General features: G+C 40.0%; 2 protein-coding genes across 2 annotated transcripts; both read left to right on the forward strand.

Moving 5' to 3' along the window:
- The first annotated feature begins 5234 nt into the window (after positions 1-5234).
- On the forward strand, positions 5235-27372 carry LOC139163192 (vomeronasal type-2 receptor 26-like). Its single transcript, XM_070744153.1, has 5 exons — positions 5235-5501; positions 6708-7487; positions 16202-16411; positions 23561-23687; positions 26468-27372. The coding sequence occupies exons 1-5, from the start codon at positions 5235-5237 to the stop codon at positions 27370-27372; spliced, it is 2289 nt and encodes a 762-aa protein (XP_070600254.1).
- A 9412-nt stretch (positions 27373-36784) lies between these two features.
- On the forward strand, positions 36785-56868 carry LOC139163193 (vomeronasal type-2 receptor 26-like). The gene is made up of 6 exons (XM_070744154.1): positions 36785-36996; positions 38408-38699; positions 40387-41181; positions 43753-43965; positions 50272-50398; positions 55967-56868. The coding sequence occupies exons 1-6, from the start codon at positions 36785-36787 to the stop codon at positions 56866-56868; spliced, it is 2541 nt and encodes an 846-aa protein (XP_070600255.1).
- The last annotated feature ends 15221 nt before the right edge of the window (positions 56869-72089 follow it).

Raw genomic sequence — 72089 nt, forward strand, 5'->3', positions numbered from 1 at the left:
GACTGATAAACTACTAATATGATTTAGGTGTAGACAGTGAAGAGCTACAAAACAATTTGCTACCATACTGTGGGTGTGGCTTGTTTTATGGGTGTGGCTTGCCAGCCATCTGACCAGGTGGAGTCAAAGTATTCTTCAAAGTTCCAATTGATTTCTGGAGTCATCCTGACACCTACACAGGGAAACCTGGATCTGAGTTTCCCACTCAGTTGAAAGTTCACATCCCTTGTCCCCCACCCAGAAACTTGTCACATTGCCCACTCAGATTGTGCCAGTGTGACCAGTCCTTCCTTCGCTTCCACCCCAGTGGGTGGGCATAAGATGGCCTTGAACCACTCGAAAAAATGCTTTGTGGCTGCATCTGTTCCCTCCTGAAAATCCCCCCTGCCAAGTTCCCATAAAAATCAGTCCTTCTATAGATAGTGTTGCAAGCTGTTAATTTATCACCAACTTCTGCACTGGCTTAACATGCTAAATATTGAAGAAATGTGAATACATGGAAACAGGGCATGGAAACAACTTGTTAAATATTAGCTTATACAGTTGATTTGGATCCTAACTTCTGTGCAGAAATAGATCTTTTGTTTGTTGTATTGTATAATTTTATTGGCTCAAATTGTGCCAGGTATAATAAATTCAATGGTGAAAAAAAGTAAGGTTCTACATTTAGACAAGAAAAAGAAAATGCACAGGTACAGTATATGCAGTGAAGGGCTGAATTTTTTTTTACTACCACACTGTGGGCATGGCTTATTTTGTGGATGTGGCTTGCTGGCCATGTGACCAGGTAGGAGTGACTTGGCGATCATGTGACCGGGGGTGGCTTAAAGATTATTTGACTGGCTTAAAGGTGGCCAACTTGACATCACTTGTGTCAAGGGTTTGAGTTAGGATTAGAGTGTCTTGGCCTCTTCTCACCTCAAAGAGATAAAATTTCCCTATCTATTTACTATTAGTTTTGGGCGAACCCAACGAAGTTCGGGTTCGGGTTGGGCACCCAAACTTTTGCCGTAAAAGTTTGGGTTCGGTGCTGGACCTGAACCCGAACTTTACCTGAACCCGAACTCAAGGAGCTGAGGAGCGCCACCGCCCATCTGTCACCTTCTGAAACAGCTGGGGCGCTTCTTGGCCTTCTCCCGAATGCCGAACCCAGAATTTCAGCAAAAGTTCGGGTTCGAGTTCAGGTTTGAGAGAATGCCGAGAAGCGCCGCCACCCGGCTATCACCTTCCCAGAAGAGCCGGGGAGCTGTCAGCCAGTCAGGAGGCGCAAATGGAGGTGGGGAATCCCAATAGGAGATTCCAGGGGCGGAGCTTTGACGTCATGGAGACGTCCTTCCTGGCTGGCTGAAACGGGGACTCCAGGAAGGACGTCTCCATGACATCAAAGCTCTGCCCCTGGAATCCCCTATTGGGATTCCCCACCTACGTTTGCACCTCCCGACCGGCCAACAGCTCCCCGACTCTTCTGGGAAGGTGACAGCCGAGTGGTGGTGCTTCTCAGCGTTCTCCCGAACCTGAACTTTTGCTGAACTTCTGGGTTCGGCACTCGGGAGAACGCTGAGAAGCGCCCCGGCTGTTTCGGAAGGTGACAGCCGGGCGGCGGCGCTTCTCAGCGTTCTCCCGAACCCGAACCCAAACTTTTGCTGAACTTTCAGAAAAGTTCAGGTTTGGGTTCGGTATACCGAACTTTGCAAAGTTTGGTACGAACCCGAACTTTGCAAGTTCGGTTCGCCGAACACTATTTACTATTACTGAACATCCAAAATAGCCTATTTAATTCTATGTATATATGCCATATGCGGACATACATATTACACACGGGCACACAAAAATATACATTATCTACTATATAAACTGTATGTGTATGTACACATACACATGCACAGCTCTTCTAAAATTATATACATTCAATCTCATTTGCTGTGATAGGAAAAACATACCCAGAGCCCAGAAAGGGGAAAAAAAGAAAAAAAATATTTTTCTACCAGTTCTGTGTACTTGACCAAACGTTTTCTACCGGTTCTGCATCCCTGACTGTACCCATAGGAGCCCATCACTGGGCGTTGACTTGGTAATATAAGAGAGTAGATAGAATTATGTAATTGTCACATGTTTTTTTGCTGAATTTGAAAATTAAGGGAGACTAGGATAGATCTATTTCGGCCTTATTTTGACCTCATCATCTAGCCATACCCACTGGGACTTGAACCTGCAACCTTTGCCTTGTAAGGCAGAGAATTATCCTCTAGGCTACAGTAACCAATCTCTTCAGCTCTGCACCAGGGAAAGATTATATATTTTTGTGTCAAATCACCCTGGTGTATTGAAGGAACATCTCAGCTCCTTATTTGCCTCTTGGCCCAACCCAGGGCCATTTCCAAGGCAGTTAACTTTATTGATAGCCGACAATTCTATCTGTATGTGTCACATGTTTTTTTGCTGAATTTGAAAATTAAGGGAGACTAAGATAGATCTATTTCGGCCTTATTTTGGCCTCATCAGCTAGCCATACCCACTGGGACTTGAACCTGCAACCTTTGCCTTGTAAGGCAGAGAATTATCCTCTAGGCTACAGTATCCAATCCCTTCAGCTCTGCACCAGGGAAGGGTTACATATTTTTGTGTCGAATCACCCTGGTGTATTAAAGGAACATCACAGCTCCTTATTTGCCTCTTGGCCCAATTATATAATTATATATACCATTGATATTTTCTTGTTTAAGGTATATGCATTGATATATGTATGGATGTGGAGGTTAAAAAAATTGAAAAAATATTTGACAGAAGGTAGAATAGAACAGAAAAGAACATATATGGAATTTGTCTCCAATGAATAAGCTCTCAGATACTGTACCCTATCCATTTTTTTGTTGTAGCTCTATTGAGCTATAGACTAAGCATACATTATAACAATTAATTTAGTCTTCATTTAATTCAGAAATTTCAATGAAAAAATCCTAATCATCATAATCCTGATCAACAAAGTCTTTCACAAAGTATTGCAGTAGAAAGGGTCAGAATTACTGCAAAACAGATACCCCCTGAGGCAAATCTGTGATCCCCCCCTAACATACTATTCTCCAGCCCTCTCTCTGACAATGGAGATCCAGAGGAACTCAAAGGTCCCCAGAGGACATGTTGCTTCTCACTGTAATTATCACTATCCCAGTCTTTGTGACATCTTCTGCTACTTCTTTGATGATTGCCTTTCATGTAAAAATCAGACTGAAGCATTATGTAAGAGGTCTTGCATCAGCCTCTACTCATACTAAGTGTTATGCCCAACATTTAGGACAGGCAAAGACTGGTCTGTTGAATGTACATTCCACTCCTTTCCCTGTGAAACTTTGTCTCTGTCCGAATGATGAAAGTCATTTGCTTTTCCATTTTGTGAACCTGCCTTAAATTATTTGAAGTCTTTTGATGGTTTAGAAACAGAAGGGATTGATTCTGCCAAAGGAGGAATGAAGCTCCTGCTTTTACTTCTGTTCTTTGGACTGACCCAAAGAAAATTTGGGAGGCTCACAACCAAATGCCCCCCAGTTTTGAAGCAGCAGGAGAGAGAAAAGTCATGGAACTATTATGGGCCAGGAGACCATATCATCGCTGTATTTGAAACTGCAACAAGTCCTCCTCTTGAGCTGTTACAATTTAATGGGGCTCAGTATATTTCTTCTCTGTAAGTCATTCGATGGAGTTGCGTTCCCTTCATTTGCATTTTATTTATTTATTTATTTTGTCCAATACAAATTGAAAGTTAAAGAGAATAAAAACATGTAGTAGTAAATACCAGGGAAGGGATAGAAGAAGAGATATGAGAATAGAATACATCAATGAAGAGTTGAGGAAAGGATATATGAATGGGAGAAAAGATATATAAAATAAAGAAACATAGAAACATAGAAGTCTGACGGCAGAAAAAGACCTCATGGTCCATCTAGTCTGCCCTTATACAATTTTCTGTATTTTATCTTACGATGGATATATGTTTATCCCAGGCATGTTTAAATTCAGTTCCTGTGGATTTATCTACCACATCTGCTGGAAGTTTGTTCCAAGGATCTACTACTCTTTCAGTAAAATCATATTTTCTCATGTTGCTTTTGATCTTTCCCCCAACTAACTTCAGATTGTGTCCCCTTGTTCTTGTGTTCACTTTCCTATTAAAAACACTTCCCTCCTGGACCTTATTTAACCCTTTAACATATTTAAATGTTTCAATCATGTCCCCCCTTTTCCTTCTTTCCTCCAGACTATACAGATTGAGTTCATTAAGTCTTTCCTGATACGTTTTATGCTTAAGACCTTCCACCATTCTTGTAGCCCGTCTTTGGACCCGTTCGATTTTGTCCATATCTTTTTGTAGGTGAGGTCTCCAGAACTGAACACAGTATTCCAAATGTGGTCTCACCAGCACTCTATATAGCGGGATCACAATCTCCCTCTTCCTGCTTGTTATACCTCTAGCTATGCAGCCAAGCATCCTACTTGCTTTATAGGAGAGACAATTGGACAGGGGACGGAAGGCACACTAGTGCACTTATGCTCGCCCCTTACTGACCTCTAAGGAATCTGGAGAGGTCAACCATGGAAAGTCTAAGGGAAAAATGTTGGGGGTTGGGGGTTGACACCACAGAGTCTGTTTTCTAGTATTCTTCTTCCTTTCTTTTTCTTCCAATTATTTCTAAATTGTAGGATATGTGTATGTTGGTGAATTATTTTGATTTATATAGCTCTCCCCTTGTACAAGACTCGAATGTAAGGATGGGGCAGAAGGAAACCTAAAAGAACTTGACCAAGACAGGCACAGAATTCAGAGGATTTCCAAAATATGAGCTCATCCTATTCATATTGATTTTTATTTCATATTGGAAAATTGAATTAATTGCCTGTCCTTTTAGAATAAGAATGACTTGTTTCTAGAATTGCTTAGCTGGCTCACTTATTCATCCATGTTCTTGTTTAATGATGTACATGACTGAATGACTATGAATCATGGTCATAGGAGATAGGAAAATCAGCATTAGAATAAAGAATGATATATCTGTGACTGTTGACCCTAGTTGAAAGCTATGTCCATCCCACCTTCTCAACATGTTTGAAAATTAAATGGTGATATGTGACTATCATTTCTTCTGGTTCTCGATCAGTAATGGTTTATTTTGTTGTTTCGGTTGTTCATGATGATAACTTAAATATATTTGTACAGTGCTAGAAACACTGATCTGGCAGGAATGCAACCCTACATTTTCGTCATTCAAGTAGTCAACAGCAATTTCCATCTCCTGCACAATTTCACACTTGGTTACAGCATCCATGACAACTATTTGAGCACACTTGCCACTTCAGATGCTTTGCTGGACACACTCTCTACTGGAGAAGCCAATGTTCCCAACTATAGCTGTGGAAGGAAGGACAATCTTTTGGCCCTTCTTGATGGAGCCAAAAGAGATATCTCTATCCAGATGTCAACTTTAGTAGGAATCTACAAAGTCCCACAGGTTTGTGTATGTGTGTTTATCTGTGAGTAAAATGAGTGGAATGTTGGTGTGTGAGTAATAGATCCAACATATCTTCTCTATGGAATTCAAAAATTGCTTTGTACTATTTACAAAGTTTAAACTCAAACTCAACCCAGACAAGATGGAGTGGCTGTGGGTTCTGCCTCCCAAGGACAATTCCATCTGTCCGTCCATTACCCTGAAGGGAAAATCATTGATCCCCTCAGAGAGGGTTCGCAACTTGGGCATCCTCCTCGATCCACAGCTCACATTAGAGAAACATCTTTCAGCTGTGGCGAGAGGGGCCTTCGCCCAGGTTAGCCTGGTGCACCAGTTGCGACCCTATTTGGACTGGGAGTCACTGCTCACAGTCACTCATGCCCTCATCACCTTGAGGCTCAACTACTGTAACGCTCTCTATATGGGGCTACCTTTGAAAAGTGTTTGGAAACTTCAGATCGTGCAGAATGCAGCTGCGAGAGCAATTATGGGCTTTGCCAAATAGGCCCATGTTACACCAACACTCCGCAGTCTATTGGTTGCCGATCAGTTTCTGGTCACAATTCAAAGTGTTGGTTATGACCTATAAAACCCTTCATGGCATCGGACCAGATTATCTCTGGGACTGCCTTCTGCTGCACGAATCCCAGCGACCAGTTATGTCCCACAGAGTGGGCCTTCTCCGAGTCCCATCAACTAAACAATGTCGTTTGACGGGACCCAGGGGAAGAGCCTTCTCTGTGGTAGCCCCGGCCCTCTGGAACCAACTCCCCCAGAGATTAGAATAGCCCCCACCCTCCTTGCCTTTTGTAAGCTCCTTAAAACCCACCTCTGTCATCAGGCATGGGGGAACTGAGATATTCTTTGCCCCTAGGTTTCTACAATTTATGTATGGTATGTTTGTATGCATGATTGGTTTTTAAAACAAGGGTTTTAATCTGTTTTAGTATTGGATTGTCGCATGTTGTTTTTACCACTGTTGTTAGCCACCCCGAGTCTACGGAGAGGGGTGGCATACAAATCCAATAAATAATAATAAATAATAATAATTCCTCTTATGTTAATGTTCTCTCTTTTAGGTTCTATATCTTTATATGGCCAATGGCTAATCTACAAGTGATTCTATTATGTTCATTAGAACAAAGTTGGGTCTATTAAAGGCAAATAACCCCAAATATAACACTGCATTTTTCATTACATTTTTAGATCACTTGTTCATTTGTTTCAGAGGCTCTGAGTGATAAAAGGCAATTCCCCTATTTCTACCGGATGGCACCCAAAAATGGGATCCAGTACCCAGCAATTGTTGAACTGCTCCTCCATTTCAGATGGACCTTGATTGGCCTCTTTGCTTCAGACACAGAGAAGGGAGAGAATTTCATGAGGACTTTTACTCCAATGCTTGTGAGGAATGGAATTTGTATTGTTATATCACAACTATTCTCAACAACTGTACCTGCAGAACCCTTCAGGGAAGCCATCTCTAAATGGAGACAAGTCAATGCCTTTGTTTTCTTTACAGACTTTAGTACTATGATGGATGGAATTTGCCATGTCCATTTTGCACTTGAAGGTCTGCCACAGCCTGTTGAAGGGAAAATTTGGATCATCACACTCTTTGGAGACTTGCCAGTAAAAAGTCATAGACTTTACAAATATGTTCATAGTATTTGGAACTTTTGTATACAGGAAAGAGGGTATGATGATACCTTTCAACCCTTTATCTTTGTGGAACCACAATTTCAAAATAGGTCTTTTCACTGTTCTTTTTCAAAGCACATCTTTTCTGTCAAAGTCCGAAGAAGATGCACACAGAAAGAGCCACTAGGGACCAAAGGGAAAAGACACAATAACAAGTACAATGTTGACCCCCGAGCTTATAGTGTCATTAAGACTCTGGCCTCTGTCTTGAATGCTGCATATTCCTCCAAATCCAGGAGGAGAAGGAATAAGAAATTGGTGGTTTCCAGACTTCAGCCATGGCAGGTAAAAGGAATTCCTGTATGTATGAGTTCATTATTGCTACTGTAGAATTTTGTGTAGAAAATTCTGTGTTAGCAAATACTTCAGAAGAAAAGGATTTAGGGATAGTGATTTCTGACAGTCTCAAAATGGGTGAACAGTGCACTCAGGTGGTAGGGAAATCAAGTAGGATGCTTGGCTGCATAGCTAGAGGTATAACAATCAGGAAGAGGGAGATTATGATCCCGCTATATAGAGCGCTGGTGAGACCACATTTGGAATGCTGTGTTCAGTTCTGGGGACCTCGCCTACAAAAAGATATTGATAAAATTGAACGGGTCCAAAGACGGGCTACAAGAATGGTGGAAGGTCTTAAGCATAAAACGTATCAGGAAAGACTTCATGAACTCAATCTGTAGAGTCTGGAGGACAGAAGGAAAAGGGGGGACATGATTGAAACATTTAAATATGTTAAAGGGTTAAATAAGGTCCAGGAAGGAAGTGTTTTTAATAGGAAAGTGAACACAAGAACAAGGGGACACAATCTGAAGTTAGTTGGGGGAAAGATGAAAAGCAACATGAGAAAATATTATTTTACTGAAAGAGTAGTGGATCCTTGGAACAAACTTCCAGCAGATGTGGCAGATAAATCCACAGTAACTGAATTTAAACATGCCTGGGATAAACATATATCCATCCTAAGATAAAATACAGAAAATAGTATAAGGGCAGACTAGATGAACCAGGAAGTCTTTTTCTGCCGTCAGACTTCTATGTTTCTATGTTTCTATACTACTAAATTTCAAGGTTTTGAATGATTTGGAATGCTCTAGAATACTATGAACAGCATCCCAAAAATAAGTAGCTTTAATGTATTTAGAGACACAGAAGGCATTTGGACAACATGAATTGGCAATTTATGACAATGCAACTTACAAATATGGGTTTTGGAAAGAGATTTATGAATGTAATTAAACCAATTTACAGTAAACAATCCACCAAAGTAATTGTGAATGGAGATATGACAGAGAAGGTGGATATTAATTATGAGTAGAACAAGACTAGAATGTCCTTTATCACCATTGTTATTTGTGCTGACCAGAGGTATAAGTCAAAGTGCGAATATAAAAGGAATGAAAATTAAAGCAGAGAAGTACAAACTACAAGCATTCTCAGATGACTTGGTGTTCATATTGGAAGAATCTTTAGAGACTGGACTTAAATTAATATAGCAAATTGATTAAAAATTAATAAAGATAAAACAGTGAGAAATATGATGAAAAAACAAAAGAAGGAATTAGTTGGGAAGTTAAATGTGCAGATCACAAAAAAGTAAAATATTTGGGGATTCAACTAATAGCTAGATGTATGACAATTAAGGAAGATAATTATTATGGATTAAAGAAAAAAATTGAAATAGATCTGGAAAATGGAAAAAGTTTCAATTATCACTAATGGGAAAAATATCACTAATTAAGATGAATATACTGCCATGATTCCTGTTTTTATTCTCAACATTACCAATAAGATTAGAGAAAAAAATCTTTGAAGAAGTAAATAATTGGCAAGGAAAAAGGTGAGGATTAATTTAAAAATTCTACAAGATGCAAGACTTAAAGGTGGATTTCAACTTCCAAACTGGGAGTTAAATTATGATGCTGCAGTATTGACATGGAAGAGAGAATGGATTTTATTAAGAAACAAAAGGTTTTTGGTTTTTGGAGGAATATGATTTACAGATAGGATGACACACATTAATATGTTATGGAAGAAGTAAAATACAGTGGTACCTCATCATACGAACTTAATTGGTTCCAGGAGGAGGTTCGTAAGGTGAAACATTCGTAAGATGAAACAATGTTTCCCATAGGAATCAATGTAAAAGCACATAATGCGTGCAAATCCTTCAGGAAAATCCCAAACTTTAGAAGGGAGGCGAACAGAGGGCAGGGAGGAGCAGCTAAAGGGGGCGGGTGGAAGAAGCAAGGCTAGGCTAAAGAGTGAGTGGGAAGGAAGAAAGGCAAAGGGGGCTCCCCTCCCTTTTCTTTTTTCAAAAGACACCGTTTCAGTGCCTTTGCAAGCATGCAAAATCTTTACTCCTCCAAGCTACCCCTCCCTTTTCTTTCTTAAAAAGACACCGTTTCAGTGCCTTTGCAAGCATGCAAAATCTTTACTCCTCCAAGCTGCCCCTCCCTTTTCTTTCTTAAAAAGACACTGTTTCAGTGCCTTTGCAAGCATGCAAAAGCTTTACTCCTCCAAGCTGCCCCTCCCTTTTCTTTCTTAAAAAGACACCGTTTCAGTGCCTTTGCAAGCATGCAAAATCTTTACTCCTCCAAGCTGCCCCTCCCTTTTCTTTCTTTAAAAAGACACCGTTTCAGTGCCTTTGCAAGCATGCAAAATCTTTACTCCTCCAAGCTGCCCCTCCCTTTTCTTTCTTCAAAAAAGGGGAAAAAAAGAAACCCCTTCATCCCAGCAGCAGCTGCTTGGGTTCGTAAGGTGAAAATAGTTTGGAAGAAGAGGCAAAAAAATCTTAAACACCTGGTTCGTATCTTGAAAAGTTCGTTAGAAGAGGCGTTCGTAAGATGAGGTACCACTGTACATAGCTATTTCCAGAGATATTATATAAGTAACTATTTGTGTGTAGTGTGGGAAAAGATAAAAGATAAAAAAATCCATATTGCTTATCAGCAATAGAAGCACTAATTTATCCGAATAGATTTAATTGGGGGAACATTATACAATATAAAGATATTCTAACAGAAAAAGGGGGCATTGAAATCTACTCAAGAATTAGAGAAACAAGGAATAAAGATGGATTGGTATATGAGAATGCAATTGCAGTTAAGATACAATAAAGATACTAAAATGAAGGGTATCAATTTAAAAATGACAGAAGTAGATGAAATACTCACATATTACATATTCTGCCAGCGTGTCTCAACCATCCGTAATTACAGGGTAATTAGTCCAGGAAGACACACACCACACGATAAAAGGAAAACCCAAAAGTTTTTATAAACAGAAAAACAGAAACAGCTCCCTTTTTAAATGTCAAAGGGATTTTCTGGTACACACAAGGCACAGGTTAAATGCAGTCCAATTGCTCACCCAATAACTGGGAAATTGAGTCCAATTCTAAAGTCCAGAGTGTCCACACACACAATCCTGAACAGCAAAAACCACGATCTTGATGAAACAATGAATCAGATAAACTGCCATGAGGCTAAAACACCAGGCTGCACTTTTATCTGTAGCACTAATTACAGCAGCCCCACCAACCACAAGTGGCCTCATTTTCTCTTGTAATAATCCTTCAGTTGTTGTCTCCTATGCATCACTCTACGCATGCATGGATGTGTCATTAATTCTTATTCAGAATCCAGGGATGATACAGATGACTGATCTCCTCCTGGGCTGTCTGCCAAACTCCCCTCTTCCCTGTCACTCACACTTCCTTGGTCAGAGGAGACTTCGTCAGCAGACTCTACTGGGAGAAAAACAGGCCTGCGGCATGTGGATGTCTCCCCCACCTCCACCTCCACACTCCTTGGGGCAGGAGCTGGGCCAGAGCCAACCACAACATTAGATAAAGACTAATTAAAAACTTTATAATATAGATTTAGAGCAAGAACAAGTGAAGAGTATGATGATTAAATGGGCAAAGAATTTTGGACATATCAAAGAACTGGATAAATGTCAACAGCTTTGGGAAAGAAACTATAAACTGACAATGGCAACAGCATATAAAGAAAACTTGTACAAAATGTTTTATAGATGGCACATGTCACCTGAAAGGATTGGTAAAATGTTTAAAAGATAAATCTATGAAATCTTGGAAATCTTGGAAATGTCAACAAATAAATCTTTTTATGATATGTGGTGGACATGTGGTGAAATCAAAGCGCATTGGAACTCAATTAAAATAGGGATAGAAAAAATATTGAAACAACCTATATGGCTGAAACCAGGGGTATTCCTGTTGGGTATACTATTAGCATTAAGCTCCTCCCATATTTGGGTATACCAGAGTGATTCAACAGAAGCACACACACACACACACATGGATACTGAAAAAAATAAAAGTCTAAGAGTTACACCAATAACTAAATGTAGTTAAGGATAGTTAGAGCCTCAGTGGTGCAGTGGTTAGAGTGCAGTACTGCAAGCTACTTCTGCTGATCACTGGCTGCCAGCAGTTTTGAAGATAGAATCTCAGTAGGCTCAGGTTCTATCCTTCCAAGGTCAGGAAAATGTGATTGTTGGGGGCAATATGCTTACTTTCTGTAAACTGCTAAGAGAGAAAGCACTGTGAAGCGGTATATAATTCTAAATGCTATATGAGTTATTCAATTGTTTATTTATTTATTTTTATTTGTTTTGTCATGCATATACATGATTTACATATCATGCATATAAATATAATAATATTTATGTACATGATACTAGTAAAAGAGAAACCTTTGATACGGTTCCACATAAAGAGCTGATAGATAAATTAGTGAAGATTGGACTTAATCCCTGGATAGCTCAGTGGATTTGCAGCTGGCTGAAGCGTAAATATCAAAGGGTTGTTGTTAATGGCGAGTATTCTGAGCAGAGACTGGTTACAAGCGATGTGCCACAAGGGTCAGTTCTGGGTCCTATTCTTTTTAATATCTTTGTGAGAGACATAGGGGAAGGTTTGGTAGGGAAGGTTTGCCTATTTACCGATGACTCTAAAGTGCGCAATAGGGTTGATATTCCTGGAGGCATCTATAATATGGCAAATGATTTAGCTTTACTCAGGGCCGCCATCAGGAATTTTGGGGCCCCATACAGCCTAAGTGTCTGCCCCCCCCCCGCCATTTTAAAACTACTGCCCCCAAATACCGTGCAATGCCACCATGGTCACACACCCTGGGTAAACCCTCACCCGGCCCTCTGAGGTCAAACACAGCCCAGATGTGGCCCTCAATGAAATTGAGTTTGACACCCCTGGCCTAGAGGCTAAATCCTATGAACAAGGGCTAAGAGAACGAGTATGTTTAGCTCAACAAATAGAAAACTGAGGGGGAATATAATAGTAGTTTCCCAATCCTTAAAGGGCTGCCAGAGAGCAGGTGGCATCTATTTATTCTCCATGCCACCTGAAGGTAGTACAAGAAGCAATGGGCGGAACCTCACCAAGAAGAAATGACATCTGGAAATAAGGAAACACTTGGGACTGGGCGGCATATAAATAAATAGATAAACAAACAAACAAACAAACAAACAAATAAATAAAAAACAAACAAACAAACAAATCCCTTCTTTTTTATTAAAAGAAATTAATAATTAAAAAAAATCAAAATCCATTACTATTAAAACTAAAACAACCAGCAAAACTATTAATAAAAACAGGTGAGGGCTGGTTTTTTTCTCTGTTATTATTTAAGTGCTTTTACCATATGCTTTACATCAAGAGTCACTTCTCTCTCTGTTTCTCTCTCTTTCCTGTCATTCTCTGCCTCATTTTCTCATTTCTCTTTTTTTCTCCCCTTTTTTCTATCATTTCTCTCTCTCTCTTCCTTCCACTCTTCTCTCTCTCTTTCTTCCTCTCTCTCTCTTCCTTCCTCTCTCATCTTTCTTTCTCTCTCTCTCTCTCGCTCTCTCTTTCTCTATCTTGCTTCCTTCCTCTCTCATCTCTCTCTCTTTCTCTTTCTCTCTCTCTTTCTCTCTCTTGCTTTCTTCCTCTCTCACACTCTCTCATATCTTTCTTTCTCTCTCCCTCTCTCTTTCTTTATCTTGCTTTCTTCCTCTCTCTCACTCTCTTCCTTCCTCTCATCTCTTTCTTTCTTTCTTTCTCTCTTTCTCTATCTTTCTTTCTTCCTCTCTCTCTCTCTCTCTTCCTTCCTCTCTCATCTATCTTTCTTTCTTTCTCTATCTCTCCCCCTCTTGCTCTCTCTCTTTTTCTCACTTTCCCTCTCTTGTTTTCTTTCTCTCTCTCTCTTGCTTTCTCTCTCACACTCTTTCTCTCTTGTTTTCTTTCTCTCACTCTTTCTCTCTCCTGTTCTCTCTCTCTTGCTATCTCTTTCTCTCCCCCTCTTTCTCTCTCTCTCTCTCTTTCTCAATTTCTCTCTCTCTTGCTCTGTCTCTCTCACTTTCTTTCGTTCTCCGGAGGCTGGCGAAAGTGATTTTCAGTGTCGGGCGTGCGGGCCGGCGTGCACTCTCCCCATCGCCCTGCCAGCCTGGCGCCCGCCTGGAACATTCAAAGTAAGAGCGAAGGTTTTTCTTACTTTGAATGTTCCTGGCGGGCTAGCAGGGCAATGGGGAGAGCATGCGCCAGCCCGCGCGCCTGACACTGAAAATCGCCTTCGCTGGCTCCCGCTGTGAGAACTCCTGCCCCGCCTCTCTTGCAGCGGAGGAGAAAGAGAGGTGGATCAGGCGGGCGGGCAGGGGACAGCAGCGAGTAGCCAGGGGCGCGAGGGGGCTAGAGGCGCGGGGGAGGCGGGGGCGGCCGTGGCTTCGTGAGCGCCTTTGGAAAAGGGTGCGGGGGGCCCCAGCGTTTTGGGGTGCACTGGTGCAGGCATGCGCAGGCTACAGCGAACGGTGCGGCACAATGACTGCTGTGGGCACCAGGGGGCCGGCACACGGTGGTGGGCCAAAACCGCCCCCCCCATTTTCAATTTGGCCGGGCCCCTGATGCCAGTACCGGTAGTACCGGCCTATCGGCGGCCCTGGCTTTACTAGATAAGTGGCCAAAGCAATGGAAACTGCAGTTTAATATTTCCAAATGTAAAATAATGCACTTGGGGAAAAGGAATCCTCAATCTGAGTATTTTATTGGCAGTTCTGTGCTAGCAAAAACTTCAGAAGAGAAGGATTTAGGGGTAGTGATTTTTGACAGTCTCAAAATGGGTGAACAGTGCAATTAGGCGGTAGGAAAAGCAAACTAGAGGTATAACAATCAGGAAGAGGGAGATTATAATCCTACTGTATAGAGCGCTGGTGAGACCACATTTGGAATACTGTGTTCAGTTCTGGAGACCTCACCTACAAAAAGATATTGATAAAATTGAATGGGTCCAAAGACGGGCTACAAAAATGGTGGAATGTCTTGAGCATAAAACGTATCAGGAAAGACTTAATGAACTCAATCTGTATAGTCTGGAGGACAGAAGGGAATGGGGGGGACATGATTGAAACACTTAAATATGTTAAAGGGTTAAATAAGGTTCAGGAGGGAAGTGTTTTTACTAGGAAAGTGAACACAAGAACAAGGGGACACAATCTGAGATTAGTTGGGGGAAAGATTAGAAGTAATGTGAGAAAATATTATTTTACTGAAAGAGTAGTAGATGCTTGGCACAAACTTCCAGCAGACGTGGTTGGTAAATCCACAGTAACTGAATTTAAACATGCCTAGGATAAACATATATCCATCTTAAGATAAAATACAGGAAATAGTATAAGGGCAGATTAGATGGACCATTAATATTTTCAGAAAATAATTTTATTTGTTTCTGCATTTTCTTATAAGTTACTACTTTCTTTTGCTACTTCTCAATTCCCGTTTGGATTCTATTCTTTCTTCTCTTCTAACTCTCACTTTACTATTTCTTCCTTCTACTGATTCTCTCTCCTCTTGACTTCCTGATTCTAGTTCACTACTACTTTCCCCTTCCTTAATCAAGTGGTCAGAAATAAATTGGTCAGCCTGTTCTGCGGTTTCAACAGTTACCTTTTTCCCTTTCCATGTGATCAATACTCCTTCGGGTACTAACCACCTGAATTGTATTTCTTTTTTAATTAATTTAGATGTGAAACAGTGTAGATCCCTTCTCTTTTCTCTCACCCTCCTTGGGATTTGTTTTAACACCTGTATGTCCTTTCCTTTGTATGACAATAGACCCCTTGTACTTTTATAAATTTCGTCTCTCAGTGTTTTTTTAGTAAACCTGATATGGATTTCCCTAGGGAGTTCATAGCGCCTCGCGTAGTTAGTCTGTACACGGTATACTTTATCTATATGTATTCAGTTCTTCTTCATCTATTTTTAATTCATCTGAGAAAATCTCGACTACTATCTCAAACAAGTTTTCGTCTTTTCCCTCTGGGACGTTTTGTAGTCTTAGATATTGAGAGGCCTTTTCAAATTCTAATTAGGCAATTGCTCCTTCCAGTTCTTTATTTATTTTTCTAAGTTCATCTTCACTTTTCTTGTATTTCAATTTATTCTCCTGTGTTGTTGCTTCAATTTCTTTTATTTTAATATCATGGTTATCTACCGTTTTTTGGATACCCTCAATTGTGGCGTTAAGCCTAACAAAATTTTCCTTGATCTCATCATTTTGAAAGTTACAATGAATTTAAGTATATGTACACACGTAATTTATGTATAGAAATAATAATGTTTAAGTTACCAGTACTAAAGATAACCTTAACATAAGGCGGTAAATAAATAATAAACTTATGGATAAATTCTTAATTAACCAAGAAGAATGGCGGAACACTAATAACACTAATGAAAGTTAGACTTTTGTCTTTTGCTTCTTTAACTTCCTTCTTCCTACGCACAAAACATGGAATAAGTAAAAGATAACATAGTATGCATTTTGTCTTTTTTTGTTTTGTTTTGTTTTGTTTTGTTTCATTTTGGTTGTTGTAATTGTTGTTGTTTTTGACTATGGTTCCCTGACTGTATGTTATATGTTTTGTTTAATGGAAAAACTTAATAAAATATATTAAAAAAAACTTTCTTGTTTTTTCCCCCATTCTAGCTTCATCCCTTTCTGAAGAAGAATGCATTTTGCAATTTTTCTGAGATGAAAATTTATTTGGACAAAAATGGGGATCTGATAGCAGATCTGAATATTATCAGCTTGCTGGTTTTCCCCGAGGAGAATTACATTGAGCCAGTCGGAAGTTTTGAAAGACAGAGACTTATCATTAGCCAAGAGACTCTTGCTCTCCTAAAGTGGCTCAACAAGGTAAGTGAAATATTAGCCTTTTTTCTGTTTTCAAAAGTCTTATGACCTAATCACAAGGGTGGGTGAACTTCATTGATAATTGAATGTGTAGAGTAAATTTTTTTAGATGGATATTATTATCAACTAATACGATCTTCCCTTGCTAAAGTGGCTTAGCAAGGTGGGTAAAATATTTATTTATTTATTTATTTATTTATTTATTTATTTATTTATTTATTTATTTATTTATTTATTTATTTATTTATTTATTTATTTATTTATTTATTTATTTATTAGATTTGTATGCCACCCCTCTCTGTAGACTCGGGGCGGCTCACAACAGCAATAGAACAATTCATTGATAACTTGAATGTGTAGAGTACATTTTCTTAGATGGATATTATTATCAACTAATTATCAACTAATATGATCTTTCCTTGCTAAAGTGGCTTAGCAAGGGGAGTAAAATATTTCTATGTTTGTTTGTTTGTTTCTTTCTTTCTTTCTTTCTTTATTTGATTTGTATGCCGCTCCTCTCCGTAGACTCGGGCGGCTAATAACAATAATAAAACAACATAACAAATCTAATATTTAAAATAACTAAAAACCCTTATTAAAAGCCAAACATACACACAAATATACCATGCATAAATTGTATAGGCCTGAGGGGGAAGGAATAACTCAATTCCCCCCTGCCTGACAACAGAGGTGGGTTTTAAGGAGCTTGCGAAAAGCAAGGAGGGTGGGGGCAACTCTGATATCTGGGGGAGCTGGTTCCAGAGAGTCGGGGCCGCCACAGAGAGGGCTCTTCTCCTGGGTCCCGCCAAACGACATTGTTTAGTCGACGGGACCCGGAGAAGGCCAACTCTGTGGGACCTAACCGGTTGCTGGGATTCGTGTGGCAGAAGGTGGTCCCGAAGATATTCTGGTCCTATGCCATGAAGGGCTTTATAGGTCATAACCAACACATTGAATTGTGACCAGAAACTGATTGGCAACCAATGCAGACTGCGGAGTGTTGGTGTAACATGGGCATGCCTTGGGAAGCCCATGATTGCTCTCGCAGTTGCATTCTGCACGATCTGAATTTTCCGAACACTCTTCAAAGGTAGCCCCATGTAGAGAGCATTACAGTAGTCAAGCCTCGAGGTGATGATAATATGGACATTATTCTACTTTTTTTCATAACCAAAGGACACATTTCAAGTAAGCTAGTCAGCTAGGTGGTGGATTTTCCATGAGAATTTAATATGGGGAATAGAAACTTTATAGTTTCTTCAGACTATTTGGTAGACTGCAATACTACCAAAGGCATGGTAAAAGGGCCAACGATAGCATGGGTGAAAATTGTGGGATTCAATATAACCTTGGGAACACATTTTGAATAGGAATTATAAAATAACATAATTGGCATCCTATAATTGATTGGCAACACATTTTGAATAGGAATTATAAAATAACATAATTGGCATCCTATAATCATTATAAAATGTTTTATTGTAGGCATTTGGCCATTGTTAGATTAGCGAAAATATAGCCTAATTTAAATTCGACTTGCTGGAAATGCAAAAAAAGAGCAAGGCACATTCTTTCATAATCTGGAGGACAGAAGGAAAAGGGGGGACATGATCGAAACATTTAAATATGTTAAAAAGTTAAATAAGGTTCAGGAGGGAAGTGTTTTTAATAGGAAAGTGAACACAAGAACAAGGGGACACAATTGGGAAGTTAGTTGGGGGAAAGATCAAAAGCAATGTGAGAAAATATTATTTTACTGAAAGGGTAGTAGATCCTGGGAACAAACTTCTAGCAGACGTGGTTGGTAAATACACAGTAACTGAATTTAAACATGCCTGGGATAAACATATATCCATCCTAAGATAATCTGAAGTTAGTTGGGGGAAAGATCAAAAGCAACATCAGGAAATATTATTTCACTGAAAGAGTAGTGGATCCTTGGAACAAACTTCCAGCAGACGTGGTTGGTAAATCCACAGTAACTGAATTTAAACATGCCTGGGATAAACATATATCCATCCTAAGATAAAACACAGGAAATAGTATAAGGGCAGACTAGATGGACCATGAGGTTTTTTTCTGCCGTCAGTCTTCTATGTTTCTATGTTTCTATGTTTCTATGTGCTGGTCATGTCCCAATGTGAAGAAATATTGGACAAAGAGACACAATTGATTACAAGAAATATTTATTTATTTATTTGTTTGTTTAAAAACATTTTTTTTAAAAGCCCGTTATTAAAGCAGACATACACACAAACATACCATACAGGAATTGTATAGGCCCCGGGGGAGATGTCTCAATTCCCCCATGCCTGATGGCAGAGGTGGGTTTTAGACACAAGAACAGTTTTTTTCCAAACACCATCACTCTACTAAACAAATAATTCCCTCAACACTGTCAGACTTTCTACTAAATCTGCACTTCTATTCTACTAGTTTTTCTCGTCATTCCTTTCACCCATTTCCTCCCATGTTGACTGTATGACTGTAACTTGTTGCTTATATCCTAAGATTTTTATTAATATTGCTTCTTCATTGCTTATTTGACCCCTATGACAATCATTAAGTGTTGTACCACATGATTCTTGACAAATGTATATTTTATGTACGCTGAGAGCATATGCACCAAGACAAATTCCTTGTGTGTCCAATCACACTTGGCCAATAAAAATTCTATTCTATTCTATTCTATTCTATTCTAAGGAGTTTACGAAAGGCTAGGAGGGTGGTGGCAGTTCTAATCTCAGGAGGGAGCTGGTTCCAGAGGGTCAGGGCCGCCACAGAGAAGGCTCTTCCCCTGGGACCCACCAAACGACATTGTTGAGTTGATGGGACCCACAACAAGCCCACCTGAACCCCTAAGTCCAACTTCACAACCCGCAATCTCTGGAGCAACAGCTAATAGGAACAACAGTGGAATTTACCTTAGAGCTCCTTTTATTGGGAATATGCAAAATGCAATATGATAAAAGAATCAAGTATCAAGTATTGGCTGCCAATTGGTTTCTGGACTCAACTCAAAGTGTTAGTTATGACTTATAAAACCCTACATGGCACCAGACCAGATTACTTGCAGGACCGCCTACTGCCATATGAATCCCAGTGATCAGTTAGGTCCTACAGAGTTGGCCTTCTCCAGGTCCTGTCAACTCCGCCGGCTGGAGGGTTTGGGAGTAGGAGGCACTGTTCTTCAGTGGTTCTCCTCCTACCTCTCCAGTCGGTCGCAGTCGGTGTTAGTGGGGGGGGGGGTCAGAGGCTGCCCCGAGTCTGCGGAGAGGGGTGGCATACAAATTTGATTAATAAATAAGATTAATAAATATTTCAGCTGTGGTGAGGGGAGCATTTGCCCAGGTTCGCCTGGTGCACCAGTTGCGGCCCTAATTGGACCGGGAGTCACTGCTCACATTCACTCATGCCCTCATCACCTCAAGGTTCGACTACTGTTACGCTCTCTACATGGGACTACCTTTGAAGAGTGTTCGGAAACTTCAGATCGTGCAGAATGCAGCTGAGAGCAATCATGGGCTTCCCTAAGTATGCCCATGTTACTCCAACAGTCCACAGTCTGCATTGGTTGCCGATCAGTTTTCGGTCACAATTCAAAGTGTTTGTTAGGACCTATAAAGCCCTTCATGGCACCGGACCAGGATATCTTCGAGACCGCCTTCTGCCGCACAAATCCCAGCAGCCGGTTAGGTCCCACAGATTTGGCCTTCTCCGGGTCCAATCGACTAAACAATGTCGTCTGGCAGGTCCCAGGGGAATAGCCTTCTCTGTGGTAGCTCCGACCCTCTGGAACCAGCTCCCCCCAGAGATTAGGATTGCCCCCACCCTCCTTGCCTTTTGTAAACTCCTTAAAACCCACCTCTGCCATCAGGCATGGGGGAACTGAGACATCTCCCCCTTGCCCATGTCGTTTTTGTGTATGATATGATTGTGTGTATTTTTTTATATATTGGGGTTTTTTTAGACTTTTTAATGTAAAATTATTATTTTTAGATTTTAAATATTAGATTTGTTACCATGTATTGTTTTTTTTATCACTGTTGTGAGCCGCCCCGAGTCTACGGAGAGGGGTGGCATACAAATCTAATAAATAATAATAATAATAATAATAATAATAATAATAATAATAATAACAACAACAACAACAACAACTAGACAATGTCATTTGGCGGGATCTAGGAGAAGAGCCTTCTCTGTGGGGGGACTGAGCCCTCTGGAATCAGCTGCCCCCAGAAATTCATACTGACCCCACTCTCTTCGACAGATTGTAATTTACTGTTTTTTAATATGTTGTAAGCCACCCCGAGTCTTCGGAGAGGGGTGGCATAGAAATCTAATAATAAATAAATAAACTTAGAGGACAAAAAGTCTCAGATTACTATGAAACATGGGAAAATATTAGATTAATTGGTTGATTAATTGTAGAAAATAGAAGAGAAAATATGTAGAATTTGAATGCATTGTAAGATAATGTATAAATTGTATAAATACAATAATAATGTCTATAAAAGATCTCCTTACAGAAATGTTATAATATGTAAAATGTGGGGAAAAAATGTGAAGAAATATTGGACAAAGAGACACAATTGATTACAAGAAATATTTATTTATTTATTTGTTTGTTTAGAAACATTTTTTTTAAAAGCCCGTTATTAAAGCAGACATACACACAAACATACCATACAGGAATTGTATAGGCCCCGGGGGAGATGTCTCAATTCCCCCATGCCTGATGGCAGAGGTGGGTTTTAGACACAAGAACAGTTTTTTTCCAAACACCATCACTCTACTAAACAAATAATTCCCTCAACACTGTCAGACTTTCTACTAAATCTGCACTTCTATTCTACTAGTTTTTCTCGTCATTCCTTTCACCCATTTCCTCCCATGTTGACTGTATGACTGTAACTTGTTGCTTATATCCTAAGATTTTTATTAATATTGCTTCTTCATTGCTTATTTGACCCCTATGACAATCATTAAGTGTTGTACCACATGATTCTTGACAAATGTATATTTTATTTTATGTACGCTGAGAGCATATGCACCAAGACAAATTCCTTGTGTGTCCAATCACACTTGGCCAATAAAAATTCTATTCTATTCTATTCTATTCTATTCTATTCTAAGGAGTTTACGAAAGGCTAGGAGGGTGGTGGCAGTTCTAATCTCAGGAGGGAGCTGGTTCCAGAGGGTCAGGGCCGCCACAGAGAAGGCTCTTCCCCTGGGACCCACCAAACGACATTGTTGAGTTGATGGGACCCACAACAAGCCCACCTGAACCCCTAAGTCCAACTTCACAACCCGCAATCTCTGGAGCAACAGCTAATAGGAACAACAGTGGAATTTACCTTAGAGCTCCTTTTATTGGGAATATGCAAAATGCAATATGATAAAAGAATCAAGTATCAAGTATTGGCTGCCAATTGGTTTCTGGACTCAACTCAAAGTGTTAGTTATGACTTATAAAACCCTACATGGCACCAGACCAGATTACTTGCAGGACCGCCTACTGCCATATGAATCCCAGTGATCAGTTAGGTCCTACAGAGTTGGCCTTCTCCAGGTCCTGTCAACTCCGCCGGCTGGAGGGTTTGGGAGTAGGAGGCACTGTTCTTCAGTGGTTCTCCTCCTACCTCTCCAGTCGGTCGCAGTCGGTGTTAGTGGGGGGGGGGGTCAGAGGCTGCCCCGAGTCTGCGGAGAGGGGTGGCATACAAATTTGATTAATAAATAAGATTAATAAATAAATATTTCAGCTGTGGTGAGGGGAGCATTTGCCCAGGTTCGCCTGGTGCACCAGTTGCGGCCCTAATTGGACCGGGAGTCACTGCTCACATTCACTCATGCCCTCATCACCTCAAGGTTCGACTACTGTTACGCTCTCTACATGGGACTACCTTTGAAGAGTGTTCGGAAACTTCAGATCGTGCAGAATGCAGCTGAGAGCAATCATGGGCTTCCCTAAGTATGCCCATGTTACTCCAACACTCCGCAGTCTGCATTGGTTGCCGATCAGTTTTCGGTCACAATTCAAAGTGTTTGTTAGGACCTATAAAGCCCTTCATGGCACCGGACCAGGATATCTTCGAGACCGCCTTCTGCCGCACAAATCCCAGCAGCCGGTTAGGTCCCACAGATTTGGCCTTCTCCGGGTCCAATCGACTAAACAATGTCGTCTGGCAGGTCCCAGGGGAATAGCCTTCTCTGTGGTAGCTCCGACCCTCTGGAACCAGCTCCCCCCAGAGATTAGGATTGCCCCCACCCTCCTTGCCTTTTGTAAACTCCTTAAAACCCACCTCTGCCATCAGGCATGGGGGAACTGAGACATCTCCCCCTTGCCCATGTCGTTTTTGTGTATGATATGATTGTGTGTATTTTTTTATATATTGGGGTTTTTTTAGACTTTTTAATGTAAAATTATTATTTTTAGATTTTAAATATTAGATTTGTTACCATGTATTGTTTTTTTTATCACTGTTGTGAGCCGCCCCGAGTCTACGGAGAGGGGTGGCATACAAATCTAATAAATAATAATAATAATAATAATAATAATAATAATAATAATAATAATAACAACAACAACAACAACAACTAGACAATGTCATTTGGCGGGATCTAGGAGAAGAGCCTTCTCTGTGGGGGGACTGAGCCCTCTGGAATCAGCTGCCCCCAGAAATTCATACTGACCCCACTCTCTTCGACAGATTGTAATTTACTGTTTTTTAATATGTTGTAAGCCACCCCGAGTCTTCGGAGAGGGGTGTCATAGAAATCTAATAATAAATAAATAAACTTAGAGGACAAAAAGTCTCAGATTACTATGAAACATGGGAAAATAGTAGATTAATTGGTTGATTAATTGTAGAAAATAGAAGAGAAAATATGTAGAATTTGAATGCATTGTAAGATAATGTATAAATTGTATAAATACAATAATAATGTCTATAAAAGATCTGCTTACAGAAATGTTATAATATGTAAAATGTGGGGAAAAAATCAATAAACACATATTAAAAAAAAGAAATTTCATATCTAGCAAAATGAAGCCCCAGAGTCTACTTCATAAATGTTCTTGTTGACCTCTATTTCCCATGTGAAAAGTGAACCCAAATATATTTTCTTTGGCATTCACTATTTTCCACTTAGTCTCTACCTCGATCCATATGTGTAGAAAATTGTCCTCCTGGATTTGTCAAGCGGGCTCGAGAAGGAGAACCAGTTTGCTGTTATGACTGTGTTCCTTGTCCAGAGGGGACCATCTCCACTCAGGAAGGTAGGTGACTCTGGAAAACAGGATGCTGGAGATATAAAGAGATCTTGATCAAAGGGCACGTTAAAGATACATATAAGCTTGAATATTTTGCTGTTGCTCTACTATATTCAATAATTGATTTCAGAATGGGAGGAATAAGAAAAAGGTCTTGAAGATGAGGCAAGAAGGACATGGTGGACATTTTATCCAGAGGCAATTTGTCTTCTACTGGCCAGTTTGGAACTGGATTTCCATGTTTACCTTTATTAGGAACATCTAAATTCTTTGAAACTTGGGAAATAATTTCAGATCAATGGCTTGCTCTCAGCCAAATCAACTTTACATTATGGGTCAAAGGATACAAAGGAGTCTTTGGAGAGGGGCGGCATACAAATCTAATAAATAATAATAATAATAAATTATTATTATTATTATTATTATTATTATTATTATTATTATTAATATCAGTACAACACAGCAAACGAGATCACTATGCTGGATTTCGTATTTCATCAGCAGTCGGGCGCTTCCCAAGTACCCAGGACTGCGTGATGTAGCGGCAAATTAAGTTTGCCGATCCCAGTAAAGCAGCCTTTTGCAATTGACAGATGGAGATTTTGTCAATTCCGATTGTTTTCAAATGTCCGCTGAGATCCTTTGGTACTGCGCCCAGCGTGCCAAGTACCACTGGGACCACTTTCACGGGCTTATGCCAGAGTCGTTGCAGCTCGATTTTTAGATCTTCGTATTTCACTAATTTCTCTAGCTGCTTCTCCTCAATTCTGCTGTCTCCTGGGATTGCGATGTCCATACTTTCTTTTTCTCCACGATCACAATGTCTGGTGTGTTATGCTTCAGAATTCGGTCAGTCTGAAGTCAGAAGTCCCACAGTAGTTTTGCTTGTTCATTTTTGACCACTTTTTCAGGCTTATGATCGCACCAGTTCTTTGCCACTGGTAAATGGTAGTTCCGGCACAAGTTCCAGTGGATCATCTGTGCCACAGCATCATGTCTATGCTTGTAGTCAGTCTGTACGATCTTTTTGCAGCAGCTGAGTATGCGATCAATTGTTTCATCTGTTTCTTTACAGAGTTGTTGTTGTTGTTGTTGTTATTATTATTATTATTATTATTATTATTATTATTATTATTATTATACAAGCCATCAAACATGTGATGGGCAGCACATAAATTTAACAAACAAATAAAATACCTCATTCAATCAATTGAATAAGCTGTCAATGTTTATTAAGATTATATAGTCTTATAAAGAGAAGTGTGTGGTCATGAGGACAATGGAGGTAAACAGTTGGGTTCAAGGGACAAGAGAAAACTAAACTGAGAACCTGTTGTAAAACCCATTAAGAGAATTTTAGTATGAGAGGAGGTATTTATTTATTTATTTATTTATTTATTAGTTGGACTTGTATGCCGCCCCTCTCCGAAGACTCCTTTAAGGGATAAAATCTACTGGTCTCCACTCCAACACTCTAACTATCCACCTTATAACTTGAGAAGTAAATCACCAATATTGCTTATAGCCAATGAAGGGAAGCAACATATTTTACTACCACACTGTGGGTGGGGCTTATTTTGTGGGTGGGGCTTACTAGTCATGTGACCTGGTAGGAGTGGCTTGATGATCATGTGACTGAGTGGGCATGTGATTGAGTGGGCATTGCCAACTTGACGTCAGTTATGCACATGTCTACCCCATTTTCAACAATGGTGAAAACTTTTGAAACTCTGATGGAGGAAGAGAGGGTGGAGAGGGGAAAAACTCCCCAAAATAGATCACCTAAGGATTTAGGTTGTGGAAAAGCCATAAATTTCACAGAAGTAATCAAAGTACACTGATACCTCATCTTAAAAAAGCCTCGTCATACAAACTTTTCGAGATACAAACCCGGGGTTTAAGACTTTTTTGCCTGTTCTTACAAACTATTTTCACCTTACAAACCCACTGCTGCCGCTGGGATGCCCCGCCTCTGGTCTTCCGTTGCAGCGAAGCACTGATTTTTGTGCTGCTGGGATTCCCCTGAGGCTCCCCTCCATGGGAAACTCCACCTCCGCACTTCCATGTTTTTGTGATGCTGCAGGGGAATCCCAGCAGGGGAATCCCAGCAGTGCAAAAATGGGTGCTTCGCTAGCAACAGAAGTCCGGAGGTGGGGTTTCCCAGCGAGGGGAACCGCAGTGAAATCGCAGCATCACAAAAACACAGAAGTCCAGAGGTGGAGTTTTGAGGCAAAAGGGGTGAATTTTGGGCTTGCATGCATCAATCGCTTTTCCATTGATTCCTATGGTAAACATTGTTTCGTCTTACAAACCTTTCACCTTAAGAACCTCGTCCCGGAACCAATTAAGTTTGTAAGACAAGGTATCAATGTATTCAACTTTTGAGGTTGCTTTGGGAGGGAGAAATCGGACAGTGTGTCTCCCCCCCCTTGGATGACAACTTCTGGCCCTTAGAAAAACTCGTGAGTTCAAGGCAATTAAATTCTTGCCAATCACCTCAGGATATGGGTGGTAAAACCATATTGTCCTTTTGGGATCTCCTAAAAGCTTTTTTAAAATCACCATCAGGGGTATCTTTCTAGATTAACAATGGGAATTGGGAATGAGAGGTAGACTTTATCAATTTTTCTGTTCTTTACAGCTGGTTTCAGTTGCTACTGTTGGAGGACAGAGTTCAGGCCCTAGACCCCTTCCCTTTTTCCCTTTTTATAATGTGCATTAAACTGATGAGTCATTTGGAAGGAGAGATTGGTGCATAAAAGAAACATTACTTTTTGTTTCCTCAGATACTGAAAAATGTACAGAGTGTCCAGATGATCAATATCCAACTGGGCACAAATTCCAATGTATCCACAAAAGAATAACCTTCCTGTCATATGAGGAACATCTGGGTATTATTCTGGTTTCCTTTGCTCTATTCTTCTTCCTACTCACAAGCTTTGTTTTAATCATATTCATTAAATACTTAGAAACTCCCATTGTCAAAGCCAACAATCGGGATCTCTCCTTCATCCTCCTGATCTCCCTCCTGCTTTGTTTTTTGTCCTCTTTTTTCTTCATTGGACAACCAAGGAAAGCCACCTGTCTTCTCCGACAAACAGTATTCAGCGTTGTCTTCTCAGTAGCCGTGTCTTCTGTGTTGTCCAAAACAATCACAGTCGTGCTGGCATTCCTTGCCACAAAACCAGGGAACAAAGTGAGAAGATGGTTGGGGAAGAGCTTGGCCAACTCCATCATTCTTTCTGGTGCTGCAGGCCAAATTTTCATCTGTGCCATGTGGCTGGGATTTTCTCCCCCATTTCCTGACTCTGACCTGCATTCCCATCCTGGAGAGATCATCCTTCAATGCAATGAAGGCTCTGTCACCTTGTTTTATGTTGTCCTTGGCTACATGTGTTTCCTAGCTGCCATTTGCTTCACTGTAGCTTTCCTGGCCAGGAATCTCCCTGGAGCTTTCAATGAAGCCAAGTTGATCACTTTCAGCATGCTAGTCTTCTGCAGTGTCTGGATCTCCTTCCTACCAAGTTATCTGAGCACCAAAGGAAAGTCCATGGTGGCTGTACAGGTCTTCTCCATCTTGACCTCAAGTGCTGGTCTGCTGCTTTGTATATTCTTCCCCAAGTGCTACATTGTAATCTTGAGACCTGATCTAAACACTAAGGAACATTTAATGATAAAAGTAGGGAATTGATAGTGAAAACTTTCTTAAGTCTTCTGATGAGTCAGGTGTGGATGTGTCAAGAAAGGATCTTATAAAGGGTCTTCGGAAACCAACGCTCAAGCTTGGAGAATGAACCTTTACCTTCATCTTGTACCCAAGCTACAGATACTCCGGAACTGCCTGCTACCGCATGAATCCCAGCGACCGATAAAGTCCCATAGAGTTGGCCTTCTCTGGGTCTCGTCGACTAAACAATGTCGTTTGGTGGGCCCCAGGGTAAGAGCCTTCTATGTGGCAGCCCTGGCCCTCTGGAATCAACTCCCCCCGGAATTGCCCCCCTTGTCTTTTCATAAACTACTCAAGACTCACTTATACCACCAGGCATGGGGGAGTTGAGACACCTTTTCCCCAGGCTCTTTTGTACTTTGTTTTATGTTTGGTATGAATGTGTTGTTTGGTTTTTTAAATAATGATAGGGTTTTATATGTTTTTTAATATTAGATTTGTTCTACTATAATATTGTTTTTATTATTGTTGTGAGCCGCCCCGAGTCTTCGGAGAGGGGCGGCATACAAATCTAATAAATAATAATAATAATAATAATAATAATAATAATTATTATTATTATTATTATTATTATTATTATTATTATATTCACCACCATTGCAATGTTATAGAGTTTCCTGCTCAAACAGGAGTTTGGATTAGAAGACCCAGTGGAATCATTATAAGTATCAATATATTCATCAACATAGTCATTAATCAATGTTTCATTCTTTCCCTCTTCATCATAATTTTCATTTATATGTCTCTTCTTTTCTTCTGATATCTTCTCCATTTTTAATTATTTCCTTCCTCATGTACTTCAATTCCAAAAGATCTTCTAAAGTCATTAAGGAGTTCTTTTAAAAGGTATATGGATTTATGTATGGATTGTTGGAGAAAAAATAAAAAAAATCTTTGGGCAAAAAAAGGGAAAAGACTGGAAGTTCCTCCAAGTTCCATTTTATTAGAGATTTCATGCTTCTGGGAAAACCCAACTCAAAGCTTCCAGGTTTTCCCCACCCAAAGGAAATTCAAAGCACTGCTCCCACATTTTCATCACATGGTCCAATCAATCCACCATTGCAACTGGAGATGTTCCCCAGTCACGCCTCTCCAGGTGCAGGCTGAATTATAATAATTAATAATAATTTATTAGATTTGTATGATTCCCCTCTCGGAGGACTCGGAACAGCTCACAACAAATAATACAAATACAAATATAATATTAAAAACATTTATAAATAACCAATTATAAAAAACAGTCATACAATCCAAACAACCATGCATGAAATAAAACAGCTAGGGGTATATCAGTTTCCCCAAGCCAGGCAACATCGGTGGGTTTTCAAGAGCTTGCGAAAGGCAAGGAGGGTGGGGGCCGGGCCACCACAGAGAAGGCTCTTCCCCTAGCTCCCACCAAGCATCATTGTTTCATCGATGGGACCCAGAGAAGGCTCACTCTGTGGGACCTAATCGGTCGCTGGGATTCCTGTGGCAGAGGGTGGTCCTGAAGGTATTCTGGTCCGATGCCATGTAGGGCTTTAAAAGTCATAACCAACACTTTGAATTGTGACTGGAAATTGATTGGCAGCCAGTGCAGGTCACAGAGTGCTGATAATACATGGGCATATTTAGGAAAGCCCATGATAGCTCTTGCGGCTGCATTTTGCACCATCTGAAGTTTCTGAACACTTTTCAAAGGTAGCCCCATGTAGAAAGCGTAGCAGTAATTGAATCTCGAATTGATGAGGGCATGAGTGACTCCCTATCCAAATAGGGCCGCAACTGGTGCACCAGGCTAACCTGGGCATACGCCCTCCTCACCACAGCTGAAAGATGGTTCTCTAATGTTAGCTGTGGATTGAGGAGGACTCCCAAGTTGTGGACCCTCTCTGAGGGGCTCAATCTCCCCCCCAGGGTAATGGATGGACAGATGGAATTGTCCTTGGCAGGCAAAACCCACAGCCACTCCATCTTCTCAGGGTTGGGTTTGAGTCTGTTGACACCCATCCAGACCACAACAGCCCCCAGGCACCGACACATCACTTCCACAGAATGTCATTGATGTCCAGAGAAAAGAATGTAATTATGGCTATATCTCTCCAACAACTCCATGCAACTACCCTCCCATTTCCCCACAGTACTAAATGTGGCAGCCCTGGAGATGGCCTCCAGGCAGGGATGGTATTCACTTATCTTCCCTACCAGTTTGCAAATGTGAGGGTGCGCCTGCGCAAAGCCTTCCACTCATGCGCACAGCCTCAAAAATATGATGTGCTTACATCACACTGGGTGGGCGAGGCCACCGACAGTCAGCGCTACCAGTTCACTCTATCTGGATAGAATTGGCTGAATACTACCCATGCATCCAGGGCTGACAGACAATCTGCTAAGAATGCTGGGGATGGTGGATGGGAGGGGGAATGATTGGGGGAAAGTGAAAATAACTGCTGTATACCAACCTCACTTGAAGTGACCCTTCTGAAAACAATTTGCTTGAACCTGATTGGTCAGTGGGAGATCAGCAATGGGAGGCAGTTCTGGGAGGCAAAGATAGAATTTTGGTTCAGAATTCTCAATTTTCACTATGTATTACTCTTGATTACTTACTGCTTAAAAGCGATCCTCTGTTTTGGTCCCGTTAGCTCAGCCCGGGGTACTGGTGAGGAGTGTAATCTGGGCCCTGGGCTCAAGCTGCTGCTACTCAATGCCAGATCGGTCGTAATCAAATCCCGGATGAGGAGACCGATCTGGCATGTGTGACTGAAACCTGGCTGGGCCAGGGAGGAGATCCTCGCTCAGAAATATGCCCAGCTGGGTTTCAGGTATGGCATCAGCCTTGACCCCAAGGCTATTGTAGCCAAGGAGAACCTTCACCTGTGTAGACTCGTTGCCCCTGAGATTGCGGGTTGTGAGTCCCTCCTTGTGAAGTTGGACCTAGGGGTTCAGGTGGGTTTGTTACTCACGTACTTGCCTCCCAGCTGCGTGTCAACAGCCTTGCCTGTGCTGCTCGAGGAGGTGGCTGGGTTGGCAGTGGAGTTCTCCGGGCTTATTGTCCTGGGGGACTTCAATCTGCCGTCACTTGGCGGTTCCTCTGGACTGGCACAGGAGTTCATGGCCACCATGACAACCATGGACCTGACCCAAGTAGTTCAGGGTCCAACTCATGAGGGGACACACACACCCGACATGGTATTCCTCTCAGAGCAATTGATTAATGGTCTGAGACTAAGGGGCTTAGAAGCATTGCCTTTGTCATGGTCAGACCATTTTCTACTGTGGTTTGATTTCCTGACTGCAATCCTTCCCCACAGGGAGGCAGAACCGATTAGGACAGCGGTCCCCAAACTGTGGCCCAGGGGCCGGATGCGGCCAGCTGAGGCAATTTATGTGGCCCGCTGCAGCACACGAGATTTTGCATGGAACCGGGCATTGGAGTTGGGAGCAGGGAGCAAGGAAAGTGTGAGGCCGGCTAAAGTTTTTCTTTTTTTGAATGGCGAAGGTTTTTCTAATTCTGAATGTTGCGCGTGCGCGCGCACTCCCTATCCCCTTGTGGGCTGGCAGGGGGATGGGAGCGGAGATGCCACAACTGAGAGGTTCGGCACCCGCCCATCCGCAGCGGTGGGGGTGACCACGGCTCCCTTTCCTTCTCCCGCCGGCAGCCATCACTGCAGGTTCCTTGGGTGAAATAGAGAAATAGAGATAGCAAGAGAGAGAACAAGAGAGAACAAGAGAGAGAAGGAAAGCAAGAGAGAAAGAGTGAGAGAGAGAGAAAAATCAAGTGAGAGGGACAGAGAGAGAGAGAAAGAAAGGGAGAGATAGAGAGGGAGAGAGGAAGAGGGAGAGATAGTGAGTGTGAGAGAGAAAAAAATCAAGTGAGAGGGACAGAGAGAAAGAGAGAGAGAAAGAGATAGTGAGAGAGAGAGAAAAAAGAAAACAAGGGAAAGAGTGAGAGAGAAAGAAAGCAAGAGAGAGAGGGACAGAGAGAGAGAGAAAGAAAGGGAGAGATAGAGAGGGAGAGAGGAAGAGGGAGAGATAGAGTGAGTGAGTGAGAGGAAGAAATCAAGAGAGAGAGAGAGAGAGAGAAAGAGAGAAAGAGGAACAGAGAAAGAAAGCAAGAGAGAGAGAGAGAAAGAAAGAGGGAGAGATAGAGAGAGAGAGAAAGGAAGAGGAAGAGATAGAAAGATTATGATTGAGAGAGAAAGAAAGCAAGAGAGAGAAAGAGGGACAGAGAGAAAGAGAGAGAAAGAAAGGAATAGAGAGGGAGAGAGAAAGGAAGAGGGAGAGAGAAAGGAAGAGGGAGAGATACAAAGAAAGTGAGTGAGTGAGTGAGAGAGAAAGAAAGTGACAGAGAGAGAAAGAGAGAGAGAGGAATAAAGGAGTGGAAGGAAGAGAGAAAGAAAGAAAGAAAGAAAGAAAGAAAGAAAGAAAGAGAAAACTCGGCAAGGAGTTGGGGACTTGCTCCACTTCACCTCCTCCACTCTTGTGGGAAGGCATGATTTATTTATTTATTATTTATTTATTTATTTAATTCGACTTCTACGCCGTCCAATCCTCCCTCAAGGTGGCGGCATTAAGAAAACCTGCAGGGTTTTTTTAATAGTCCGGCCCTCCAACAGTCTGAGGGACAGTGAACTGGCCCCCTGTGTAAAAAGTTTGGGGACCCCTGGATTAGGAGGTTCCGTCCCAGACGCCTGATGGACCCAGAGGGCTTTCAGAGGGCGCTTGGGGTTCTACCAGATTCACTCATCCACAGCTCGGCGGAGTCTCTTGCTGAGGCCTGGAACAAGGCTGCAGTGGAGGCACTTGACCGAATTGCACCATTGCGATCTCTCTGTGGCACTAGACCCCGTAGAGCTCCATGGTTCAACAAGGAGCTCCGGGAGTTGAAACGCCAGAAGAGACGTCTACAGAAGCGATGGAGAAAGAGTAAGTCTGAATCTGATCGAACACTTGTGAGAGCTTTTATTAAGACCTATAAAGTGGCGCTCAAGGCGGCAAGATGCACGTACCATGCCACCTTGATTGCATCAGCAGAATCCCGCCCAGCCGCCCTGTTTAGGGTGACCCGCTCCCTTCTAAATCAAGGGGGGTTGAGGAGCCCTTGCAGGGCAGTGCCGAGGAATTTAACTCATTTTTTGCTGATAAAGTCGCTCGGATCCGGGCGGACGTCCACTCCAATTGTATAGCAGAGTCGACTGACAATGAGTCAGTCAAGGTGACTGGGGCTAAACGTCTTTGCCCATCCATCTGGAAGGAGTTTGACTTGGTGACATCTGATGAAGTGGACAAGGTCATTGGCGCTGTGAGCTCCGCCACCTGTTTACTGTATCCGTGTCTCTCTTGGTTGGTTTTGGCCAGCCGAGAGGTGACATGGAGCTGGGTCCAGGAGATTGTCAATGCTTCTTTGGGGAGGGGGTCCTTCCCGGCTCCTTATAAGGAGGCACTTGTGCGCCCCCTCCTCAAGAAGCCTTCCCTGGACCCAGCCGTGCTCAACAACTACCGTCCAGTCTCCAACCTTCCCTTTATGGGGAAGGTTGTTGAGAAGGTGGGGGCACTCCAACTGCAGCAGTCCTTGGAAGAAGCCGAAGGCCCTCAGCAGTCTGGTTTCAGGCCCGGCTACAGCACGGAAACTGCTTTGGTTGCATTGATGGATGATCTCTGGCGGGCCCGGGACAGGGGCTTGTCCTCTGTCCTGGTGCTTCTTGACCTCTCAACGACTTTCGATACCATCGACCATGGTATCCTTCTGCACTGGCTGGAGGGGTTGGGATTGGGAGGCACTGTTCTTCAGTGGTTCCCCTCCTACCTCTCCAGTTGGTCGCAGTCAGTGTTAGTGGGGGGTCAGAGGTCGACCTCTAGGCCTCTCCCTTGTGGGGTGCCTCAGGGGTCTGTCCTCTCCCCATTGCTATTTAATATCTACATGAAACCACTGGGTGAGATCATCCAAGGGCATGGGGTGAGGTATCATCAATATGCTGATGATACCTGTTGTACATAGTCCTGATCAGTTGGAGGATGATGAAGATATTGAGGACTCAGATTCAGATAGTGTTTATGAATTAGTGTGGGGCCCAGGGTTACAGGTAGTAGAACAAGTGAGAGGCCAGCCACAGGATGGGGCTATGAGTTCAGGATCTAGCGAGGGAGAATCAGACACTCGCTGGCTTAACCCTAAATTCCGAAGGGCCCAAAAACATAGAGAACAGAGGTCTGGAAGAAGATATTAAGGAGAGGAATGGGTTAAATACTTTAGTGATGTATTTGACACGTCAGGGGGTCAGTGGAGAAGAAGGGTGGAGTTTCAATGTTGCCGAAGGGAACATGGATGTGTTTTTTTGCTGCGCTAAAGTAAGCAAAAGTTTTCTGTGTTGTTAACATTCAGTTCTGCTGTTTTTCAAAGTTATGCTGTTAGGAAAATAAATCTTGTTAAGTGGAGCAGGAGAAGGAATGTTAGGAATGCAGCAAAGAGAGATAACGGACCGACTGCCTGTATGGAATGTGTTTTGAATTACAGGAGAGCAGAGAAATAAATGGAGTTTTTTATTCATGAAATGATGCATTTAATAAGAGTTATTTGTAATTGCTAAATTTTTACCAGAAACCAGAACAATACCCAGTTATACATCTCCACCCAATGTCCAGTCAACGAAGCAGTGGAAGTGATGTGCTGGTGCCTGGAGGCTGTTGGGGTCTGGATGGGTGTCAACAAGCTCAAACTCAATCCAGGCTGTGGGTTTTTCCTCCCAAGGACAATTCCATCTGTCCATCCATTACCCTGGGGGGGGAATTATTGACCCACTCAGAGAGGGTTCGCAACTTGGGCGTCCTCCTCAATCCATAGCTAACATTGGAACATCATCTATCGGCTGTCGCGAGGAGGGCGTATGCCCAGGTTCACCTGGTGCACCAGTTGCGACCCTACTTGGACAGGGAGTCATTGTTCACAGTTGCTCATGCACTCATCACCCCAAGGTTCGATTACTGCAATGCTCTCTACATGGAGCTATCTTTGAAAAGTGTTCAGAAACTTCAGATCGTGCAGAATGCAGCTGTGAGAGCTATCATGGGCATTCCCATGGAACGCTGTTACCTTCCCACCAAAGGTCCCTATTTTTCTACTTATATTTTTTTACTTACATGTTTTACGGGCTTTCAAACTGCTAGGTTGGCAGAAGCTGGGACAAGTAAATAGAGCTCACTCTATTAAGCATTGCTAGGGATTCAAACCACCGATAGTTCTGATCATCAAGCTCGGCATCTTAGCCACTGAGCCACCACATCCCTCATCAGTCTTGAATGGGACTAAACTCCATACTTATGGGTGATATTTCCTAGCCGTTTATGGAGACAAAATACCAGGATAGCAAATGTCATTTAGCTGGATTTCCCTAACTATCTACCTGCAACATCAATTTCTCTACATGTCCTGACAGGTTGCCCAGGTTTGCCTGGTGCACCAGTTGCGACCCTATCTGGACCGGGACTCACTACTCACAGTCACTCATGCCCGCATCACCTCGAGGTTCGACTACAGTAACGCTCTCTACATGGGGCTACCTTTGAAAAGTGTTTTGAAACTTCAGATCGTGCAGAATGCAACTGTGAGAGCAATCATGGGCTTTCCCAAGTATGCCCATGTTTCACCAACACTCCATAGTCTGCATTGGTTACCGATCAGTTTCTGGTCACAATTCAAAGTGTTGGTTACTACCTATAAAGCCCTTCATGGCATTGGACCAGAATATCTCCGGGACCGCTTTCTGCCGCACGAATCCCAGCGACCGGTTAGGTCCTACAGAGTTGGCCTTCTCCGGGTCCCGTCGACTAAACAATGTCATTTGGCAGGACCCAGGGGAAGAGCCTTCTCTGTGGCAGCCCCGGCCCTCTGGAACAAACTCCCCCCAGAGATCAGAATTGCCCCCACCCTCCTTGCCTTCCGTAAACTTCTCAAAACCCACCTCTGCCTTCAGGCATGGGAGAATTGAAATATCTTCCCCAGGGCTATATAATTTATGTATGGTGTGTTGTGTGCATGTTTTTTTAAATTATGGGTTTTTAACTTCGTATTATTAGATTTGTATTGTACATTGTTTCTATCACTGCTGTGAGCCGCCCCGAGTCTACGGAGATGGGTGGCATACAAATTTAATAAATAAAGAAAAGAAATAAAGAAATAAAGAAATAATAAAGAAATAAAGAAATAAAGAAATAAAGAAATAAAGAAATAAAGAAATAAAGAAATAAAGAAATAAAGAAATAAAGAAATAAAGAAATAAAGAAATAAAGAAATAAAGAAATAAAGAAATAAAGAAATAAAGAAATAAAGAAATAAAGAAATAAAGAAATAAAGAAATAAAGAAATAAAGAAATAAAGAAATAAAGAAATAAAGAAATAAAGAAATAAAGAAATAAAGAAATAAAGAAATAAAGAAATAAAGAAATAAAGAAATAAAGAAATAAAGAAATAAAGAAATAAAGAAATAAAGAAATAAAGAAATAAAGAAATAAAGAAATAAAGAAATAAAGAAATAAAGAAATAATAAAGAAATAAAGAAATAAAGAAATAAAGAAATAAAGAAATAAAGAAATAAAGAAATAAAGAAATAAAGAAATAAATAAAGAAAGAAAGAAAGAAAGAAAGAAAGAAAGAAAGAAAGAAAAAACAAAAAAACAAAAAAGAATAAATAAATAAATAAATAAATAAATAAATAAATAAATAAATAAATAAATAAATAAATAAATAAATAAATAAAGAAAGAAAGAAAGAAAGAAAGAAACAAAGAAACAAAGAAACAAAGAAACAAAGAAACAAAGAAACAAAGAAACAAAGAAACAAAGAAACAAAGAAACAAAGAAACAAAGAAACAAAGAAACAAAGAAACAAAGAAACAAAGAAACAAAGAAACAAAGAAACAAAGAAACAAAGAAACAAAGAAACAACAAAGAAAGAGCTAAAATGTTACAAAACAATGTCCTCAGGGATGTGTCTCTGTTTTTTTCAACAACATGCTTTTTTTCCCACATAACCCTTTGCATACAGAACCCCAAAAGACCTTCAAGATTCCCAGAGGAGAAGCTTCTTCTCACTGTAATTATCACCATCCTGGATTTTGAGACCATTTCTTCTACTCTGCTGTTAATATCAAACTGAAGCAACATGCAAAAGATTTTTCACTCGAATAGGATATACCTCATAGGACACTTTGTGTAATAAATATAGGAGCTTAGCTCATGAATGTACCTTTCTATCTTTTTCCAGGTGAAGCTCACTTTGTCTTTGTCCAAATCAGGAAAACCACTGGCATTTCCATATTGTGAAAGTGTTTGGAATTCATCTAACTCCTCTTACTGTTCTTCTTTAGAAATGGGAAGGTGATTGAAGGTGACATGAATGATGGACATGGTCTTTCTACTTCTGATACTGCTAGTATCCCAGCCAGTCTCTGGGAAATGTAGATTGAAGTGTCAGCTAAATTTGGAGCACCAAGATGGAGCAAATTCATATTACAAGCCAGGGGACCATCTCATTAGTGTGGTCACCACTGCAACACAACCATTGCACACAAAGTTGTCTTTCAACACGTCTCTATATAATCAATCTCACCCGTAAGTTATTCATTATGATGCAATTGCATTCCTTTCATTTGCAATTCTGACAATCTTCTATTTTTTGTTTCCTTATTACATGTACTCCTAGATTGCAAAACATGTCTAATTTCTTGAATTGGCTAATTTACATAGTTTCTCTCTTTTTTTCTTATTTTATGAAAGAGTCCCCAAACCAAAGGTCAGGCAGATAAAAAACCTGAAGCAGTCCAGGTTTTCCCTTTCACATCCAATCTTGATTTTAACGCTTCAAAACCAAACTTTTAGAATAGAATAGAATAGAATAGAATTTTTATTGGCCAAGTGTGATTGGACACACAAGGAATTTGTCTTGGTGCATATGCTCTCAGCATACATAAAATAAAATATACATTTGTCAAGAATCATGTGGTACAACACTTAATGATTGTCATAGGGGTCAAATAAGCAATGAAGAAGCAATATTAATAAAAAGCTTAGGATATAAGCAACAAGTTACAGTCATACAGTCAACATGGGAGGAAATGGGTGATAGGAATGATGAGAAGAACTAGTAGAATAGAAGTGCAGATTTAGTAGAAAGTCTGACAGTGTTGAAGGAATTATTTGTTTAGTAGAGTGATGGAGTTGGGAAAAAAACCTGTTCTTGTGTCTAGTTGTCTTGGTGTGCACTGCTCTGTAGCGATGTTTTGAGGGTAGGAGTTGAAACAATTTGTGTCCAGAATGTGAGGGGTCAGTAAATATTTTCCCCGCCCTCTTTTTGACTTGTGCAGTATACAGGTCCTCAATGGAAGGCAGGTTGGCAGCAATTGTTTTTTCTGCAGTTCTGATTATCCTCTGAAGTCTGTGTCGTTCCTGTTGGGTTGCAAGCACCAAACCAGACAGTTATAGAGGTGCAGATGACAGACTCAATGATTCCTCTGTAGAACTGTATCAGCAGCTCCTTGGGCAGTTTGAGCTTTCTGAGCTGGCGCAGAAAGAACGTTCTTTGTTGTGTTTTTTTGATGATGTTTTTGATTATTATTATTATTATTAGAAGAGTTATAGTCACCTCTGCCCAGCCTATTTCTATATTTTATTACCATTGATTGGTATTCAAAGCCAAATAGAATAAAGACTGATTTGTTTTTGGAGTTGTTGTTCTGGGTCAGACATGAAATATCTCCTTTTTTGGAACATCTACTTTAATGATTTAATGATATTAAATACTTAGTTTTGTCCAATAGTTATTGGACAAAAATAATCCCTACTACAAATAATGATATATTTATGACTAATAACATTTTTGGAATACTATCTCCATCCCATATTCTCAATTTTCATAGAAATGAAATAAGGATGGGTTGATGAAGACTCATCAGGCTTCTGGAGACAAAGAGGATGAAATAAACATATTTGATTATCATTATGGTATCATAAATATTTTTTCCAGTAGTTTGCCTACTGATAAGGCTAGAATCCTTGGCTTCATTTTTGCCATTCAAGTGGTCAACAATAATCTCCAGCTTCTGCTCAATCTGACTTTGGGCTACAACATCCATAACAAAAACATGAATGCCATTGCTACTTCAGATGCCTTACTGGACATGCTCTCAACTGGAGAAGCCAATGTTCCCAATTACAGCTGTGGAAGGAAGGACCACCTTTTGGCTCTTCTTGATGGAGCTGCCAGAGACATCTCCATCCAGATGTCAACCTTAGTAGGCCCCTACAAAGTCCCACAGGTTTGTGTACGTGTGTTTATCTGGTAAAACGAGTGTGGTGGTTGTGAGTGAGCAATAGATTCAACCATATCTTCTCTATGGAATTCAAAAGATACTTTTCACCATGACCATTGTAGGTGTCATGACTTTGGAATGGGACTCATAATGAGGAGGGAGAAATTATCAAAACAGACATATTCTTTTATGACACTATCCCCATTGTCATGGGAACTTCTTGTGAAGGTCAATCAAAGAGAGTTCTGTAATGGGAAGCTTATATGTTGTACACAATCTTAGCAAAAAAATATTTTCAATGTCTAATTTAACCTGTGAAACTGACAGACAGTCAAATTTGTGTCTGTTTGAACAGACAAAATTTCAATTAAAGACCTATTGGATTGCACAACAGACAATTTATTTTAGGAGCTGTAGTTTCTATGTCTCTTACACAACTGGAGAACAAGCTAGAAAGCTTGTTGCAAAAGAATCTGGGATCTTCAAGCAGAGAAAGAAATAGCTCATATAGGTAGGTTTGACACATTGAAATGGGTGAGCTGCTACAAACATCCCTTCCAAATTGTTCAATATTGAAAGTCAGAAATGCCTAAACATCCTTGGGCAGTAGTTACTCAAGCAAGATTTGAGGAAGTGGACAAAATGAATTTTCTCTTATAAAATAGAATTATTTATTGGTTAAGTGTGATCGGACACACAAGGAATTTGTCTTTGGTACATAAGCTCTCAGTGTACATAAAAATACATTAAGCAAGAATCATCAGATACAACACTTAGTGATAGTCATAGGATACTAAATTAGCAATTAAAATCATACTAGAAAACTGAAATTATAAAATTATATTTTTATATCAAATTATGTATAAATTTTTTATCAAATTACCCCCCCCCCAACACTTTACCCTTAGATTATCCATGGTTGACCTCTCCAGGTTCCTAAGAGGTCAGTAAGAGGCGAGTACAAGTGCACTAGAGTGCCTTCCGTCCCCTGTCCTATTGCTCTCTTATATCTCCTTTTCCTTTCTTCTATTCCTATATCTCTTCTTCTATTCTTTCATTGATATGTTCTATTCCTATATCTTCTTTTCTATTCTTTCATAGATATATTTCACTATGAGTATCTCCTCTATAACCTTCATCATGTATTTTACTATATGTGTATAGATATATACCCACTAAAACCCTCATTGTGTATTGGAATAAATAGATAGATAGATAGATAGATAGATAGATAGATAGATAGATAGATAGATAAATAAAGTTGTATTTGTGGAGTTTAGAAAGAGAAGATGTAATGCACTTATAATTTGAATTCCACTGTGTAAGAAGTCAATATCTTGGACTGTACATTAGATGAAAGACCTATTGGTCAACTAATATTAAAACAATGTATTTCTTGTGTGATCATAAATTTAAATGTCTTTACAATATGGCTCTTTATTTGACCCAAATTGTTCAGTTGATGGTAAAGATAATAAATATAAATATAAATATGATTTGCATTAGAAACAGAGAAACTGAGAAATATACAGTCTAAGGGCAATCAACAATATATTTTCATCAAAACCAGATTGGATTTATTAAAACTAAATTAATGTTTTCGGAGAAGGGTAGCATACAAATCTAATAAATAGAATATTTTTGACTTGACCAGACCCCAAATATAACACAGCATTCTTCATTGCTTTTTCAGATCAGTGACAAAATTGTTTCAGAGGCTCTGAGTGAAAAAAATCATTTCCCTTTTTTCTACCAGATTTTCCCCAAATTAGGATTCCAGTACCCAGCAATTGTCCATGTACTCCTCCACTTCAGATGGACCTTGATTGGTCTCTTTGCTTCAGACACAGAGAATGGAGAGAATTTCATGAGAACTTTGTCCCCTGTGCTTTTCAGGAATGGGATTTGTGCTGTTATAACAGAACTTTTCTCAAAGATGAATCCTACATCAGCATTCCGGAAGGCCATCAATAAGTGGAGACAAGTCAATGTATTTGTTCATTTCATGGAATATGATTCTCTTCTGGACAGAATTATTCCTTTCCATGAAGTGTTTATGTATTTGCCAGGACCTTTTGAAGGGAAAGTCTGGATCACAACATTCTTGGGAACATATAAAATAGAACATAGCAAACTGTTCAGATATATCCACAGTATTTGGACCTTTGCCTTTCAGGAAAAAAAAAGTCCAAAAGATTATTATTTTCAACCTGAGATATTTGTGGGACAGAAATTTGAAGACCATTATTTTCTCTGTTCTGTTTCAAAGAATGTCTTTTCTGTCAAAGGCCGGAGAAGATGCTCCCAGAAAGCACCACTGGAAAGCCAACAGGAAAGAGACAGTATATGGATCCGAAGTTACTATCATCTTTACAGTGTCATTAAGACTCTGTCCGATGTCCTGAAAGCAGCATATACGTCCAGATCCAGGAGGAGAAAAAATCAGGATGAAAAGAAATGGGCAACTCCAAGGCTGCAGCCATGGCAGGTATGGGAACTCAACAATCATGCCATAGCCAGATGCCTAATTTTCCACTCCAGGAGACCAATATGACTCTTATTGTTGTCTTTCATTGAGGTTAAAAGCTCCTTTGATCTTCCTTGGCTTCCTTGTCCTTCCATAAACCTCATCCAGTTTTGTTCAATGTCTCCATAGACCTGTTTCTACAAGTTGACCTTATACTGGAGCTGTGGTCACCCCAACAGAACATTCAAGGAATTATGGAAGCATTTTTTATTTATTTTTTTATTTTATTATTATTATTATTATTATTATTATTATTATTATTATTATTATTATTTATTGGATTGAGACCCGGATTGTGGGGGCAATAGCCCAGCTCTGTTAAAAAGGGCTATTGCTAACATGTTGTAAGCCGCCCTGAGTCTTAGGAGAAGGGCGGCATAAAAATTGAATAAATAAATAAATAAATTTGTATGCCGCCCCTCTCCGCAGACTCGGGGCGGCTAACAACAACAATAAAACAGCGTGTACAATCCAAATAATAAAACAACTAAAAACCCTTATTATAAAAACCAAACATACACACAAACATACCATGCATAACTTGTAATGGCCTAGGGGGAAGGAATATTTTAACTCCCCCATGCCTGGCGATAAAGGTGGGTCTTGAGTAATTTGCACAAGACAAGGAGGGTGGGGGCCGTTCTAATCTCTGGGGGGAGTTGATTCCAGAGGGCCGGGGCTGCCACAGAGAAGGCTCTTCCCCTGGGGCCCAGCAAACAACATTGTTTGGTCGATGGGACCCAGAGAAGGCCAACTCTGTGGGACCTTATCGGCCACTGGGATTCGTGCAGTAGAAGGTGGTTCCGGATGTATTCTAGCCCAATTTTCCTTTTTTCCATGAGCAAAGTCCACACTATCAACTCAAATTCAGTTTGCAATCAACTATTGTTTTGAGCCCACCAAATCTGATCTCTCTGTAACCTCACCCCCACCTGTCTTTACAAATGGAAGAGATTTTAACACAGGAGGAAGCCATTTCCCCAGAACTATGAATCACCAAAAGCAAATGCAGACAGCAGAGACAAAGGGCGGTAATTTTAAATAGACTAAGGAATGAGGGAATTAAAAAACCCTGTTCCCATCAATCTTTCTGACCAAATTACATTCACTTCCTAACAAGATGGATGAAATACTCCTTTTAAACAGATGCAATTGTGATTTTCACCACATATCTGCCCTATGCTTTCTTGAATCCTGGCTAAAGAGGAATTTGATGACAACAGCATGCATATACCAGGGTTTCAGCTATTTAGAGCAGAAAGGATTGCAGAATTATCAGGGGGGAAAAAAGATATTGACAAAATTGAATGGGTCCAAAGACGGGCTACAAGAATGGTGGAAGGTCTTAAGCATAAAACGTATCAGGAAAGACTTAATGAACTTAATCTGTATAGTCTGGAGGACAGAAGGGAAAGGGGGGACATGATCAAAACATTTAAATATGTTAAAGGGTTAAATAAGGTTCAGGAGGGAAGTGTTTTTAATAGGAAAGTGAACACAAGAACAAGGGGACACAATCTGAAGTTAGTTGGGGGGAAGATCAAAAGCAACATGAGAAAATATTGTTTCACTGAAAGAGTAGTAGATCCTTGGAACAAACTTCCAGCAGATGAGGTTGGTAAATCCACAGTAACTGAATTTAAACATGCCTGGGATAAACATATATCCATCCTAATACAGGAAATAGTATCAGGGCAGACTAGATGGACCATGAGGTCTTTTTCTGCCGTCAGTCTTCTATGTTTCTATGAGATTGGATAACCATTGGCCTGAACTAGTGTAGCATTTCCTGCCTAAGTAGGAGGTTGGACTAGAAGACCTCCAAGTTCCCTTCCAACTCTGTTATTCTATTCAATTCTAATATTTTGCAGAAACCGAGTTGTATCACCATTCCCACAATCCATTAAGGAAATATAAGGACATGTGGGGTTGATCTTTGGGGATTAGAGGAAGTGATGGTGCCTAAAAATGAAAAGAAAAGAACATAACAGGAAAAGAAAGAAAGGAAGAGGTTTTCCTAAACGTTCATGCTGTAAAAACTATTTGTGAGACATTATTAATTCCCTCCGTGGAAGGTTCTCCTAAATTTATTTTAACAATAAATATAATAGAAACATAGAAACATAGAAGACTGACGGCAGAAAAAGACCTCATGATCCATCTAGTTTGCCCTTATACTATTTTCTGTATTTTATCTTAGGATGGATATATGTTTATCCCAGGCATGTTTAAATTCAGTTACTGTGGATTTACCAACCACGTCTGCTGGAAGTTTGTTCCAAGGATCTACTACTCTTTCAGTGAAATAATATTTTCTCATGTTGCTTTTGATCTTTCTCCCAACTAACTTCAGGTTGTGTCCCCTTGTTCTTGTGTTCATTACCACATAGAAATGTTTTTCACTTTTTGGAACACCTTGATCTCCCAATATGCTTTCATATTTACATAGTAGACAAATGAAGACGAAAGATGCAATTATGAAAAGATCACCTGAGTCTTCTGCTCTTAAAATTCTTGAATGTTCCCTTCTAGTTCCATCCCTTTCTGGAGAAGAATGACTTTTGCAATGTTTCCTGGAGGAAACTCTACTTAGACCACAATGGAAATATAACAGCAGATTTGAACATCATAAGTTTGGTGGTTCTCTCCAAAGAGCGTGTTTTCAAAGAGCAACTGGGGACTATTGCAAGACAGAATCTTACTATTAACCAAGATGCAATTTCTAAACTAAAGTTGCACAATACGGTGAGGAAACTATTGGTGTCTTTTTTTCTTTTGCCAAAGCCTTAGGATCCATTTCAATTAGTCTAAGCCTGGGGGGCTGGACTAGAAAACCTCCAAAGTCTCCTCAAACTCTGTTGTTCTGTTATTCTGTTAAGGCATTATTCAGATGCTATAATAAAAGGGAACACCGAATAACCATTTGTTGGAAGTGGTGTAGAGTTTCCTACCTAAGCAGGGCATTGGACTAGAAGACTCCCAAGGTCCCATCCAACTCTGTTATTCTTATTTATTTAATTTTATTTATTAGAGTGTGCTGCACGATTCCCAGCGACCAGTTAGGTCCCACAGAGTAGGTCTTCTCCGGGTCCCGTCAACCAAACAATGCAGCTTGGTATGACCCAGAGGAAGAGCCTTCTCTGTGGTGGCCCCGATCCTCTGGAACCAACTCCCCCCAGAGATTAGAATTGCCCCCACCCTCCTTGCCTTTCGTAAGCTGCTTAAAACCCACCTCTGCTGCCAGGCATGGGGGAACTAAGATACACTTTCCCCCTAGGCCTTTACAATTTTATGCATGGTATGTTGACCATCTATGTTTGTGGTTTGATGTAAAAACTCATTGTGAAAATCCTGTAATGCAACCAAAGTATTGGATTTCAGAAAAACAAATTTTAATGCAATGGGGGAATATTTAGATAATGAATTAAAGGGGAGGGATAAAATGGCAGGAGCGAGAACCCAGTGGACTGTATTAAAAAAGGCCATCTTCAAAGCCACTGGACTGTATGTAAGACAAATAACTAAAGGTAAAAGGAAGAAGAAACCGCTATGGTTTAGCAATGATGTAAGGGCTATAGTCAATGAAAAAAAGGCTGCCTATAGGAGGTATAAAGAGTCTGGAAGTATAGCTGATAGGGAGGTGTATAAAATGAGACAGAAGGAGGCAAAACAGATAATATATGCTGCTAAAGCCTCAAAAGAGGAGGAAATTGCCAAATCTGTAAAGAAGGGGGATAAAACCTTCTTCAGATATATTAGTGATAAGAAGAAGAAAAACTGCGGCATCACGAAGCTTAGTACCGGGAATAATACATGCATTAATGGGAATAAGGAGATCGCTGACCATTTCAATAGCTACTTCTGTTCAGTTTTCTCAAAAGACACCTTACAAAATAATACTATAGAGGGATATAGCATTGCTTCCAGCTGTACGGATTCAGCTCCAGTGATCTTAGAAGGCGATGTCTTAGAAGAAATTGAATGATTAAAGATAAATAAGGCAATGGGTCCAGATGGCATCCACCCCAGAGTTCTTAAAGAACTCAGATCTGTCATTGCTACCCCCCTGACTGATTTGTTTAACCAATCCTTGTTAACAGGAGAAGTTCCTGAGGATTGGAGAATGGCCAGTGTTGTGCCTATTCACAAGAAGGGCAGTAGAGAAGAAGCTGGTAACTACAGGCCAGTTAGCTTGACATCAGTGGTAGTTAAAATGATGGAGACTCTACTCAAAAAGAGGATAAATCAGCACCTAAAAAACAATAACTTATTGGACCCAAATCAGCATGGCTTTACTGAAGGCAAATCATGTCAGACTAATCTCATTGATTTCTTTGACTATGTCACAAAGGTGTTGGATGAAGGTGGTGCCGTGGATATTGCCTACCTGGACTTCAGCAAAGCCTTTGATACGGTTCCACATAAAGAGCTGATAGATAAATTAGTGAAGATTGGACTTAATCCCTGGATAGTTCAATGGATTTGCAGCTGGCTGAAGCGTAGACATCAGAGAGTTATTGTTAACGGCGAGTATTCTGAGCAGAGTCAGGTTACAAGCAGTGTGCCACAAGGGTCTGCCCCGAGTCTGCGGAGAGGGGCAGCATACAAATCCAATAAATAATAATAATAATAAAAAATAATTTTATTGCCGCCCCTCTCCGTAGACTCGGGGCGGCTCACAACAACAATAAAACAATTCAAGACAAATCTAATAATTTAAAAACATTTAAAAAAAACCCGTTATTAAAGCAAACATACACACAAACATACCATACATGAATTGTATAGGCCCGGGGGAGATGTCGGAATTCCCCCATGCCTAACGGCAAAGGTGGGTTTTAAGGAGTTTATGAAAGGCAAGGAGGGTGGGGGCAGTTCTAACCTCAGGGGCGGAGCCGGTTCCAGAGGGTCGGGGCCGCCGCAGAGAAGGCCCTTCCTCTGGGACCCACCAAATGACATTGTTTAGTCAACAGGACTCGGAGAAGGCCAACTCTGTGGGACCTAATCAGTCGCTGTATCGGTCTATAACTTTTGATACTGTTTTAAGCTGATTCAGTCATGTTCAATATGGATTCTGGATTATATTGCTTAGGACACAGATCAGGGCCCTTTTGTGGCTCCTCTACACTTTTGTATCTCATGTCTCTCCTGGCCCTTCTTTTCACTAGACTATTCATGCCCAGCTCATATGTCTTGGTTTCTAGTTCCCTTTTCATTTTGGTTTGTTTGTTTGTTTGTTTATTTATTGTTTATTTATTTATTTATTTATTTAATTAATTAATTTGTATGCCACCCCTCTCCATAGACTCGGGGCGGCTCACAGCAGTGATAGAAACAATGTACAATACAAATCTAATAATACGAAGTTAAAAACCCATAATTTAAAAACATGCACACAACACAACACACCATACATAAATTATATAGGCCTGGGGAAGATATTTCAATTCCCCCATGCCTGATGGCATAGGTGGGTTTTGAGAAGTTTACAAAAGGCAAGGAGGGTGGGGGCAATTCTGATCTCTGGGGGGAGTTGGTTCCAGAGGAGTTGGTTCCAGAGGGCCGGGGCCGCCACAGAGAAGACTCTTCCCCTGGGTCCCGCCTAATGACATTGTTTAGTCGACGGGACCTGGAGAAGGCCAACTCTGTGGGACCTAACCGGTCGCTGGGATTCGTGCGGATAATTAACTAACTAACTAACTAACTAACTAACTAACTAACTAACTAACTAACTAACTAACTAACTAACTAACTATCCTAGGTCTAGAAAGCTTAGAACTACGACGCCTAAAACACGATCTAAGTATTGCACACAAGATCATATGCTGCAACATTCTAGCTGTCAATGACTACTTCAGCTTCAATCGCAACAAAATAAGAGCACGCAACAGATTCAAACTTAATATTAACCGTTCCAAACTTGACTGTAAAAAATATGACTTCAGCAACCAAGTTGTCGAAGCGTGGAACTCATTACCGGACTCAGTAGTGTCAACCCCTAACCCCCAACATTTTTCCCTTAGACTACCCACGATTGACCTCTCCAGGTTCCTTAGAGGTCAGTGAGGGGCGTGCATAAGCGCACCAGTGTGCCTTCCGTCCCCTGTCCAATTGTCTCTTCTTATCTCATTTATCTTTTCTTCCTTTCATATATGTTCTCCTATATTTTTATATCTTTTATTCTATCCTTTTCTTTATTTATATTACTACATATCTATATCTATTCTCTTCAATGTGTATTATGTATTGGACAAAATAAATAAATAAATAAATAAATAAATAAATAGATAAATAAAATAACTGAATGCAATACTACCAGGGCATTATAGAGTGGTATTAATACCTCCCTAGTCTTGGAGTGTATCTCCCTTTTGATGCAGCTTAAGATTGTGTTGGCTTTTTTAGCTGCTGATGCACATTGCTGGCTCATATTTAGTTGGTTATCCACCAACTAACTGCTAAGTGAGATTCCTCCCAGTCTGTTATTTTTTTTTTACCTAGGTGAAGGGCTTTACTTTTCCTGATGTTGCACATCATTGCGTTAGTTTGGGCCCAAAGTGTTAATTTATCTAGATCCTTCTGTATTTTGAGCCTATCCTCTAGGGTGTTGGCTATCCCCCCCCCCGACAGCTTGGTATCATCTGCAAATTTGATTAGTTCACCCTGTATTCCCTCATCTGGGTCATTAATTATATTTTGTTGTTTAACAGACATGATGGGGATAAGCTCTGTTTGATATTGGAAGTAACAATAAACAATTTGGAAGGTATCACTTATTAGATTTTTAGATTAGACATTTTTTCCCCTTCGCAGAGCTGGGGGTGGGCGTGGCCTCTAGGTCGCCTGTTTAACACCACTGCTCTAGGCAAAAAAGGGTGTCCAAATTTTAAAAATAATAAATGTGGATTTGTCTTCCCATAACAGTCCTGGGCCTAGAAAGTTTAGAACTAAGACGCCTTAAACAAGATCTAAGTATTGCCCACAAGATCATATGCTGCAACGTCCTGCCTGTCGGTGACTACTTCAGCTTCAACCACAACAACACAAGAGCACACAACAGATTTAAACTTAATATTAACCGCTCCAAACTTGACTGTAAAAAATATGACTTTAGTAACCGAATTGTCGAAGCGTGGAACTCATTACCGGACTCCATAGTGTCATCCCCAAACCCCCAACACTTTACCCTTAGATTATCTATGGTTGACCTATCCAGATTCCTAAGAGGTCAGTAAGGGGCGAGTACAAGTGCACTAGAGTGCCTTCCATCCCCTGTCCTATTGCTCTCCTATATCTCCTATACCTTTCTTCTATTCCTATATCTCTTCTTCTATTCTTTCATTGATATGTTCTATTCCTATATCTTCTTTTCTATTATTTCTTAGATATATTTTACTATATGTATATTATAGATATATACCCACTAAAACCCTCATTGTGTATTGGACAAAATAAATAAATAAATAAATAAATAAATAAATAAACACATACATACATACATACATACATACATACATACATACATACATACTACAAGAATGGTGGAAGGTCTTAAGCATAAAACGTATCAGGAAAGACTTAATGAACTCAATCTGTATAGTCTGGAGGACAGAAGGAAAAGGGGGGACATGATCAAAACATTTAAATATGTTAAAGGGTTAAATAAGGTCCAGGAGGGAAGTGTTTTTAATAGGAAAGTAAACACAAGAACAAGGGGGCACAATCTGAAGTTAGTTGAGGGAAGGATCAAAAGCAACGTGAGAAAATATTATTTCACTGAAAGAGTAGTAGATCCTTGGAACAAACTTCCAGCAGACATGGTAGATAAATCCACAGTAACTGAATTTAAACATGCCTGGGATAAACATATATCCATCCTAAGATAAAATACAGAAAATAGCATAAGGGCAGACTAGATGGACCATGAGGTCTTTTTCTGCCGTCAGACTTCTATGTTTCTATGTTTCATACATACATACATACATACATACATACATACATACATACATACATAACAGTTGGTGTCACCGAATTGTAGCTGCATCCAAAGTTGCCTGATTTACTTTTTTGAGATAAGTGTTCACATGATGCAACCTCCATCTTATCTCATTACTGTTCCATAAATTGAGCGGTCAGTTTTTAGTCCAATGTCAGAAACATGACAGTCATGTAAATTGAACAAATAAATATATCAAACAAAATGTTTGGAGGTTGACAGCACGAACTTTAGGGAATTTTTGCTTTTTCCCCTTGATTATTTTTTTAACACTATGAAAAGGGTGGGGGGTAACTTTGCAATGTTTTACATAGCCCAGAAGATGCTACAGTTTTTGTTTCTTTATCACAGTTTTATTCTATTTTAATAAATCTGGTAGAATAAATAATTTTAGAATAGAATTTATTCTAATATTAAACATGAATAGGTCATCATCTGTATCGCCAGGCATAAGGGAACTAAGACATCTCCCCCAGGCTTTTTATATTTTATGTTTGGTATGTATGTGCTGTATGGTTTTTAATTGTTGGGGTTTTTATATATTTTTTATTATTAGATTTGTCCCATTATTACACTGTTTCTTATTACTGTTGTGAGCCACCCCGAGTATTCGAAGAGGGGTGGCATACAAATCTAATAAATTATTATTAATTATTATTATCATACTTTGAAGCCATAACTATATGAAAAATGGAGATATGCTTGCTAATACAATCATTGCTGTGAGCCGTCCCGAGTCTGCGGAGAGGGGCGGCATACAAATCTAAATAATAAATAAATAAATAATAAATAAGGAGGAAGACATTGGTTGTAATTTAATGCTTAAATCTTAACTCAATTCCATCCCTCCAGATTTTATCAAGTAGAAAAGTTCTTTTCCTATAATATGATATGCCCAAAGCAAAAAGGAAAAGCTAAATGAGGAATCTGCAAGTGGTTATATCGCTTACATTTGTCTTCAGCTAGTTGGAGATTTCATATTTGTCTAAGAGAGTTCCTGGCCAATGGTACATCTACCTCCATTTTTCATATAAGGTTTTTCTTTTTCTGCTTAGTCTCTGCCTCGGTCCAAATGTGTGAACAATTGTCATCCTGGATTTTTCAAGCAGGCTCGAGAAGGGGAACCAATTTGCTGCTATGACTGTGTTCCTTGCCCAGAGGGGACCATCTCCACTCAGGAAGGTGGGTGACATTGGATGAAAGAGTACTGCATTCATTCAGAGACTTTAGGTCAATGTTCATTTTATTTTATTTATTTTATTTTATTTATTTGTCAAATAAATAGGATAGTAGATAGTAGTAATTTGTAAAAACATGTTCCAGTGTTCGGAAACTTCAGATCGTGCAGAATGCAGCTGCGAGAGCAATCATGGGCTTTCCCAAATATGTCCATGTCACACCAACACTCTGCAGTCTGCATTGGTTGCTGATCAGTTTCCGGTCACAATTCAAAGTGTTGGTTATGACCTATAAAGCCCTTCATGGCACCGGGCCAGTTTATCTCAAGGACCGCCTTCTGCCACACAAATCCCAGCGACCAGTTAGGTCCCACAGAGTGGACCTTCTCCGGGTCCCGTCAACTTATACAAGGTAGACAGATGAGAGAGAATGTTAGACAAATTGTGAATATATTGGAGTATCTTAGGAGAGATATTCAGACTCCGGCGGTGCTAATGTTTTTAGACGCTGAGAAAGCGTTTGATAGATTGAATTGGCAATTTTTGGAAAAGATACTTCAAAAGATGCAAATGGGAGAACATTTTACTCAGTCTATTAAAGCAATATATAAAGAACAAACTGCACGGATAATAATTAATGGGAATTTAACAGAATCTTTTCAAATTGGTAAAGGTACAAGGTAGGGTTGCCCATTATCACCATTATTGTTTATATTAACTTTGGAAATGTTGTTAAATAAAATACGTAAAGTAGAGGAAATAAGGGGGGTTAAAGTTAAACATCATGATTATAGAGTGCGTGCATTTGCAGATGACAGCCTCTACAATCTACTAAGGTATTAATGGAAATTATCAAGGAGTATGGGAAAGTATCTGGTTTCAAAATTAATGTGGGGAAAACCAAGATGATAACAATAAATATGACAGGGAATCAAAAAGAAGGTTTGGTAAAGGCAACTGGGTGTGAGATTGTGAAAAAAGTAAAATACCTGGGGGTTTATATTTCAGCAGAGAATGGAAAATTATATAAGTATAACTATGAAACTTTATGGTCCAAGATACAGATAGAGATGGATAAATGGAAAAAATTGCAATTATCATTGCTGGGGAGGATAGCGGTAATCAAAATGAATGTTTTACCTAAATTTTTGTTTTTGTTTCAAATGATTCCAATACTTAAAAATGAGTCAAAATTGTGGGAATGGCAGAGAGGAATTAATAAATATGTATGGCAAGGGAAAAAACCAAGAGTAAAAATGAAAATAATGCAGGATATAAGAGAAAGAGGTGGCCTAAAATTGCCTAATTTGAAATTGTATTATGATGCAACAGTTTTGGTAGCTATAAGTGACTGGGTAAACTTAACTAATGAAATGATATTGAATATAGAAGGGTATGAATTGTTATATGGCTGGCATGCATATTTGGTTTATAATCAAAAGGTGGATAGGACTTTCAAGAGCCATGTACTAAGGAATGCTCTGTTGCGTGTCTGGAGAAAATATCAAGGGATAATGGATTATAAAGTACCTATATGGGTGGTGCCCAGACACGCAATAGAGAATACTAGTATAGAACAAAGGCAAGATGTTGTAACATATAAGGAATTATTGAAATTAACTGATGGAGTATTACAATTAAAATCTTTGAATGATTTAAAAGAAGAAGGATTAGTGCAAACATGGTTTCAATATGCTCAGTTGAAGGATAGATGGCAAAAGGATCAAAGACTTGGTATGGAACAACAGGAAGGACAATTAATAAAACAAATTAAGGACCAAGGCCCAACGCACATAAAAAGAATATATAATATACTTATAGAAAAAGACTCTGAAACAGAATTAATTAAGGATTGTATGATAAAATGGTCATAGAATTTTGAGGAAACGATTACATTAGATACATGGGAAGTAATTTGGGTAAGAAATGTTAAATTCACACAAGCTCAAAATTTGAGAGAAAACTTTTATAAAATGTTTTATAGATGGCACTTGGATCCTAAGAAGTTGGCTAGTATGTATCCTGATATACAGCCTAAATGCTGGCGATGTGATTGTATGGACGCTACTTACTTTCATGTGTGGTGGACATGTGTAAAAGTAAAAGCATTTTGGATAAAAATATGGTGGATTATGCAAAATGTTCTTAAGAAAAAATTGAAGTTTATACCACAGTTGTTCTTATTAGGTATTACCACAGACTGTACAAGTATAGAGACTAAATTGATATTGAATCTAATAACAGCAGCGAGACTCTTGATTGCCCAATATTGGAAGAAGGAAGAGTTACCCACAATTCAAGAATGGACAATAAAGGTCACGAATCTAGCAGAGATGGCGAAGATATCGGCCTATATGAAGGATCACTCGAATGAAAAATACATATTGGACTGGAAAAAATGGATTGATTATATTCAAATTAAATATCATTCTAAAAAATTTCAAATAGCATATGAATAGCTTAGGATTCTTATTAGTATAAAGAGCCTAAATGGATTTGGGTGTGAAGGTAGTAGAGTTAGGGAGGATAATAGATAATATAGAATTTAAGTATGTATGATTTTGATTTTAAGGGAATTGATAATTTGATTTCACTCTGGGAAGTTCGAGGAGGGGGGGAGGTTGGGGGGGTAGGGCGAGGGGGAGGGAAAGAGATTAGTGTAAGTGTTATGGGGGGAAACTTTTATATATGTTTTTTTTAACTTATTTTATGTATCTTATATAACTATGAGTGGTCGTGGTTTGTAACATGAGAAATAATGTTTGCAAAGTTTCCTATTATTTCAGTTTGTATAATTTTGATAAAAACTAATAAAACTTCAAGGGAAAAAAACAAAAAAACAAATCCCAGCGACCAGTTAGGTCCCACAGAGTGGACCTTCTCCGGGTCCCGTCAACTAAACAATGTCATTTGGCGGGACCCAGGGGAAGAGCCTTCTCTGTGGCGGCTCTGACCCTCTGGAACCAACTCCCCCCAGAGATTTGAATAGCCCCCACCCTCCTTGCCTTTCGTAAGCTCTTTAAAACCCACCACTGCCATCAGGCATGGGGGAATTGAGATGTTCCTTTCCCCCTAGGCTTCTACAATTTATGCATGGTATGTCTGTATGTATGATTGGTTTTATAACAAGGGTTTTTAGCTGTTTTAATATTGGATTGTCACATGCTGTTTTTATCGCTGTTGTTAGCCGCCCCGAGTCTACGGAGAAGGGCGGCATACAAATCCAATAAATAAGTAAGTAAGTAAGTAAGTAAGTAAGTAAGTAAGTAAGTAAATAAATAAATAAATGTTAAGTAAAAAGTAACAAGAAAAGATGACAATAGGGGGGAAAGGTTGACTGTAAACTGTAGACTGTAGACCCTAGAAAATGTCCAAAGATATTTCACCAGAAGAGCCCTTCACTCCTCCACTGGAAACAGAATATCCTACAAAAATAGACTAACAATCCTGGGCCTAGAAAGCCTAGAACTACGGCGCCTAAAACACGATTTGAGTATTGCCCACAAGATCATATGCTGCAACGTCCTACCAGTCAATGACTACTTCAGCTTCAACCGCAATAACACAAGAGCACGCAACAGATTCAAACTTAATACGAACAGCTCCAAACTTGACTGCAAAAAATATGATTTCAACAATCGAGTTATCGAAGCGTGGAACTCATTACCGGACTCAATTGTGTCAACCCCTAACCCCCAACACTTCTCCCTTAGACTCTCCACGATTGACCTCTCCAGATTCCTAAGAGGCCAGTAAGGGGCGTACATAAGTGCACTGGTGTGCCTTTTGTCCCCTGTCCAATTGTCTTTCCTTTCTTTCACCTATCTTATATATTCTCTTCCTTTCATATATCCTCTCCTCTAAGTTCACTTTCCCCCTCTTTTATATTATCACATGTCTATTTTTCTTCCTATGTATTTGTGTATTGGACAAATGAATAAATAAATAAAAAATAAAAAAATTTAAGGTTTAAGATTTTGGGATTTGGGGAAGAAACCATAGAATCAGGTAGTGTATTCAAGGCATTGATCATTCTATCGCTGAAGGCGTATTTTCTGTAGTTGAGTTTGGAGCGGAGCACATTTAGTTTGAATCTATTACGTACTCTCTGAATGCCAAAAATGCCCTCCCAGAGCCCCCGTGTGAGCCAAAAATCAGCTGGCCAGCAACACATGCACATTGGAGCTGAGCTGGGGCAACAGCTCACGTACCAGCAGATATGGCTCCATGTGCCATAGGTTCGCCAACACTGTCCTAGACTCAGAGTTGCTACTCAATGGGCAGGGCCATAGGAGTAGCACTTAAACTTATGTATCCCTCCTTAGTGCTTTATAGCACTCTCTGAGAGTTTACAGAGTCAGCATATTGCTCCCCATAATCTGAATCCTCCTTTTATCGACTTTGGAAGAATGGAAGGCTGGCATGGGACAGTGTATCAATGGGACTTCCTCACCCTAAGGATATCTGCTTGTCCCACCAGAAAAGATATAATAGGGATGCTTCAGATCTATTTCCTAAAATATTGGCACATAGTGAGTCCTTACACGCCTGTTTATTCTGTAACAGCTCCTTCCTTATAGGTCTCCCTTCCCATTCAGCTGAGTGGTTGTGGCATCATGTGCGGTATATCAGCTTGGATTTTATTTTTTTATTGTTGTTTTTATAACACACATATACATGTATGCATGCATACATGCATGCATGCAAGCAAGCATACATACTGTTCTGCCGGGCTCTCTGATAGGAGCCTCCCAAAAATTCAAGGGTACAAATTTCAGACACACACATGTTTGAAAATTCAAAACAATGTTCTTTATTACAAAAGTCAAAATAAACTAAGCACCCTTTTTGTATTGCAAAGAGCACTCATCCCAAAACAACCGGGTAGTCTGTACGATTTCCTTTAAGCAGTCATTAAGTACTTAGCCAGCAGCTGTGGAGAAACTTCACACCCCTTCTTCTTCCAATGAAGTGAGACACACACACACACGTTGCTCTGCTTTGGTTTCAAAGGCGTGAAAAAGCAACAAAGTCCAGCACACAAGATTCCTGATGAAACTGCGAACAGATATTCTTCCACAATGGCCAAACCCATATGCTGCTATTTATAGCAGCAGCCCTAATTACTGGAGCCCCACCCAAACACAGGTGGCCTCCCTTATTTCCTGTAATATGTTCTTACTTGGTCTCTTCTACGCATAATTCTGAGCTTACGTGGGTCCAAAATGTCATCATCTGAAGCTATAGAAGATAAGGAAGATTGACTGCCTTGGCTGTGTGCCAAGCCCTCCTCTGCCGAGTCACTCCCACCTTCTTCTTTGTCCGAGGAAACTAAACTCTGAACTGATTCTGTCGGCAATAACACTGGCCTGTGACATGTTGAATTTTCCCCTGCATTCACCTCCCCATTCCCTGGGGCAGGAACTGGGCCAGAGCCAACCACAACACCTACAGACATACATACATGCATACATACAGCCTCTTATTTACCATTTACAATGGCTTTCCAGTCTGTCAATACCAAGTGACATCCAAAGCAGGTGTTTATAATATTCCTTCTTGGTTTTCTCAGATATGGAAAAATGCACCAAGTGTCCAGATAATCAATATCCAGCTGAGAACCGAGTCCAATGTATCCCAAAAGTTATAACTTTCCTGTCTTATGAAGAAGATCTCGGCATCATCCTGGTCTCTTTTGCCTTACTCTTGTTTCTAACAACGGGCTTTGCTTTAATCATATTCCTTAAATACCTAGAAACTCCTATTGTGAAAGCCAACAACCGGGATCTCTCCTACATCCTTCTGATCTCCCTCATGCTCTGCTTCTTGTCCTCCTTTCTCTTTATTGGCCGACCAAGGAAAGCCACCTGCCTTCTCCGACAAACAATATTTAGCATTGTCTTCTCAGTAGCTGTGTCTTCTGTGTTGGCCAAAACAATCACAGTGGTGCTGGCCTTCCTGGCCACAAAACCAGGGAACAGAGTGAGAAGATGGTTGGGAAAAAGTTTGGCCAATTCCATCATCTTTTTTTGTTCTGCTGGACAAATTATCATCTGCTCCATCTGGCTTGGAGTCTCACCTCCATTTGCTGATTCTGATCTCCACTTCCAGCCTGGAGAGATCATTCTTCAATGCAATGAAGGCTCTGTCGCCATGTTTTATGTTGTCCTTGGATACATGGGTTTCCTTGCTGTCATTTGCTTCATTGTGGCTTTCTTGGCCAGAAACCTGCCTGGGGCCTTCAATGAAGCCAAGTTGATTACCTTCAGCATGCTGGTCTTCTGTAGTGTCTGGATCTCCTTCCTGCCCACTTACCTGAGCACAAAAGGAAAATCCATGGTCACTGTGCAGATTTTCTCCATCTTGACCTCCAGTGCTGGTCTGCTGGTCTGCATCTTCTTCCCCAAGTGTTATCTTATCATCCTAAGACCAGATCTAAACACTAAGGAGCATCTAATGATAATAGTGAATTGATAGTGAAATGGTTTCTTAGATTCATAACATTTCATTTTTATTTGAACTTATTATTGGACTTATATGCTTCTGTTTGAGAATTAAGGTTATTGAAAGGGAAAATAAAATAAAATAAAATAAAACTATGAAGCATGAACTATGAAGCTGTTTGTTTGTTTGTTTGTTTACTTACTTACTTATTTGATTTGTATGTCATCCCATACAATATTAATATTTACCCAAATGCATTCAAGATGATTTTCATTATTACTGGCTGCCGATCGGTTTCCGGTCACAATTCAAAGTGTTGGTAATGACCTTTAAAGCCCTTCATGGCATTGGACCAGAATACCTCCGGAACCGCCTTCTACCGCATGAATCCCAGTGGCCGATAAGGTCCCACAGAGTTGGCCTTCTCCGGGTCCCGTTGACCAAACAATGTCGTTTGGTGGGCCCCAGGGGAAAGAGCCTTCTCTGTGGTGGCCCTAGCCCTCTGAAATCAACTCCCCCTGGAGATTAGAACGGCCCCCACCATCCTTGTCTTTCGCAAGTTACTCAAGACCCACCTGTATTGCCAGGCATGGGGGAATTAAGACATCTCCCCCAGGCTTTCTTATATTTTATGTTTGGTATGTTTGGTATGTATGTGTTGTATGGTTTTTAAATTGTTGGTTTTTTTTAATGTAATTTTATTATTAGAATTGTTCCATTGTTATACTGTTTTTATTGTTGTTGTGAGCCGCCTCGAGTCTTCGGAGAGGGGCAGCATACAAATCTAGTAAATTGAATTGAATTGAATTATTGTTAGGCTATATTTTTGTAGAGGTGTAGTTATTTCTTATATATAGTGCAACTCCACCTTCTCTTTTATTTGGTCTGTTTCTTTTAAATAATTTAAATCCCGCTAGCTGTATATTCCATTTGTCAGTTTGACCCCACCATGTTTCCGTAATGGCAATTATATCATATCTTCCCTCATTTATTTCAATTGCATTGGTGTATAGAAATTTCAGTTCATTTTGGTTGACCCTATGTTTACTGTCTACATAACCTTGTGCCTGACTGCCCCCTTTTTCTTGCCACCCGTTTGATTAAAGCATATGGTTTGGCACTCTTTATTAAATGCTCGGCTTTGCTTGACAACAGGGCTGATAAACCTACCCTTACCCGAACTAGAAAAATGTGGGATGGACAGCAACACCTCCAGATGGATTCAAAATTGGCTAACTAACCGCACTCAATGTGTAGTGCTCAATGGAACTACTGTACATCTACATAGAAGGATGTATGCAGTGGAGTATCCCAAGGCTATGGTTTAGGCCCAGTACTCTTCAACATCTTCATCAATGACTTGGAAATTATCAAATTTGCAGATGACACCAAACTGGCAGGAATAGCCAACACTCCAGGAGATAAGGGCAAAATACAGAAGGATCTTGACAAACATAGAAGAAACATAGAAGACTGACGGCAGAAAAAGACCTCATGATCCATCTAGTCTGCCCTTATACTATTTTCTGTATTTTATCTTAGGATGGATATATGTTTATCCCAGGCATGTTTAAATTCAGTTACTGTGGATTTATCAACCACTTCTGCTGGAAGTTTGTTCCAAAGATCTACTACTCTTTCAGTAAAATAATATTTTCTCATGTTGCTTTTGATCTTTCCCCCAACTAACTTCAGATTGTGTCCCCTTGTTCTTGTGTTCACTTTCCTATTAAAAACACTTCCCTCCTGGACCTTATTTAACCCTTTAACATATTTAAATATTTCGATCATGTCCCCCCTTTTCCTTCTGTCCTCCAGACTATACAGATTGAGTTCATTAAGTCTTTCCTGATACGTTTTATGCTTCAGACCTTCCACCATTCTTGTAGCCCGTCTTTGGATCTGTTCAATTTTGTTAATATCTTTTTGTAGGTGAGGTCTCCAGAACTGAACACAGTACTCCAAATGTGGTCTCATCAGCGCTCTATACAGCGGGATCATACTTGAACAATGGGTGCTATCTAACAAAATGAAATCCAATGGTGAAAAGAGTAAGGTTCTACATTTAGGCAAGAGAAACAAAATGCACAGGTACAGTATATGTGGTACATTGTTCAACAGTAGTAACTGTGAGAGGGATCTTGGAGTCCTAGTGGACAACATTTAAATATGAACTAGCAGTGTGGAGTAGCTGCCAAAAAAGCCAACACAGTTCTAGGCTGCATTAACATAGGGATAGAATCAAGATCATGTGAAGTGTTAATACTACTTTATAAGGCCTTGGTAAGGCCACACTTGGAATACTGCATTCAGTTTTGGTTGCCATGATGCAAAAAGGATATTGAGATTGTAGAAAAAATGCATAGAAGAGCAACAAAGATGATTAAGGGACTGGAGGCTAAAACATATGAAGAACGATTTCAGGAACTGGGCATGGCTAGTTTAATGAAAACAAGGACCAGGAGAGACATGATAGCAGTCTTCCAGTATCTCATGGGTTGCCACAAAGAAGAAGGAGTCAACCTATTCTCCAAAGCACGTGAGGGTAAGACAAGAAGCAATGGGTGGAAACTGACCAAGGAGAGAAGCAACTTAGAACTAAGGAGAAATTTCCTGACAGTCAGAACAGTTGATCAGTGGAATAGCCTGCCTCCAGAAGTTGTGAATGTTCCAACACTGGAAGTTTTTAAGTAGATCCTCAAAAAAAGGATAAATCAGCACCTAAAAAACAATAACTTATTGGACCCAAATCAGCATGGTTTACTGAAGGCAAATCATGTCAGACCAATCTCATTGATTTCTTTGACTATGTCACAAAGGTGTTGGATCAAGGTGGTGCCGTGGATATTGCCTGTCTGGACTTCAGCAAAGCCTTTGATACAGTTCCACATAAAGAGCTGATAGATAAATTAGTGAAGATTGGACTTAATCCCTGGATAGTTCAATGGATTTGCAGCTGGCTGAAGCATAGACATCAGAGAGTTATTGTTAATGGCGAGTATTCTGAGCAGAGACAGGTTACAAGCGGTGTGCCACAAGGGTCTGTCATGGTCCTATTCTTTTTAATATGTTTCTGAGTGACATAGGGGAAGGTTTGGTGGGGAAGGTTTGCCTATTTGCCGATGATTCTAAAGTGTGCAATAGGGTTGATATTCCTGGAGGCGTCTCTAATATGGTAAATGATTTAGCTTTACTAGATAAATGGTCAAAGCAATGAAAACTGCAGTTTAATGTTTCCAAATGTAAAATAATGCACTTGGGGAAAAGGAATCCTCAATTTGAGTATTGTATTGGCAGTTCTGTGTTAGCAAAAACTTCAGAAGAAAAGGATTTAGGGGTAGTGATTTCTGACAGTCTCAAAATGGGTGAACAGTGCAGTCGGGCAGTAGGGAAAGCAAGTAGGATGCTTGGCTGCATAGCTAGAGGTATAACAAGCAGGAAGAGGGAGATTGTGATCCCCTTATATAGAGCGCTGGTGAGACCACATTTGGAATACTGTGTTCAGTTCTGGAGACCTCACCTACAAAAAGATATTGACCTAACTGGTCGCTGGGATTAATGAAGGAATTATCATTAATCAGCATAATCCTGATAAACAAAATCTTTCACCTGGGGATTGAATTTTATCCTTCAATGTTCATTTCCTAATGCCCCGAGTCTTCGGAGAGGGACGGCATACAAATGTAATAAACAATAATAATAATATCCCAGTCGAAAGGGCCAGAACTACTGCAAAACAGTACCTCCCTGAGGTAAATCTATGACTTGTGTTCACTAACATACTATCCTCCAGCTCTCCCTCTGAACATGCAGAACCAGAAGAACTTGAGTGTCCCCAGAGATATTGCTTCTCACTGTAATTATCCCTATCCCAGTCTTTGGGACATCTTCTGCTACTTCCCCAATCATTGCCTTTCAGGTCAAAATCAGACTAAAGCAATATGTGAGGGGTCTTGCATCAGCCTCTAGCCATCCTGATGCACAACATATAGAAGAGGCAAAGACTTCCCTGTTGAATGTATCTTCCACTCCTTTCCATGTGAAACTTACTTTGTCTCTGTCTAAATAAAGAAAGTAATTTTCTTTTGCATTTTGTGAACATGCTTTGAATTTTTCTCACTCTTGTGGTTTAGAAACAGAAGGGATTGATTCTGCCAAAGGAGAAATGAACCTCCTACTTTTGTATCTGATGCTTGGACTGACCCAAAGAAATTTTGGGAGGCTCACAACCAAATGCCCCCTGATTTTAAAGCAGCAGGACAGAGGAAAGCCATGGAATTATTACGGGCCAGGAGACCATACCATCACTGTGTTTGAAAGTGCAACAAATCCTCCTCTTGAGCTGTTACAATTTAAGGGGGCTTGATATATCTCTTCTCTGTAAGTCACTCAATGTGATGGAGTTGCATTCCCTCTACTTGCATTTCTAGTACGCTTATTTCTTTCTTTTTCCTCCAGTTAATTATTAAATGTAGGATACCTGTACGTTAGTAAATTATTTTGATTTATAAAACTCTCATCTTTTGTCTAATCCTGTGCAAGACTCAAATGTAAGGATGGGGCAGAAGGAAACCTAAAAGAACCTGAGAAAGACAAACAGAGAATTCAGAGGGGCAGCCACAGAAAGGAAGATTTAACCAGAAAATAAGGAGAAACGTTCTGATGGTGAGAGTGCTCAACCTGTGGAACAGCTTGCCTGTGAAGGTTGTGAGAGCTCCAACATTGGGGAAAGAGAATCCTCAATCTGAGTATTGTATTTGCAGTTCTGTGTTAGCAAAAACTTCAGAAGAGAAGGATTTAGGGGTAGTGATTTCTGACAGTCTCAAAATGGGTGAACAGTGCAGTCAGGCGGTAGGGAAAGCAAGTAGGATGCTTGGCTGCATAGCTAGAGGTATAACAAGCAGGAAGAGGGAGATTATGATCCCGCTATATAGAGTGCTGGTGAGACCACATTTGGAATAATACTGTGTTCAGTTCTGGAGACCTCACCTACAAAAAGATATTGACAAAATTGAATGGGTCCAAAGACGGGCTACAAGAACGGTGGAAGGTCTTAAGCGTAAAACGTATCAGGAAAGATTTAATGAACTCAATCTGTATAGTCTGGAGGACAGAAGAAAAAGGGGGGACATGATCGGAAAACATTTAAATATGTTAAAGGGTTAAATAAGGTTCAGGAGGGAAGTGTTTTTAATAGGAAATTGAACACAAGAACAAGGGGACACAATCTGAAGTTAGTTGGGGGAAAGATCAAAAGCAACATGAGAAAATATTATTTGACTGAAAGAGTAGTCGATCCTTGGAACAAACTTCCAGCAGACGTGGTTGATAAATCCACAGTAACTGAATTTAAACATGCCTGGGATAAACATATATCCATCCTAAGATAAAATACAGAAAATAGTATAAGGGCAGACTAGATGGACCATGAGGTCTTTTTTTTGCCGTCAGTCTTCTATGTTTCTATGTAACACTTGAGAGTGGACTGCCATTTGTCCAGAATGATGTAGAGACTCCTGCCAGAGTGGAGGGTTGGATTAGATCATGTACAAAATCCTTTCCAACGCTAATCTGTAATCTATGTAATCTGCAATCAGAGGATCTCCTATAATATGAGTGCATCCTATTCATATTATTTTTTTATTTCTTGCAGCTATTGGAAAAGTGTATTAATTGGTAATTGGAGATATGAAAATCAGTATTAGTACAAATAATGATATACAGTATCTGTGACTATTGACCCTGGTTGAAAGCTATGTCCATCCCATTCTCTCAACACTTTTGGAAATTAAATGGTGATATGTGACTATCATTTCATCTGGGTTTTTTTTATCAGTATTGCTTTATTTTGTTGTTTCTGTTGTTCATGATGGTAACATAAACATATTTGTACAGTACTAGAAACACTAATCTGGCAGGAATACAACCGTACATTTTCGTCATTGAAGTGATTAACAAGAACTCCCAGCTCCTGCACAATCTCACACTTGGTTACAGCATCCATGACAACTATTTGAGCACACTTGCCACTTCAGATGCTTTGCTGGACACCCTCTCTACTGGAGAAGCTAATGTTCCCAACTATAGCTGTGGAAGGAAAGACAATCTTTTGGCTCTTCTTGATGGAGCCAGAAGAGACATCTCCATCCAGATGTCAACTCTAGTAAGCACCAACAAAATCCCACAGGTTTGTGTGTGTGTTTCTTTGAGGCTAAAACTAATAGAAAGGTGGTGTGTGAGCAATACATTCAACCCTATCCACTTGATGGAATTCAAGAATTGCTTTGGAACATGGATATTGTAGATACAATGGGTAGGGATAGGGATCCACAGTGGTGAAGGTATAAGGATTTAGGAATCCAGATCCAAATAGTTAATGTTCTCTGTATCTTGATATAGCAAATGGCTAATCAACAATAAGCAATTCTCCTATGTTCACATTAGAACAAATTTGGATCTATTCAAAGTAAATATTTTGGACTTTAAATAAGTCCCCCAAATATAACACTGAATTCTTCATTGCTTTTTCAGATTACTTGTTTATTTGTTTCAGAGGCTCTGAGTGATAAAAAACAATTCCCCTATTTCTATCGGATGGCCCCCCAAAATGGGATCCAGTACCCAGCCATTGTCCAACTGCTCCTCCATTTCAGATGGACCTTGATTGGCCTCTTTGCTTCAGACACAGAGAAGGGAGAGAATTTCATGAGGACTTTTACTCCAATGCTTGTGAGGAATGGAATTTGTATTGTTATATCACAACTATTCTCAACAACTGTACCTGCAGCACCTTTCAGGGATAGTATCTGTAAATGGAGACAGGTCAATGTCTTTGTTTTCTTTACAGACTTTAGGACCATGATGGATGGAATTCGCCATGTCCATTTTGCACTTGAAGGTCTGCCACAGCCTGTTGAAGGGAAAATCTGGATCCTCACACTCTTTGGAGAATTGCCAGTAAAAAGTCATAGACTTTACAGATACGTTCATAGTATTTGGAACTTTTGTATACAGGAAAGAGGGTATGATGATACCTTTCAACCATTTATCTTTGTGCAACCACAATTTCAAAAGAGGTCTTTTCACTGTTCTTTTTCAAAGCATATCTTTTCTGTCAAAGTCCGAAGAAGATGCACACAGAAAGAGCCACTGGAGACTGAAGAAAAAAGACACAATAAGAAGTACAATATTGACCACCGTGCTTATAGTGTCATGAAGACTCTGGTCTATGCCTTGAACGCTGCATATTCCTCCAGATCCAAGAGGAGAAGAAAGAAGAGATTAGTGGCTTCAAGACTTCAGCCCTGGCAGGTAAGGAATCCTTACAAAGATTCCTCAAGGTTAGTTCCTTTGAAAAAATGAATCTATTTTTTAAATTCATTTGTCCAATACACAATACGTATGGAAGAGAATAGACATGAAGTAATATATAAAGATAATATGTAAAAATAGAGAAGAAGATATATGAAAGGAAGAAATAAATATGATATATGAGATAAAGGAAAGACAATTGGACAGGGGACGAAAGGCACACTAGTGCACTTATGTATGCCCCTTACTGACCACTTAGGAACCTGGAGAGGTCAATCGTGGAGAGTCTAAGGGAGAAATGTTGGGGGTTAGGGGTTGACACTATTGAGTCTGGTAATGAGTTCCATGCTTCAACAACTAGATTGTTAAAATCATATTTTTTACAGTCAAGTTTGGAGCGGTTGATATTAAATTTGAATCTGTTGCGTGCTCTTGTGTTGTTTCGGTTGAAGCTGAAGTAGTCATTGACCAGTAGGACGTTGCAGCATATGATCTTGTGTGCAATACTTAAATCGTGTTTTAGACACTGTAGTTCTAAGCTTTCTAGACCCAGGATTGTTAGTCTATTTTCGTAGGGTATTCTGTTTCGAGCGGAGGAGTGAAGGGCTCTGCTGGTGAAATATCTTTGGATGTTTCCAAGGGTGCTGATGTCCGAGATGTGGTATGGGTTCCAGACAGATGAGCTGTATTCAAGGATGGGACTGGCAAAAGTTTTGTAGGCTCTTGTGAGTAGTGTGAGATTGCCGGAGCAGAAGCTACGTAGGATCAGGTTAACAACTCTAGAAGCCTTTTTGGCGATATCGTTGCAGTGGGCTTTAGCACATAGGAAGTAGAGGATCTGAAGTAGAGGAAGGGAAACCATTTCAACCTACTTGTGTAAGGCCAGCAAATTTGGCCAGCCTAGTTGCTTGGGGCATAATCTTCCTGACAAAGGGATCTATGACAGATATATTTTAATATTAAGCACTGATGATTTTAAAAGGATGATGTGTGTAGTCTTTATAAATTTCAAGGTGATCCGAATGAGTCTTTTCTGCAGGAATCTCATTCTTACAATAATCGCCCTGTGGGTTTCATAGAGTTTAAGAATATGAACAATAAACATGAATATTCTACCACAGATATTGTGTCTCTTTCAAATAATATCTATTAAATTAGAAAAGAACATTTTAAAGGATTTAAATAAAATGATATTACGTAACATCTGGAAAGGATTGTAATCAAGAATCAAATTAAAAGCATTACAGGATAGCCGGGCCAGAGGAGGACTTGGACTCGTGGATTGGGAGTCATACTACCAAACATCAATATTTATTTGGATTAAGGATTGCATGGCCTAATATTAGAGGGGCATGACGTCCAAATTGCCTTTCTAAGGGATGAAAAACACAGACAACATGGCTATTTTCAGAGACACCTACTTAGAGATTCAATATTACAACATGGTTAAAATAAAGAAAAATCATTATAGAATAAATCCCAGAATGGCTATCACCTATAAAGATACTTATATATCCAAACACCTTGAATATCAATAAAATTAAAGTATATAAAGATTTATTAAATGTTCTGCCGGTGTGTTTCAACCACCCGTAATTGCAGGGTAATTAGTCCAGGAAGACACACACCACACGATAAAAGGAAAACCCAAAAGTTTTTATAAACAGAAAAACAGAAACAGCTCCCTTTTTAAATGTCAAAGGGATTTTCTGGTACACACAAGGCACAGGTTAAATGCAATCCAATTGCTCACCGAATAACTGGGAAATTGAGTCCAATTCTAAAGTCCAGAGTCCACACACAATCTTGAACAGCACAAAACCCACGATCTTGACGAAACAATGAATCAGATAAACTGCCATGAGGCTAAAACACCAGGCTGCACTTTTATCTGTAGCACTAATTACAGCAGCCCCACCCAACCACAGGTGGCCTCATTTTCTCTTGTAATAATCCTTCAGTTGTTGTCTCCTATGTATCACTCCATGCATACGTGGATGTGTCATTAATTCTTGTTCAGAATCCAGGGATGATACAGATGATTGATCTCCTCCTGGGCTGTCTGCCAAACTCCCCTCTTCCCTGTCACTCACACTTCCTTGGTCAGAGGAGACAGATTCTACTGGAAGCAAAAGAGGCCTACATAGAAACATAGAAACATAGAAGACTGACTGCAGAAAAAGACCCCATGGTCCATCTAGTCTGCCCTTTTACTATTTCCTGTATTTTATCTTACAATGGATATATGTTTATCCCAGGCATGTTTAAATTCGGTTACTGTGGATTTACCAACCACGTCTGCTGGAAGTTTGTTCCAAGGATCTACTACTCTTTCAGTAAAATAATATTTTCTCATGTTGCCTTTGATCTTTCCCCCAACTAACTTCAGATTGTGTCCCCTTGTTCTTGTGTTCACTTTCCTGTTAAAAACACTTCCCTCCTGAACCCTATTTAACCCTTTAACATATTTAAATGTTTCGATCATGTCCCCCCTTTTCCTTCTGTCTTCCAGACTATACAGATTGAGTTCACTAAGTCTTTCCTGATACGTTTTATACTTAAGACCTTCCACCATTCTTGTAGCCCGTCTTTGGACCCGTTCAATTTTGTCAATATCTTTTTGTAGGTGAGGTCTCCAGAACTGAACACAGTACTCCAAATGTGGTCTCACCAGCGCTCTATATAAGGGGATCACAATCTCCCTCTTCCTGCTTGTTATACCTCTAGCTATGCAGCCAAGCATCCTACTTGCCTTTCCTACCGCCCGACCACACTGCTCACCCATTTTGAGACTGTCAGAAATCACTACCCCTAAATCCTTCTCTTCTGAAGTTTTTGCTAACACAGAACTGCCAATGCAATACTCAGATTTAGGATTCCTTTTCCCCAAGTGCATTATTTTACATTTGGAAACATTAAACTGCGGTTTCCATTGCTTTGACCATTTATCTAGTAACGCTAAATCATTTACCATATTACAGACCCCTCCAGGAATATCAACCCTATTGCACACTTTAGAGTCATCGGCAAATAGGCAAACCTTCCCTACCAAACCTTCCCCTATGTCACTCACAAACATATTAAAAAGAATAGGACCCAGAACAGACCCTTGTGGCACACCACTTGTAACCTGTCTCTGCTCAGAATACTCGCCATTAACAATAACTCACTGATGTCTATGCTTCAGCCAGCTTGAAATCCACTGAACTATCCAGGGATTAATTCCAATCTTCACTAATTTATCTATCAGCTCTTTATGTGGAACCGTATCAAAGGCTTTGCTGATAGGCAATATCCACGGCACCACCTTGATCCAACACCTTTGTGACATAGTCAAAGAACTCAATGAGATTAGTCTGACACGATTTGCCTTCAGTAAAGCCATGCTGATTTGGGTCCAATAAGTTATTGTTTTTTAGATGCTGATTTATCCTCTTTTTGAGTAGTGTCTCCATCATTTTAACTACAACTGATGTCAAGCTAACTGGCCTGTAGTTACCAGCTTCTTCTCTACTGCCCTTCTTGTGGATAGGCACAACACTGGCCATTCTCCAATCCTCAGGAACATCTCCTGTTAACAGGGATTGGTTAAACAAATCAGTTTTTGGCATGTGGATGTCTCCCCCACATTCACCTCCACATTGCTTGGGGCAGGAGCTGGGCCAGAGCTAACCACAACATTAAATAGCCAAGGAGAACTGAAAACAAGACGAATTTATGCATTTATTATTAGAGTTGGAAGGGACCTTGCAAGTCATCTAATCCAAACCCCTGCTCAAGCAGGAGACCCTACACCACCCCAGACAAATGGCAGTCCAATCTCTGTTTGAAAGTGTCGAGTGTTGGGGCATTCACAACCTCCACTGGCAAGCTGTTCCATTGGTCGATCGCTCTCACTGTCAGAAAGTTCTTCTTTATTTCCAGGTTGAATCTCTACTTGGTCAGCTTTCCATCCATTGCTCCTAGTCTGTCCCTCTGGTGCCCTGGAAAATAGTGTGACCCTCCCTCCTCTCTGTGACAGCCCCTCAAGTAGTTGTATACTGCTATCATGTCCCCTGGACCTCCTTTTCACTAGACTATCCATGCCCAATTCTTGCAACCTTTCCTTGAATGTCTTGGTTTCCAGTCTCTTTATCATTCTGGTTGATCTCTTCTGTATTTTCTCTAGAGTTCCAGTGCCTTTTTTTATACTGTTGTGACCAAAATTGAATTCAGTACTCTAGTTGTGGTCTGACTAGAGCAGGGATAAGCAAAGTTGGCTCTTCTATGACATGTGGACTTCAACTCCCAGAATTCCTGAGTAAGCATGATTGGCTAAGGAATTCTGGGAGTTGAAGTCCACAAGTCATAGAAGAGCCAACTTTGCCTACCCCTGGACTAGGGCATTATAGAATGTTATTAGTACAACCCTAGTCTTGGAGTTTATCCCTCTGTTGATGCAGTTTGAGATTGTGTTGGCTTTTTTAGCTGCCACTGCACATTGCTGATTCATATGTATCCATCAAGACTCCATGATCTCTTGGTTATGCACCAAGATGCTGAGATCTCTCTCACAATCGCTACTGTTGAGTGTGATTTCACCCAGTTTGTATGTGTGTCTTAGCTTTTTCTTACCTAGGTGTAGGATTTTGCTTTTCTCTACATTGAACTTCATTTTGTTAGCTTGAGCCCACAATACCAGTCTACCCAGATCCTTCTGTATTTTGAGACTATCCTTTGGGGCACTGGCTATCCCCGCCAGCTTGGTGTCATCTGCAAATTTGATTAATTCCCCCTCTATTCTCTCATGTAGGTCATTAATGAATATATTGAAGAGTACTGGGCCTAGGGCTGAACTTTGTGGTACACCGCTGCTTACTTCTTTCTATGTGGATTTGGATCCATTGAGGACTACTCTTTAGATGTGGCTGGTCAGCCAACTGTTAATCCATCTGGTTGTGTTGTAATTTATTCCACTTTTTTCCAATTTGTAAAGTAGTGAGTTGTGGTCCATTTTATCAAAAGCTTTACTTAAATCCAAGTATACTAGGTTCACTGCATTTCGCTGGTCTATTGATTTGGTCATGATGTTGAAAAATGATATGAGATTGGTTTGGATGGCAAAGAATTTTTTATTTGTTCACTCCAATCAAATGTACAAAATAAGATACCATCAATCTTGAATTACATTACAATAAATCATTATTTTTAAAAATTCATTATTCAAAATCCATCCAATGTTGCCTCCTTTACATTTGACATCTGGACAAAAATAGTTACTCAAATTTCTTATATGACTTTGAGGTTAGTTGGGGGAAAGATCAGAAGCAACGTCAGAAAATATTATTTTACTGAAAGAGTAGCAGATGCTTGGAACAAACCTCCAGCAGACGGGGTTGGTAAATCCACAGTAATTGAATTTAAACATGCCTGGGATAAACATATATCCATCCTAAGATAAAATATAGGAAATAGTATAAGGACAGAATAGATGGACCATGGGGTCTTTTTCTGCCCTCAATCTTCTATGTTTTTATGAGTAGTTTATGTTAAGTTTGAATCTGTTATGTGCTCGTGTTTTGTTGCAGTTGAAGGTGAAGTAGTCACTAAGAAGAAGAACATTTTGGTATATGATTTTTAAAAAATAATCTTTATTAATTATATACATTTAAAAGAATAAACATGAAATACAATACAAATATTAAAAAAAACACCAAACAAACATAACATAGACTTCTATAGTGCATTATAAAGGGTATTATGTATTAAAAAAAAGTGAAGAGGAATTTAAGTTCTATATTCAATATTTTCACATTGTAATATTTGTTCATATCAAACACCAACAATACATCATATTTCTAACTTGTTCTATATTTTCATAAATCTATTTTGGTATATGATTTTATGAACTACTGTTAAATCAGATCGAAGGTGACGTTATAAATTGTCTAATTGTAGTATTTCAAGTCCAGTGGAGTAAGTTGCTTTGTATTTAGTTTCCACCCATTGCTTCTTGTTCTACTCTCAGGTGTTTTGGAGAATAGTGTGATGCCCTCTTCTTTGTGACAACCCATGAAATATTGGAACTCTGCCATCATCTCACCCTAGTCCTTCTTTTCATCAAATTAGACATACCCGGTTCCTGCAACCATTCTTTATATGTTTTAGCCTCCTGTTTCCTAATCATCTTTGGTGCTCTTGTCTGCACTCTTTCTAGAGTATCAACATCTAAGATTTAGAATCTGAAGAATATCTGCTAATTAGACAAATGTATTAGAACAATTCAAATGTTCAAATATGCAGGTAGCTTCTGCTCTGGCAATCTCACACTACTTACCAGAGCTTACAAAATGTTTGCCAGACCCATCCTCGAATACAGCTCATCCGTTTGGAACCCATATCACATCTCAGACATCAACACCCTTGAAAATGTCCAAAGATACTTCACCAGAAGAGCCCTTCACTCCTCCACTCGAAACAGAATACCCTACGAGACTAGATTTTCAATCCTGGGCTTAGAAAGTCTAGAACTAAGACGCCTTAAACAAGAACTAAGTATTGCCCACAAGATCATATGCTGCAATATCCTGCCTGCCAGCAACTACTTCAGTTTCAACCACAACAACACAAGAGCACACAACAGATTTAAACTTAATATTAACCACTCCAAACTTGACTTGTAAAAAATATGACTTCAGTAACCGAGTTGTCGAAGCGTGGAACTCATTACCTGACTCCATAGTGTCATCCCCAAACCCCCAACACTTTACCCTTAGATTTTCCACTGTTGACCTATCCAGATTCCTAAGAGGTCAGTAAGGGGTGAGTGCAAGTGCACTAGAGTGCCTTCCGTCCCCTGTCCTATTGCTCTCCTATATCTCCTATACCTTTCTTCTATTCCTATATCTCTTCTTCTATTCTTTCATTGATATGTTCTATTCCTAGAAACATAGAAACATAGAAGACTGACGGCAGAAAAAGACCTCATGGTCCATCTAGTCTGCCCTTATACTATTTCCTGTATTTTATCTTACAATGGATATATGTTTATCCCAGGCATGTTTAAATTCAGTTATTGCGGATTTACCAACCACGTCTGCTGGAAGTTTGTTCCAAGGATCTACTACTCTTTCAGTAAAATAATATTTTCTCATGTTGCCTTTGATCTTTCCCCCAACTAACTTCAGATTGTGTCCCCTTGTTCTTGTGTTCACTTTCCTATTAAAAACACTTCCCTCCTGAACCCTATTTAACCCTTTAACATATTTAAATGTTTCGATCATGTCCCCCCTTTTCCTTCTGTCTTCCAGACTATACAGATTGAGTTCATTAAGTCTTTCCTGATACGTTTTATACTTAAGACCTTCCACCATTCTTGTAGCCCGTCTTTGGACCCGTTCAATTTTGTCAATATCTTTTTGTAGGTGAGGTCTCCGGAACTGAACACAGTACTCCAAATGTGGTCTCACCAGCGCTCTATATAAGGGGATCAAAATCTCCCTCTTCCTGCTTGTTATACCTCTAGCTATGCAGCCAAGCATCCTACTTGCCTTTCCTACCGCCCGACCACACTGCTCACCCATTTTGAGACTGTCAGAAATCACTACCCCTAAATCCTTCTCTTCTGAAGTTTTTGCTAACACAGAACTGCCAATGCAATACTCAGATTGAGGATTCCTTTTCCCCAAGTGCATTATTTTACACTTGGAAACATTAAACTGCAGTTTCCATTGCTTTGACCATTTATCTAGTAACACTAAATCATTTACCATATTACAGACCCCTCCAAGAATATCAACCCTATTGCACACTTTAGAGTCATCGGCAAATAGGCAAACCTTCCCTACCAAACCTTCCCCTATGTCACTCACAAACATATTAAAAAGAATAGGACCCAGAACAGACCCTTGTGGCACACCGCTTGTAACCTGCCTCTGCTCAGAATACTCGCCATTAACAAT

This window comes from Erythrolamprus reginae, chromosome 2, assembly GCF_031021105.1.
Source record: "Erythrolamprus reginae isolate rEryReg1 chromosome 2, rEryReg1.hap1, whole genome shotgun sequence".
Classification (NCBI taxonomy): domain Eukaryota; kingdom Metazoa; phylum Chordata; class Lepidosauria; order Squamata; family Dipsadidae; genus Erythrolamprus; species Erythrolamprus reginae.

What these genes read in the sequence shown, in the direction of transcription:
- LOC139163193 (XM_070744154.1), top strand. Translation starts at nt 36,785, where the DNA reads ATGGACATGGTCTTTCTACTTCTGATACTGCTAGTATCCCAGCCAGTC. An exon ending in CTATATAATCAATCTCACCC is followed by an intron (nt 36,997 to 38,407) that starts GTAAGTTATTCA and finishes TATTTTTTCCAG; the next exon opens with TAGTTTGCCTACTGATAAGG. An exon ending in AACTAAAGTTGCACAATACG is followed by an intron (nt 43,966 to 50,271) that starts GTGAGGAAACTA and finishes TTTTCTGCTTAG; the next exon opens with TCTCTGCCTCGGTCCAAATG.
- LOC139163192 (XM_070744153.1), top strand. Translation starts at nt 5,235, where the DNA reads ATGCAACCCTACATTTTCGTCATTCAAGTAGTCAACAGCAATTTCCAT. An exon ending in TCCTAAAGTGGCTCAACAAG is followed by an intron (nt 16,412 to 23,560) that starts GTAAGTGAAATA and finishes TTTTCCACTTAG; the next exon opens with TCTCTACCTCGATCCATATG. An exon ending in GACCATCTCCACTCAGGAAG is followed by an intron (nt 23,688 to 26,467) that starts GTAGGTGACTCT and finishes TTGTTTCCTCAG; the next exon opens with ATACTGAAAAATGTACAGAG.